The following is a 72,089-nucleotide window of genomic DNA, read 5'->3' on the forward strand; positions in this document are numbered from 1 at the left end:
TCCAAATTATCTCATCAGACGGAGAGAGATGCATATGTGTGCATGCTCATGTTTCAGCTCAGAGCCCTTTGTCTAGAAGGCTCTTGAACTCAGAGGTCCAGGCACTATCAACTTGACTTTGCAGTGGAGTTATCACTTTTGTTGCTCAATGAAATTGACATAATGCTCTTTTTTTTTTTTTTTAGCACCAACCATGTGCCGAGAGCTAACTGTGTCAAGAAGAGCATGCTTCAATTGGCTGGAGTGAACAATTCAACTTGTGAGAAATGTTAGTGTTGAGACAAGAAACATAAAACCCCAGGGTAAGGTAGGAATCACTGAAAGGCAAAGGAACTGGTGTCCAGTAATGAGTTAGGCTTTACTGGCTTCTGGCCCTACAGGTGGCTCTTTGGAGAGGAAAAAATTAAGCCAGGCCCGAGGGCACAGATCCTAAGGGAAGGCTGGCAGCCTAGGCTGTCTATGGAAGAGAAGCAGAGGGTGGCACCTGGTTGAAAGAGGGGGTTGGGGGACATAGCTTGAGCCTGTGTTTACAGATGGAGTCCTCTGATTCCTGCGACTGGGGAAGGAGATAGTGCCCGGATCAGGGGACCTCAAATCAGAACTCTTCCCACCCACACCCCTTCTTTTCAGGGCATCTTTCATTGCAAACAACAGATAAACTAGTTGGAAAGCTCAGCAGATTCTCACGGTGGTGCCTAGCAGGCCAGGCCTAGCTGCCCTTTAACCTGTGACTGAGGATGATGTCACTGGCCTGTAAACACACATTGGAAAATCTTTACATCCATGGACACGCCATGCCCCACAGAGATAGCTGTGCATGGTTCTTTAGGTTTGGGGTGCTGTGCTGGCAGTTGCCTGATAAATGTGTAGGATTAAAATGGGATGCCCTGGAGCTTAACTAGTCTTTATCCCGCCTCCCCACTCTAAAATGAAGGGGCTGCTGGTTTTGTTTGCTTTATGAAAGATGGATCTGTTATTGTTTTTAGAACCTTTGGAGAAAGATTTCTTGGGAGGAAGCGATCCTGAACCCCCAGAGATTTTCTCATTTACTGGCGCACCAGCTTTAGAGTCCTAGGTCTTCATCCTGGCTCAGCCACCCTCCAGCTGTGTGACCTTTGAGAAGCTGCTTGACTACAGTGAGTCTCATTGTCACCTATGAGTGGAGGTTGCTACATTGCTACTGTGTGGAGCACCTACCCCCAGGCACTCTTACAGGGTGATGGTGAAGATTAAATGCAATAATAAGGCTGAAGGAGGAGGATCGCTTGAAGCCAGGAGTTTGAGACTAGCCTGGGCAACAAAGCCAGACCACATTTCTATGAAAATGTTTTTTTAAAAATTAGCTGGACTTGGTGGCTTAGGCCTACAGTCCAGCTACTTGAGAGGCTGAGGTGAGACCACTTGAGCCCAGGAGTTTGAGGCTGCAGTGAGCTGTGATCGCACCACTGCACTCCAGCCCAGGAAACAGAGACCCTATCTCAAATAAATGAATAAGTAAATAAATAAAATAATAAAATAATGCATGCAATTAGTACACTAGTACATGATCAGGCACATGATAAATGCTCGATAAATGGTAGCCCCAATAAACTTTGTAATGTTTTAAGGGAGGATGTCCTTTGGACTCAGCCCAGTGACAGAGCATTTGAAAAGACTGATTTGTATGATGGCTATTTCCCACAGGTACAAGACTGTACCTCCAGGCACTCAAGGCATTGGCTCAATGGGGCACCTTGTTCTGTTTACTCTTGTTTTGGGCAGCAGCAATTGCCCTAGGGTTAAGCAGGACTGCCACCACAGACTCAATTGCCAAGAGTATCCCCCTCCCTAAGCTAGCCATGGGAAAGCCACTGGCATCATAAGACTACAGGAAATCAAAGGGAATAAAAAGCACAATTTAGTCACCTACTCTCCAGTTGATGGGCAACAGGTTTTTGCTATTTTGAACAGAGCTGTTAGGAACATTCCTTGTCCACATCCCCTGTTTTATATAGGCAAGAATTTCTCTTGCACGTAGAGTAGAATTGCTGGGCTGGGAGGAGTGTGAATATTGAACCTTATGAGATGGAGCCAAACTGTTTTCCAAAGTGGTCATACAAGTGTATACTCCCAGCAGCAGTTCTTAAGAGATCTCAGGATCTCTATCTTCTGGTGATTTCACAAGCAGTCAAAAAGAATGAATGCCAGCGATAAACAACAATAAGAACTTTAGCAATATAATATTAAGTGAGAAAAACAAATTCCAGAAGGATGCATACAGAATACTTTATATAACTTGGAAAAGAAAATGTATATATAGGCCCAGCATGGTGGTTCATGCCTGTAATCCCAGCACTTTGGGAGGCCAAGGCAGGAGGATTGCTTGAGGCCAGGAGTTCAAGACCAGCCTGGGCAACATAGCAAAACCCTTTCTCTACAAAAACTAGAAAAATTAGCCAGGTGTGGTGGTGCAGGCATGTAGTCCCAGCTACTCATGAGGCTGAGGTGGGAGGATCTCTTGAGTTTAGGTGTTCAAGGTTACAGTGAGCCATGATTACACCACTGCACTCCAGCCTGGGCAACAGAATGAGACCCTGTCTGCAAAAGAAAAAAAAAGTAAATAAGTAAAATTTAAAAACAAAATGTGGGCTGGGCACGGATTCTCATGCCTATAATCCCAGCACTTTGCGGGGCCCAAGTGGGCACCTTTTGAGGTCAGGAGTTCAAGACCAGCCTGATCAACATGGTGAAACCACATCTCTACTAAAAATAGAAAAATTACCCGGGGTGGTGGTACGCGCCTGTAATCCCAGGTACTCAGGAGGCTGAGGCAGGAGAATCACTTGAATCTGGGAGGCAGAGGTTGCAGTGAGCCAAGATTGTGCCATTGCACTCCAGCCTGGGCGACAGAGCAAGACTCCATCTCAAAAAAAAAAGTTGTTTTTTTAAAAAAGATAAACAACATTGTCAAACAAAAGGAAACATGACAACTGATACCACAAAAACTCAAAGGATCACTGGTGGCTATTATCAGCAACTATATGCAAACAAATAGGAAAACCTACTAAAAATGGATAAATTTCCAGACACATCCAGACTACCAAGACTGAACCAGGATGAAATCCAAAACCAGAACAGACCAATAACAAATAATGGGATCGAAGTGGTAATGAAAAGTCGCCCAGCAAAGAAAAGCCTGGGACCTGATGATTCACTGCTGAATTCTAGCAAACATTTAAAGAAGAACTAATACCAACCTTACCTGAACGATTCCAAAAATAGAGAAGGAGGGAATACTTCCAAACTCATTCTACAAGGCTAGTATTACCCTGATACCAAAACTAAAGATACATCCAAAAAAGAAAACTACAGGCCAGTATCACTGATGAATACTGATGCAAAAATCCTCAACAAAATATTAGCTAATTGAATTCAACAACACATTAAAGTTGGGGTGCAGTGTCCCAGGTTCACTCAACCCTTCCCGTTTTCCTCTCTGTGTGTGTCTACTTTGCTGTGTTCCCTGGTGGCAGCGGCGGTGCCAGTGTTGGTGCGTGGGCCTCCCAGGACAAGGGGAAAGTGAGTATGCCCTTTTTTTGCCTCCTGCCAGGCATCTGCAGCCTGGCACAAGCTCTGGCCAGGTCTTCAAGCAAGGGACCTGGAGATGTTCTTTTCCAATTTCTGGATTGGTAACTTGAGGCAAATTCTGGGCACTAGAGTCAGAACTAAGACGAGACTTGAATCAGGGGAGTCTGGGGTCCTGAGAGGCAGAGGCCTGAAACCATCTAGAGCATGTGGGGAGCTAGGTGTGTGTTCAGGCCAGTTGCTTCTCTCTGTGCTTCAATGTTCCAGGTACCCTTGGAGGGACTGAGATCCTAGGGATTCCTGGAGCCTGGCTGCATGGCCTGGCCACGCTGATGCCCTTGTGTTCTCTGTGACAGGACAGCAAGGCCGAGGAGAATGGCTTCCACAGCTTCATGCACTCCATGGACCCACAGCTGCAGTGGCAAATGGAAACCACCCGGAACCTGGTGGACTCCTACATGGCCATTGTCAACAAGACCGTGTGGGACCTCATGTTTGGTGTGAAGCCCAAGCCCATCATGCACATCATGATCTACAACGTGCATGCACCGCCTCATGGGGGTAGGGGGCTCCTGTGGCACTGGGGATGCAGGTGGCCATGTTGGCCTGGGGGAGATGCCAACCAGCCCTATGGGACCAGGTCCAGGGAGGGAGGCACGGTCCACACCAGAGCTGTCTCATAGAAATATAATGTGGGACTGAGGACAGTGGCCCATGCCTGTAATCCCAGCACTTTGGGAGGTCCAGGCGGGAGGATAGCTTGAGCCCAGGAGTTTGAGACCAGCCTGGGCAATATAGTGAGACCTGACCTCTACACAAAAATTTAAAAAATAGCTGGGCTTGGTGGTGGCATGTGCCTATAGTCCTAGCTACTCAACAGGCTGACGTTAGAGGATCACTTTGAGTCCAAGAGGTTGAGGATGCAGTGAGCGGTGATCTCGCCCTCTATACTCCAGCCTAGTGACAGAGTAAGATCCTATCTCCAAAAAAAATTTGAAAAAACTGAGTAGACAGGTGTCCTGGTAGCATGATAGGTCCAGGGTCCCCTCCCAGATCTGTGACTTCGAGAGGTCACCTTTCCTCTGGACCTCAGTGTCCCTATCTGAGTGAGAAAAGGGCAGTGGGGAGGCAGATCTTTGAGTTTAAGCTGTGTAGAAGCCGCATCTGAAAAGCCATACTCAGGGCTCTAACTCCAGCACACAGTCCCAGCAGGGGCCAGCAGGAGGCCAGGGCAGCACAGGCATCAGGACCCAACCTCTTTCCTTCTTTGCCCACTCTCAGACCAAGGAGTTCATCTTCTCCGAGCTGCTGTCCAACCTGTACTCACGTGGGGACCAGAACACGCTGATGGAGGAGTCAGCAGAGCAGGCACAGCAGTGTGACGAGATGCTGCATATGCACCACGTGCTGAGAGAGGCCCTCAGCATCATCGGCAACATCAACATGACCACCATCAGCACACCTACGGGGGCCCATGGATGACTCCTAGCTGCAGGTACAGAGTATCCCGGCTGGACGCAGTTGCCAGGGCTGGCCCCCACTAGCCCCAAAGCCCCCCAGCCTCCATGGCTGAGCTTGTGGGCTCTTGGAACAGGTTCTGTGTCCAAGCTGGCAGACATGGGTGCTCTCTGGAGCTGTCAGAGAGCTCATGGTTTATGGTGTAAGGGCTGAGAGCTTGGAGGGGGTTGTGTGTGGGGCTGTACTCTGAGGTGGCCAGAGGCCTAGGAATGTCACCTTGGGCACTCCGTACCTGTTGTGAAGTCTGAGTCATGCTGCCAGGGAGGGCATCCAGCTCCCAGCCTGGGAGTGCTGAGAGCCAAATCCACTGCAGAGCAGGGGTGATTGTCAGGGTCCCACCTCCTCTATCTGTTGACAATCCAGTGGTGATCTAGGATAAAACCTTGAGAGTCCCATACACACAGTCATCCCACAACACACCTCACAGGCCAGACAGAGACACACAGTCCCCTTCCCTCCCTCCCAGATACCATCATAGCTGCTAGCATGTGGCTGAAGGCAGGGTCCCTGGCCCCCGCTGAAGCACTATGGCCAGCCAGCAGGGTCACGCACCTTGGCCTGTTGCTTCTAGAGGTCGCCTCTGCTATTCAGCTGAGAGGACCACAGTGCATGCTGGCCCGGCTGAGCTCTGCCCAGCAAGCCCACCCACCTCCCTTGCCATGGACTCTCCCTCTTCGGCTTTTCCCAGCAGGAAAGTCTCAGCCTCACCTATGTGACCCGCAACCCCCAACAAGCTGAGGCTCCTCTCTTAGGCTTATAAGTCTATGGCCAGTGGCAGCCAGTTGCCTGTCCTCCCTACCTCCCCCAGGGTCCCTTCAGAGGGTCCTGGGCTTTCTGACTGCCCAGAGGGGGCTCCAGTGATCACTCCAGCCATCCATCCCTTTTAGCTTCATCATCCTGGTTCAAGCAGTTTTCCTTCTCTATCAGGCCTGGTGGCTGTTGCATTGGGTTCCCAAAAGCAAGAGGTGGCCCCAGGCCAGTGGGTTCAAAGACAGGGTGCCCAGAGAAGAGGGAAACTGGAGGGGGCTGAGCATTGCTTTGAATGGTGGGTGCACTGCCCTGGGTGCCCTGGAAGAGGCCAGCGTGTATGGGGTGGGGAGGGCCACCGCAGCCCCCAGGCAGTAACTGCGAAGCTCAGGCTCCTCCCTCCATCTTCTTCCCCTTTCCCTTCCAGCCGCACTTTCCCAGGAACCTTGCCACACCTGCACCTGCACCCTCCCCTCCCCAGCCCTCCCACAGCTGCTGTGGCACACCTGTGCTCTGCACTTGCCTCATCAGCTCTCTGCTCGCTTTTCTCTCTCCTGTTTCTCTCTGCTTTCTCTCCAACTGCCAGCTGATTGGGTCAGGCAAGACCATCCCATCCTCAGAGCCCCAGCCCTGCCTTCGACCTCTAAACAGATCCCTCCTCTTCTCAGAGACCTCCCTTTCCAAGCCTGCCTGAGTGGCTGTTCTGTGACTTGACAGTGGTTTCCCCCAGCCCCAAAGCCAAAGCCAACCCCCTACATCTGTGACTTATTCTGTTGTAGTGGTGAGCTGACACATCCAGGTGTGACCACTGCTGAAAACTTGTGCCCCCTTTGTGATATGCCCCTGTCCTGTTCTATAAATATCTATAAATACACACATATATATATACATATATGCATACACCAACACGTGGCGGACCGCCTCGTCTCTAGTGCTGGGAATCAGTCACCGGGCTATCCTTGGAGTCTTGTGGCCCAACAAGAGAAAGCTGTCCCCTGACATTGCCCCTCCAAAGTGCACCACCTCCAGTGAGCCTGCCTGTCATGCCCGGCCTGTGGACAGCCAGCCCCGCCATCCCTCCCTCCCCCTACCAAGCATGGGGGTGCAGTGCAGGCCTCTGTGTGGCCTGACAGTCTCTACCAGTCCTGCTGTCCCTCGGCTGAGAATCAAACCCATTTCTGGGTGGCGGGGAAGTGTGTCCTCTGCTGGCTGTGTTCTGTGTGGAGCTCAGAGGAGGGGAAAGGCCAAGCCATTTTTAGGGTGCTGTTGGGAGCTGTGAAAAGGCCACACCCTTTCCAAGGGACACTTTTCCTGGAAAGCCCCTGGAGCTTAGCTGGCTCTTATCCTGTGAAGCCGGCTCTGGCCACCAGGGGGCAGGGCCATGAACTCAGCCTGGAGGGAGCCTGAGGGGCAGCCGGCACTCTGGAGGGACAGACAGAACAGGCCACCAGGTGCAGACAGGAGAGGGAGGCAAGGGGATGGAACGGAAAACGCCTGGGGTGGGTGGAAGTCAGTGCCCTTAGGTGCTGGTACCTGTCTTCCCGGCCATGGCTAGATCATGCTTCTGAGCCTGTTGGCTGACAGGGCCGGACTGCACCCCATAGGCTCCATGGCAGTCCCCGTGGAATCCTCTAGGTGTCACCAGGCAGCAAAGAGGTAACAGGCCTGGAAGGTCCCCAGCAGCCCAGATGGACATGCTCAGACACTCCGGGGCTCCTCGTTCAGTGGCACAAACACCAGGACCCAGTGAGGGAAACGGGAATACACCAGGCTGAGCCGTATGGCTAAATCTGTTTATTCCAAAATAAAAAGCAAAATAAACAGGAGTCGCATCACCAGGAGCCGTGACCCATCCCCACCTCCTTTCTTTGTCCTATGCTAGCAATAAATAAGTTTCCCAGCCACAAATAATGATTAGACCCTCCTCCCCATGTGCCAGCTCCAACCTCCTCTAGGTACAATACAGGGGCAGCCCTACCCTCTGGAATATACAAAACGTTACATAGACACAATATGTACACTGGGGAAGGGGGGCCACCCCAGCAGCCTGTGCCCTCGCCTGGTCCACAGTTAGCTCCACTGTCCCGCCTCAGCTACCTCTCTGAATAAGAAGATGGGGGCTCCCCTGAGGGAAAAGTTACTATGGTGAAAGTAAGGAGGCCATCAGACCTCCTCCAAACAAACCACCTCTGCCAGCCTCTGGCTCTTAAATAACAATCATCATCATCCAGAAATTTAAGGACTCAGCCCTGGTCAAGGCGGCAAAGGGTCTGTTTGTCTTTCCCCATTAGACAGAGGTCTTGTGTGGCTACCCTAATTGTAAAGGGGTGACTGGGAAGGGGTGGTAGGGTCATGGTGGCAGTGCAGACTTCAGCCCTACTTCTCCGGGCTTTGCTGACAGAGGCCTGCTTTTAATTTTTATTTTTATCCCATGACTTTTTTTAAAATCCCATAACTTCTTTTTCATAACTTTTTTTGTAACTTTTCATAAAATTTTTTTCTACTTTTTTGCCACAACTTTTTTACATTTTTTATCCCATAACTTTTTCACTCCATAACATTTTTTAATCCCGTAACTTTTTAATTTTGTGTTCTTTTAACAAACACTTGCATAGCTATATTACAATTTTGTAAAAATGAAACAGATTATCTCATGCCAAGCATGCCCAGCATTCCCACAGTATCAACACCTTTAATACTATAGTTTTTCAAGACATGCAAAATAAAATTTTAAGGCAAAAACAGCACTTTGCAACAATTTAATAATTTATTACAGTAGCATCACACTAGCAGTCAATAATGCCACTTTAGGCAAAAATTTTTCAGTATTTCCATTATACATTCTGTTTACAAGAATTTATAAATTGGTAAAATTCATTCTAAGAAAACTTGGCAAATAAAGCTTTGGACTGGAATTGGCATTTCTTTCTCTACTTTTCCTTCCCACCATTTCTTTCTTTTAAAGTATAGTATTCATATTTTAAAATGTTTTACTTATTTCAGAACTTTAAGATAGCAGTTACATTTTTTAATAGTTACATTATTTTTAAATGACTCTTTAAGATAAAGTTTTAGAGAAACTATATTATGGATAGGGCTGATTTACATTTTCAAATTTTCTAAAAATCAGCTTTGGTTTTAGAACTGATTTCTTTTTTTCATTTCTGGAAAACCTATCAGGTTTAATCAAATACTTTAAAAATAATTATTATATATTGCAATCTTTAAATAGGTGTTTTGATTCTTCCTGCAGAAATTCAAATTTATTCAGTTGAACTAGCATTTTAAAATTCTACATTTCTGATGAACTCTAACCTTCCTTCTAAGCAAATTGAAAGCTGCCTTATACTGAATGAGGAAGAGCACACATACTTAGCTGAATGAGGTATCGCAAAAGACTATGCACTTTGAAGAAAGACTTAAGTTAGTCATATGATTTCCATTCTTTTTAGCTTTCTCTTAAATATATGACAAATACCTACACAAAGAGTGGTATTTCAGTTAATATGGGAAATTTATTTCCAGACTGACATTCAGCTTAAATATGCCAGTATGTGATTTAATCCATAGGCACCTGATGAACACATTATTGTCAGAGTGGTTACAGATGCTAAATGCTATCTGAAGGTCATTACTAGTCATTGATATTTATCAGGGCAAAAGTGAAGTGATTTCAACAATAAAAGTACCTTTGAAATAATTTATCAATGTATTAGATAAACCCAGTTTCAGAATGATAAAGAAAAAATGTTAGACCAAATAGATGTGGCTAATTAACAGTGGTACAATTTCTAGCCTGAGGGTTTAAAATGGACTTAAAGTAACTGTCTTTAAACCGAACTCAAAGAATGCAAAAGCAGCAAGTTCAGAAAATAAAAGGCAAGAACAGGACTTTAAGCCCATTTTAAACCCACGGGCTAGAAATCGTACCACTGTTAATTAGCTGCATTATTTGGTCTAACATTTTTTCTTTATCATTCTGAAACTGGGTTTATCTAGTACATTGATACATTTGTACAATTTGGAAGAGTCAGTTGAAATCACAAGGACCCAATATTTGCGCTCTTTCAGTGAATGCAGGCAAATCTGTTATTCCATCAGTAAAATCGTATTGTTGTTCTCCTGTTAATGTCATATTTAGAAAAGTATCATGAGGACGCCAAACGCTAAAAATGGAGATGGTCTAGTAACTAGAAATCCCCACCCCAGGGAGTGCACATACACATCTCCCTACATCCTAATAATGTGATGTGTTTTGGAACACAGACATTAGAACTTCATGAAGTTTGAACTGTTGAGTCTTTCCCAAGCATCATCAAGTTATGATTTAGGCAATGTATGACTGAAGTCATTCATTCATCATGCATAGGCACAATCACATAAATATTGCACAAAATATGTCCCTAACTGAAACTGAGAGGTACAAAAACATATTTCACTCTTAGTAAACAAGTTTGTGAGGAAATATAACTCTGCAATTGTATAGACATGTTTCCTGATAATACATTGACATTCACAAACAGTAGACTGCACTGCAATTTATAAACATTTTAAATTGCATAAATGTCTCCTTGATTTTCAAATATAGTATAATACTGTCTACTAAAACTCCTTTTTGTTTCAACTAAATACTCTCACATATATTAGTTTATAATAATGTTTGTTATTATTTTTTAAAGTGTTTTCCATTCAAGGAAAAGAAGTAAATTCCTATGTCAGAGTAACCAAGGTGGTTGAAGAATAGGTATTGGCCAGAGAGGTCTAGATGGTAAAAATCAATCTTCAAACCTCAAAGAAGCTCCATGAACAGAGAGGAATGCCAGGTGTCACACAGCTTTCCTTCACTCTAATTCATTCTTGACTAGAGCCTGTATGCCTGTTCCAGGGACATTTAAACTCTTAAAGGATTTCTTATGATCTTTACTAAATACATTAAGAAGAATGCCAACCAGCACTCTTTTGTGTACTGGGACATGTGGTCATGTGATTAAAACAGGTAACATCAATTCTGACTTTAAAATGTATTATAGATACAAATGCTCTAAGCTAGGAAAGGCTTTCCACATCTACAGTCAATGATGGAGCCTTTCGTTCCTCAGAAATAATCACTTTTTAGGTCATCGAGGAAGAGTACAACTGCTGCAGCTCATGATGCAATATCTTCATGAGCCCAGAGCACATACAAATCCTAAGGGAACTACCATAGTACAGTGCTAATTCTTGGCACCAGAACAAATGAAACACACTCTATCCTGCACATACCTGCCAGAGCAGGCCACTTTCCTCTTATGTGAGATTTTAAAAGCTCCCCCGAAATGTTATTACTCCCATCCCAATACACAGAAAATAGGGGAAAGGCTGTTTCCAGTTCTCAGCCTTTAAACAACTCTAAATGTCAGTACTCATAGTGGCATATTACAAAGTAATAAACAGTGCACACTTGGGGGCAAACCACATATTGAGCTAATGAAGAGCTCACTGTGATTAAGATTAGATCAAACAATAGCAGAATATAAGCAAATTTTATCTGAATTCTGTAATGAATATACATGCTGCAATAACATTAAAAAAGCATGGCAGCTTATCCCAAACCAGCAAGAATAATTTTGTGCAAATAGTGGGTCTTTGTGTATTTGAACTCCCACCATGTAAGGGCAAACTCGATGTGCATGCTAATGACCTACAATTATGAAACTAAAAAAGAAAAATGCTAAAGGACGCCAGAGTGAACATCAGTGAAAGCCAGAGACCCACTCTCCTTTAACTTTCTACAAATAAACTTAAACTATAAATTACAAACACAAATAATCATGAGTGGCTCTAACATTCAAATGAAGTAAATGAATTGGGTAGGAGATTAACCCCATAATTTTGTTTCCTTTTTTAAAATTTCTTGACCAGCACTTTGATGATGGTGATGTTTATCTCCTTCTTCTCAGCAGCCAAGCCCAGCAAAAGAACAGCATACAGGAGTTGCTGCCCAAGCCTGGGTGCTCCATGCTGTCAGTGAGGCTCACCTCGCAAAGATCTTTGGAGACACGGAGATGGGGATCTGAGTGCAGCACAAGCCTCCCTTGCCCCTGCCTGCCCACCCCGCCTGAGGACTCTACTCACCACCATGCTTGTCAGCACCTGCAAGCTCCTGGGGGGCTGGGGCTCCTGGACCGGGCTCATCAGCAGGGTTCAGGGCAGTGGCTGGGAATTTGCCGTGTCCCTCGTTGTAGTCACCACAAGCCGCAACATCATCTCCGGCAGCTCCAGCAGCTTCACCTGGAGGGAAGGGTGCTCATCTGTTACACACCTACCGGCACCCACCCTCACGCCCACCCCCACCTCTGCAGAGATGTTGCACACCCCACCTTCGTCTCCTCCTTGTCCTGGACCAGCCTGATGATGTCCACTCTACCTTCATCTCCTCCTTGTCCTGGATCAGCCTGATGATGTCCACCCTACCTTCATCTCCTCCTTGTCCTGGACCAGCCTGATGATGTCCTCCCTACCTTCATCTCCTCCTTGTCCTGGACCAGCCTGATGATGTCCTCCCTACCTTCATCTCCTCCTTGTCCTGGACCAGCCTGATGATGTCCACCCTACCTTCATCTCCTCCTTGTCCTGGACCAGCCTGATGATGTCCACCCTACCTTGATCTCCTCCTTGTCCTGGACCAGCCTGATGATGTCCACCCTACCTTCATCTCCTCCTTGTCCTGGATCAGCCTGATGATGTCCACCCTACCTTCATCTCCTCCTTGTCCTGGACCAGCCTGATGATGTCCACCCTACCTTCATCTCCTCCTTGTCCTGGACCAGCCTGATGATGCCCACCCTACCTTCATCTCCTCCTTGTCCCGGACCAGCCTGATGATGTCCTCCCTACCTTCATCTCCTCCTTGTCCTGGACCAGCCTGATGATGTCCACCCCACCTTCATCTCCTCCTTGTCCTGGACCAGCCTGATGATGTTCTCCTCCCATTGCCGCATCTTTGGCACTGCCCCCTGGCTGTGTTCTAAGGTGATGAACTTTCCTGCAGGAGGACGGGGCTCAGACTCTGAGGCCTCTCTGATGGCCTTGCAGCTCCCCCTGCCATGCCCTGGCCTCCCGCTCACTGATGGCTTCTGTCTTTCCAGTACTGGATGAATCGACGTTCTAGCTTCTCCACTCGCTACCTCAGGTCCACCTTCTCCTTCAGGAGGTCCGTAAGGCTGCTCTGGAGCCAAAATCATGGGGTCACATCATGGTAGCGACCTGCCCCACCCCTGCCCTTCTTGGCCCATGCCAGGACTCACTCACCTCCAGCTTCTCCATGACCTCCTGCACGGCCCGGTGGGTCTCCCCACTCACAGACTGGCCCCCAGTCACTGGGGCTGGGACCGCTGCCTCTGCTTCTGCTGGGCTGAGGCCACCAGTTGAGCCAGGTGCTGGCAGCACACCCTCTGCTCTTTCACCTGCTCTCGTAACCGTGCCTGCTTCTCCTGGGCATTGGCTCCAGCGGAGTTGAAAAATGCAACCTGAGGGCAAGAGGTGAGCATTCCTGTAGGGGCATACACAGAACAAACGGGGCAGAGAGGTGGAGCGCAGCCTCTTCCTTTGGGGCCTCAGAGAGTGCGCCTGTTGGTCACAGGTGAAATGGTGTCTGACCACTGGCTCCCGGAAGGGTCGAGGGTCCAGAGAAATCAGAAGGCAGGGAAACCAAGAGCATAAAGGGGTCTTGGAGGGACCACAGAGGAAGGTGGCAAAATGGGTGCCGGGGGAGTCAGGCTCACCATGGCCTCCCAGCTCTCCAGGTCCTCTGGGTTGCTCGGCATGGGCCGAGGTGCCTCCTCCTCCTCACTCTCCAGATGTCCTTCCTCCTCCATGTCCTGTGGGGGGTGGCCAGAAGGGTCCTCAGACAACCCAACAAGGGAAGTACTGTAGGTCCACCTCTGCCTCCACCCTCACTGTGTAACCCTGAGTCAGCCACTACCCAGAGAGCAATGAGCTGCTGTTCTTTATTTTTACTTTTAAGAACCAAGATCAGGCGTAGTCCCACTACCGGTTGGTGCGGGAGTTCTGACCTGCTCCCTTTCTGACCTGGGCCAGTTCAGCCATCCTTAGGCAACTTGATGGCCCTCCACTCCCAGGAGGTCACCATATTGATGCAGAACTTAGTGCAGGCACCCGGTTGACATAAGGACCAGCTGTTCTAAAGGTCTCTTCCAACGCCTCAATCCTATGCTGCTAACAGTCCCCACTTCCTCCTGGGGCTCTCTCCTCTTCCTCTGGGCAGTCTCCCTTACCTTCCTCAGGGAGAGCCATGAGGCTCAACTGGGCCTGTAGGGGCTGGTTTTGCTGGCTGGCAGCTTCTGGGAGCTCCTAAGGGGCCAGGAAAGGGTGAGAAGGCACAGAGTTTGGTAGGTTGTCCCCCTTAGGGCCCCGGCCTCAGCTCCCTCCCCTGGGTCTCCTGCAACTTTTGGTGGGCTAGGTCAGCTACCACTTTGCCACAAGCTTCCTGCTGATGCAGCTGGTTCGTGAGCTGGGTCTGCTGCAGTAACTGGCTGTGTGGCACCTGCTTCTCAGAGGTCAGCTGCTGATAGGTGGCCACCTGCTCCTGATAGGTGGCCATGTACTGCTGCAGGTGACCCAGGTAATTGGGTGCTGCTGCAGACTCTGAGCCTCTTGGCTCTTCAGCTCCACCTGCAGGAAGACCCTGGGCATGAGGGCACGTGGTTGCTGGCTTCCAGATTCTGGGCCCATTAATAGGGTAGCAAGGGCATTATGGGGCTCTGTCACCTGCCCAGGCCCCTGGCCCCTTGCTCCAGGCCTAAGTGACTGCCTCCTTTTCCTAGAACCCCATGCCTCCTTCCCCAGCCTCAAATCTCATACCCTCTTCTCACCATTTAAACTGTAGGCCGCAGACTGGTGGAAAAGCCCTGGGAGCCAACCACCATCTGCTAACTGTGCTACATGCCTAATGCTTTCCAAGTATTATCTCAATTAATCCTCAGCACCTCTGTAAGGAAAATGTTAACTTCCTTTTGAATTTAAGCAAACAGAGACTTAAAGATGCAAAGTACTTGAATGGTGACCAGTGGAACCGAGGCTGGAATCCAGTTTTAATCTAAGGAGCCTTTTTGTTTTGTTTGGAGACAGAGTGTCACTCTGTGGCCCAGGCTGGAGTGTAGTGGTGCAATCTCAGCTCACTGCAACCTCCACCTCCTGGGCTCAAGTGATTCTCGTGCCTCAGCCTCCTGAGTAGGTGGGATTACAGGCATGTGCCGTCATGCCCGGCTAATGTTTTTTTTTTTTTTTGGTAATTTTAGTAAAGATGAGGTTTTACTATGTTGGCCAGGCTGATCTCAAACTCCCAACCTCAAGTGATTCTCCTGCCTTAGCCTCCCAATATGCTGGGATTATAGGCATGAGCCACCGCGCCTGGCATAAGGAGCCTCTTATACCACTGTCTCCCCCTATGACTGGGGCCTCCATGCCACTAGCTGGGATGATGATGTCCAGACCTGGGAGGAGCCCAGGGCTACCCACCTCTAAAAGTCAGAAGGCAGGAAGCAAGAAATCATCACAGGACTTCCCTGGAGGGTGCTGGGGTCACCTGCCCACAGGCTAGAGCTGCCTCTGGCCTGGCACCTCCCCTTCCAACAGGCTGGTGCCCACCTCCCAGCCCTTCTTGGATGGGGCAGAGGTTACCGCCTCCTTTACCTTGCCAAGCTTCTCCTGCAGCTCCTTTACTTGCTGCTCCAACTGCAGTGTGCTCTTGTTCTCATTGTTCTGGACAGAGAGAAGCAATCAGCAGCCACCCACTGCAGCTGGAGACCCCAGAACTTGGTGTCTGCCTCCCATGGCACCGGGAAGGGTGGAGGCAGGTTATAAAAATCATCCCCTCTCTCCCACAGCCACCAGAGCATGGCTCTGGCTCACAGGTGCCTTTAGAAGTAACATTTCACGTGAGGGCTACACTGCCCCATTTTATAGGTGGGGAAACAAAGGCCTGGAGGGCTAGGGAGGAGGGCAGGCTTCCTAGGTGGGGCAATTCAGCAGCTCCTTGAAGCCACTCTGTGGCTCAGCCAGCTGCTGAAGCCTCACATCCTGCTCCCGAAGCCTCTCCCTCTGCTCCCAAAGCCTCTCATCCTACTCCCGAAGCCTCTCCTTTTGCCCTGATATCAGGACACTCATGTGCTTATTGTTGTCCACCTGGGCTTTGAGTTCTTCTGCCACTCTGTCAACCTCCTTCCTCAGGTGCTGCAGCTCCACCTCAGAGGGTACTGCTGGAGGCTCCGGGGGCAGGGGTTCAGCTGAGAAAGGAAGCAGACAATAAGGGCCTCTGGATTCTCAAAAAAACAAACAAACACAACCCTCCTCTTGGTGCACAGCTCCTCTCAGGCTCCCTGAACTTGGCCTCACTGCTACTGATCCCTCGCACCCAGATGGTAGCCAGTCTTCCAAGCCACTTTCAGAGAGCACTGTGGGTGGCTGACAATGGGCCCTCTTTGCTGATGGGGACACTGAGGCTCATGGAGATGACAAGACTTGCTGTCTCCTGGCACAGACCTCTTTCCCTCTGCCTCAAAGCCCTTCCATCCACCCACCTCCCTGGGGGATTCTAAGCCACCCCAACAGCCCTCTGATGCCAGTCCTGCTCCCAGGTCATGCCAGCCCCATCTTACCCATCTGGTTTTTGAGTTTGGACAAGCTCCTCTCCAGCTTCTTTCCCCGACATGTTTCATGCTTCTTCTCCTTCTTCAATGTGAGAACCTGCCCAAAGCACAGGGGGAAAGGGCCCTGGAGAGAGGGGCTGGGGGCTGGACAGGCTGCCATCTCCCTCTCTGCCCCCACCTCCACAAAGCCCAGACCCAGGACCACCTCTGGCTGTACTATTCCCATTTTACAGATGCCCAGAAAGATCCAGTGACTTATCTAAGGTGGGGGGTTGAAGGGTCAGATCTCACCTCCTGCAACATTTTCCTAATCCTCTGCTGCCACTGGGCCCTCTCTTCTTTTATATGTTGAGCATATTCATCTCTCTCTAGCTGGATTTGTTTAAGCAACTCTTTCAACTGCAAGAATGGGCACAGAAGTTAGGAAGGGCTGTCACTGGTCCTCAGCTGCTCCTGGCCACCTGGGTCATCTTCCTTCCACATCCCTCCCTCTACAAAACCTCACCTGTGTCATGTGTGCATTCAGCAGTGCCTGCTCCCGTATGGACCGCTCTAACTGCCACTCAATAACTGCTTTACTGCGGCTCGAGGTCTGATGGTGAAGAGTGAGAAGTTTCGATCTGGAGAGCCTGGGCCATTCCACACAGTGCCCCTTAAAAGGGCTGGGCTAGGCTCAATATACAACTCGGTCAGTAAAGATCAAGGCCTTCCCAAGCTTGTGGTCTAGTTTTTAAAAGAACTCAGTCAAGTTGGAAGGGACAGGGAAAGAGATTGAATTTACAGCTGGCTAACAGAGGCCCAGAGAGATCAGATAATATTGCTTTGTTATTACTGTTATTGCTACCACTGTTTGAACTTTTATGGAGTGCTTCACCAGGTACCATGCTAGCAATCCCATTTAATCCTCGCAACCACCATAGGAGACACAGTTACTATGATTACCTATGTTATGTAGATGAAAACACATGGAGTATTCAAGGTTAAGTGCTTGCCTAAGATCACTTAGGCAGAGCTGGGATTTGAACACCCAGGTCTATGCGATTCGCTAAGCCCATTTTTCTTGCTAGGGGTGGGGTCACAGATAGGAAGGGGAAAATTAATCTTTTGTTCACTTTTTGAATGGATGATACATTCACATAGTCCAAAACTCAGAAGGTACAGAAGGGAAGTATCTCCCAGCCACCCTGTTGCTCTCTCCTGAGTTTTTTATGAACCCTTGCAGACAAGTTTTATGTATATTATCATAGTATGCACACACACACACACACATGCACACACACACACAAGTTTCCTCTCTCTACAGAAATGGTGACATATTAAAGGTACTCTTCTGTACCTTCACAGTAGAAGTACCTAATACCCCACCTAGGACTTGGCCAAGACCACAGCCAGGTAAGGGCAGGGCAGGCACTTGGCCTCCAAGCTCTGCGTCCAGTGCTCGCTCCCCACAGTGGCCCCCAACTCACCCACAGCAGCTGACTCAGCCCCAGGCTGCTCTAACAACCATACACAAAAGCAGCGGGAAATGGCCATGCTGCTTTCTGGGCAGGACACTCCATCCTGCAGAAGGGACCTTTAGGCTCACTCCTCCATCTAGGAAGCCAAGCTGCCAAGGGATGGGGCAAGTGGCTGAACTCACACTGTCCTCCTTCTTCTCCTGTGTGGTGGTGACAGCAGAGAGAGCCCACTCTAACTCTGCTATACACTGCAATGAATGTTGCAGGTGGATGGCCAGACCCTTGGACTCATCTGTAATGAGAGACTTGAGATGGGGCCCAAAGGACTCTCCCTAAAGACATGTCAAAGTGCCAGGTGGAAAGATGACAGGGTGCCCAGATTCCTACCTTCAAAATTCTTGGGAGAACATTTCCTGTGATATAGGTCCGTATTTAGTTTCCCTTTCTGTGTGTTCAATCTCTGGATTTGAACCTTTGGGAGAAAAGCCAAGCAAGTGCTGAAAGAGAAGGAAAGAAACATTCTCTGGAGGACAGGAGGGAACTGCACACCCTCCACTCACCTCTGGCTCCCTTTCAGCTTTCTGTTTCTCATTGTTTGCTTTCTTTTCCTATAGGAAGAGGAAGACAGAGCTCTTACCGGGGGGAGGCAGAGATGGCACAGCAAGAGACATGCCCCCAGAATGCCACCAATGCCCCAGGACAGGCCCATCCATGGGACCAGGTTACCAGGGACCCTGTGGGGATGGGGTGGAATCTGAGGGGTGAGCCTTCTTCCCCAAGCTGGGAGTGGGCGAGATGAGACTGGGGCCTCTACATCTGAGTGCCCCCCAAACCCAGCAGTCATGTCATGAGCAAACAAAGAAATCACGTTACTTCTTCCAGCTGATGTTCCACTTGTTTCTTCTGTTGCTTCTGTTGGGAGAGTCAAATTAAGGTGATGGAGGGTGGCCCCCTCAGCTCTACTCCCCAGACCAGGAAGCGGTAGGCAGGGACCAGGAATGGATTTTAAAGGCAAAGTTCTCAGATCCAGTGGGAACACGAACTGGTAAACTCTCTTCAAGCTCCCAAGGACAGAGGATTTGGGTCTTTGTTGGTTTTTGCCCACAGCCACAAAACTCAAAAGTCTGAATCTGGAATCTCTTGAGAGAAGAGTAACATAAACCTCTAGAGATGGAGTTTGAGAAAGGCCCCTCTTTCTGCCAGCTTGTGATTTAGAAAAGTGCATTCATTCAATAAACATTTACTGAGCACATATGGGCCAGGTATGGTTCTTCACAGCAGATATAGGATGGAAAAGGACTGACAGGAGCCCTTGGCCCTGAGGTTTCCACTCTAGGGGGCCTTTAAGTCTTGGACTCTCAGAGCTGACAGAGACCTTTGATACTCACTACCTCCTCTCAAAACACGAGCCCAAAAAGGAGAGGTGGCTTGTCCAGAATCAAAGAGCAAATTAGTGACTGAGTCACGGCAGAAATATGGGGCCCCTGACAACCAGTCAGGCTAGCAGTTCCCCGAGTGGCAACAACCCCAGGGCATGTGTAGCAAGGACTCAAGCAGGGGTGTCTGGAGAGGAGAGGGTCGGCAAAGAGGGCAGCAAAAGAAGGGCCATGCTGCATGTTCTGGGGTTCCTCCAGGTGAGGCCTGGATGCCCCAGCTCCTTATTTGCCCTTGGCGCCAGGGGCCCACAGCCCCTTTCTTCAGGGCCCCAAGGGGAAATGAGCCCAATATTGGCAGCGTGGAATCAGGGGACCCCACTGGACTCTGACCAAAGATTTGATGGTGTTCTTCAGTTGACTGATTTTTACAGACCTGGAGTCTGGGACTACTGCTGGTTCTTGGCACGGGCTCTGAGGCACATGCAGCAAGGAGGAGGTGCAGGAGGAGTGGAGTGGGGGGAGAGGTAGAGAGAACAATCATTAGGGCTGCGGTATGTGTGGACTGTCTCAGCAGGCAGAGGGGCACCTAGTCCCTGCTGTGGGAGGAGGTTGGAGGGCTGGCCTGCAGGGTCACTGCACCTCAACCCAGAGCCTCTTACCTCCAGATCCTTCAGGGTAGCAGATGATGTAGGGCCCTCCCTGTGGATACCTGGTGCTGACTACAAGAGATGAGAGTGCACATGGAGATGTTCTGTCCCCCTCAGTGTCTAAGCCCTCTGACTTCCTTTCTTCCCCATCAACTGGCAACATTTTCTTTTCTGCCTATCTTGGACATTTTCTCCCAAAACTCTTTGTGCCAACTTCTCTCCTGGTTTTTGTCTCCCCACCATCCCACCGTGGGGCCCTTTCAGTGACTCCTGATGGCAAGTGGCTGTTCTCATTGTCCTGGCTTCCCCTTGAGACTGGGGATGAGGAAAATCAAACAGCAATGACCATATCCTGGGTGTCCTGAGTGTTTACAGTAGGCCATGTACTAGGCATTAACATAAAAACAACAATAACAAATCTCACTTAAACTTCACAAAAGGAAGTCAAACAATACCACCTCTATTATACAGATGTGAAAAGAGAGGCCCAAAGAGCTCAAGCAACTTGCCCTAAACCATATCCCTGGCAGATGGAGAAGCAGGATTCAAACCCAGAATTCTTAACCAGTACCTAACAGTCCATCCACAATCCTAACAATTACCCTCTACTGCCCCTTGGGTCCCCTTTCCCCAGGAGCCTGGCCAGCCAAGACTCACATCCCCAGGTGAGTGGCCACCACCAGAGGTGGCTGTCTCAGGGCCACTGCCATTTGTTTTCCTGTTCCTCTCTGCTCCTGCTGGAACACCAGGGCTCTTTCTCTGCTAATATTCTTTTAACTGTGGGAAGGAAGAGCAGTAATACTCATGAGAACTATCAGCCACATCCTCCTTTATAGTTTTTACAAAATACTCTTATACACCATCTGATTTAATGACACCAACAACTGTACAAGGTGTTGTCACAATCATTTAGTGACTGAGAGGGATTGATATCATGGCTAGAAAAAAAAGAAGAAAGGAAGGAAGGAAGAGAGAGAGAGAAAGAAAAAGAAAGAGAAAGAAAGGAAAGAAGGAAGGAAGGAAAGAAAGAAAAGAAAGAAAGAAAGAAGGAAAGCAAGCAAGAAAGAGGTGATACTGGAACTTTGAAACTCAGTCTTCTGACTCCAAGCTCTGGGGTTTTGCCAAGAATTAGCAGCTGCCAGAGACCAAAACAAGAGGCAGAGGTAGAAAAGTAAACATTAAGTAGGCAGGAACTGTATGCCGTGTGGTTTAGAGTCATACATCCTCACACGTCTGTTAGTGTGAACAAGTGCACCAGTACCTCTCAAACTCTTATATCAATGTGTCCTCATGGCAGAAGGCAGCCTTTCTGTTAAATCTGGGAATTTATCAGAAAGAGGACAACCCAAACCTCATTTCAGAGAGAAGTCTGGTATACTCTTAGAAACCTATGTGACTGTCATCCCTAAGTACATTAATGCTTTTTCTCATGATCTCAGGAGAATCAAGGGAAACTGAGGCTTCAGAAAGATGTCCCACATTATTCTGTGGCACTCAAAGTACCCCAGGTTGAGATAATATGAGGAAAATTCAAGCTGTCAAGTTCAATTTCCCAAGATCTATTCCACAGAAGATGAGCAAATCTCACTTCGGAGACCACTGAATGAAGGGCAGTCTGGTCCCAGAACCATGGAGAATTAGAATATGAGGTGGAGAACTCAGGAAAGAAATGTTAAAATCTCTCTGCAAAGTAGAAGCCTGGGAGAAAAACCAAACCCAACCCATTCCCCCACTGCCACCCAGAGACACTGTCAACATTTTGAGCTCATGGGGAAAGTGTAGGCTTTTTCCATTGTCAATGTCTATGTTAAGGGAGTAAGGCAGCCTGAAACCTCTTGCTCCTAGGTCCCATAGTCCATTCCCCTTCCAGCTGGAAATTTGTGCTGTGACCAGAGGAAACAGAAATGGGGTGAGAACGCTTAGGGGACTGGGTTGTAAGATCAAAGGCCGGTCTTGCAGTAATGACAGTTCCTAGGCGAACTGTGACATCACTACATTCCACTCCTCCTGGTTAGGGGGAGGGACAACATCAGCGCAATGTCTGAGTCGCCGCTCCACAACAGGGGAGGGAAACACAGGGTTGAGACCCAGGTCCTTGGAGACGCCAGCGCAAAGAGCCCAGGGAGGTCGACCTTGAGGCAGCAGGAGGGGAGGGCACAGTCTGCAGCAGGGAGCCCCAGGAGTCACCAGCCCAAAGTCACCCAGGGATGACTGATGATGGTGGGGCCTGGGGCTGGGGGACCCAGGTCCTTGGAGACACAAGCCCAAAGAGCCCAGGGAGGTTGAGCTTGGGGCGTCTGGAGGTGAGGGCCTAGTAATAGAGTGGGGATCCCCAGGACTTACCCACTCAAAGTCAACCTGGGGCAATTGGCAAGGGCAGGGACTGGGCTGCTTGCTGAAGGGGCAGGGCTGACTGACAAGACTTTGTTGGGGGAACCCCAGAGGTGCTGCAGTTGGGCGGCCCAGTCCAGTGTGTCTCAGGAGTGGTATGGACTCTGGCAGTGGTCTTCTCATCAGAGGGGATCTGTGGTTGTGTTGGGGGGCCAAGACCTGGTGCGTTTTTAACTTTTTCTTTGCTGCAGCCAATTTGTTCTGTCGAGTTTCTTCTGCCATTGTGGGGTGGGGAGGGAGGTGGGGTGGGGAGGGAGGCAGGGTGGGGAGGGAGGCGGGGTTGGGGCCACATCAGCGAAATCCCAGTGAGCACTGATGAACACCTCCACTCGCCTACCAGGCAGCTGTGTGACTGAGCCAGAGGAGGTGTAACCAGGGCCCCAGTAGAATGCAGAACAGGGGCGTGTCCTTCATGCTCCAAGCCCATTGGTCAGTGACAAAGATGAAAGGAAAGGGGGCGTGGCCAGGCAGCAGTTTGTCCAGAGGGCCCTGTGGCTCACAAGGAAAGCTGCCCATGCAACTGCTGTCCCCGCCCACTCTAAGAGAGTGGAGGGACCACCCACTCTGGGACAGGGGAGGGGCCGGCTTTTGCTTTAAAAGCTTTAAAACTTTAAAAAATATATGTGTGCATACTTTATATATATGTGTGTCTGTGTGTGTGTATCTATGTGTTCCTCCAGAGCTGTCTTCATTATCCAGCTTCTATGCAAGGTCTATGACTTTGGCCTATATTTTTAGTCTTCAAACACAGTACGAAAATTACCAGTATTACCATAACCGAGATAAAGATCCTATAAAAATAGAAAATCCATAGCGTGCTTGATGATTAATGAAGCAGACTATATTATCCAACATTCCAATAAGGTAAAATAATCACAATGTTTCTCTTTTTTGGAAAAATGTTTCTCTTTTTCTCCTACGTTATTGTTAACATTTTTTTTCTTAAACAAGAAACATGTTTGATATCTGTAACAACACAAAGCTTTTGGGCCAGATGTGGTGGCTTGCAACTGTAATCCCAGCACTTTGGGAGCCCGAGGCAGGTGGATCACCTGAGGTCAGGAGTTCGAGACCAGCCTGGCCAACATGGTGAAACCCCATCTCTACTAAAAATACAAAAACTAGCCAGGCATGGTAGTGGGTGCCTGTAATCCCAGCTATTCGGGAGGCCAAGGCAGGAGAATCACTTGAACCTGAGAGACGGAGGTTGCAGTGAGCCAAGCTCACACCACTGTAGTCCAGCCTGGGTGACAGAGTGAAACTCCATCTCAAAAGAAATAAAATAAAATACAAAATAAATTTAAAAAGCTTTCAATTTAATAAGCACTCAAAGCTCTTTACTGGTTTGAAACAAATACAAGGCCCATTTTTCTAGAATCACCTGGCCTCTCTAAGCCTTGCAAATGAAACTGAATTTCTCACTTGATACTTGGTCATGACTTGCAATCATGAAAACCAAGAGTTGTGTTATGTCACTGTGTACTGCTTGTTACCTGAATTCCACACTAGGCTGGGATCAAGGGTTGAATCTTTCAGATTTGCTCCGTAACCTGTGTGCTTCTTATCCCAGACCAAACCAAGTTTTTATCTAGAGTTCTACAATTTACAGTTAGTAGACAAGAGTAATGTAATCTCTGGACTAGCAGCACCAGCAGCACCTGAGAAATCTTTATAAGTGCAAATTCCCAGGCCCTACCCTGGACCTGGTGAATCAGAAACTCTGGAGTAGGGCTCAGCAATCTGTGCTGCAGTCATCCCTCCAGGTGTTTAAGATCCTCTGCCATACAGCAGGTAGAAAAATGTGTTTCCTTCTGTATGTCCAAAGCCAGGGATACCATATGTTCTGTCTTGATATGAAACAATGACATGCAATTAAGACACATAACACGTAACTCTCCTCACTACTCCCACCCTCCATCCAATGTGTTTATTTTCATGAGTTCCATAAGAAAACAAGCGGCAACCAGAGGTTTACTCTAAAAAGTATGTTACAAGTATCAGTTCTCATCCAGCCTGATCTCATACAAAACCATTTCCATCCTCTTACTGCTAAAGTTTTAAAAAAGTGTCTTCACAATGTAAGACTCAGGCACACTAGGAGTTCTATAATAAAACACCAAGTAGATTGGAATGTCCAAACTTACTAGAGAAGAAAAGTGGAATCATTGGGTATATTTTCAAATTGCATTCAAAGGAAATTTAAGTTCTGAATTTGTTCACCTTCATACTTCCAAGTTAATAGAATTCAACCAGAGCACTCCATTCCTTCAAAGCCTCTAGCCAGGCAAAGTTTTACTGTATTACTTCTTGCTTTCAATGGATATAAAGCAGAGTCCTGGTAGGCACATTTTGTATACCTGCAAAGATGCAGAACTAAACAGTTCCATCTGTTCCATATTAAAACAAAAGTCCTGTAAACCTTGGGTGGTGAGTGTAATACTTCAGCACTAGCACCAAAGCCTCAAATAGGAAAAGATACCAAGAACACCACTAGCAAACAAAACTAAACTCTTGGCCGGGAGCAGTAGTTCGCACCTGTAATCCCAGCACTTCCACAAGCCAAGGTGGGAAGATTACTTGAAGTCAGGAGTTCAAGACAAGCCTGGGCAGCATAGCGAATTCACATCTCCACAAAAATTTTTAAAAATAGCTAGGTGTGGTGGCACACACCTGTAGTCCTAGCTGCTTGGCAGGCTGAGGTGGGAAAATTGCTTCTGCCCAGGAATTTAAGGCTGCAGTAGCTATGATTATGGGACTGCATTCCAGCCTGGGTGACAGAACAAGACCCAGATAATTACATTCTCTCCTGCTCCTGTTTACACTAAAATCACTAAGTTAAAACGCTTTGAAATTTGGCAGGATAAAAATTAAGTGAAATGTGACTTTGGAGTTTGGAGAGAGAAAGAAAGAAGGAAGGAAGGAAGGGAGGGAAGGAAGGAAGGGAGGGAGGGAAAGAAAGAAGGAAGGAAGGAGAAAAGGAAAAGGAAAAGAAAGGAAAGGAAGAAGGAAGGAAGGAAAAGGAAAGAAAGGAAGGAAACAAAGGAAAGAAAAAACAAAAGAAAGAAAAAAAGGAAAAGAAAGGAAAGGAATTAATATACATCCAACCATTAAAAATGATGATGCCAGAAAATATTTACTGCCACAGAAATATGCCCAAAATATAGAAAGTGACAAAAGGCTATCTATTATGATTCTACTTTTTAAAATGTTTACATGCATAAAAAAGTATAAAAAGCAACAAACCAGAATGTTTTGAGTGACAAATATTTTTCTTAATATTTGTCATCCAAATTATTATAATCAGGGAGAAGTGTTTTCATTTATTTATATTTAAATCTCTTTTCTTTTTCTTATTTTTTCTCCCATATGTATCCCATGTAGGCTAGAATCCCTGCCTCTTGAGGGAAACCGCCCACTTTTGGGAATTGCACTACATAAAGCTGCCCCATCTTCCTTTGAAGAGATCTGGAGACATTTTTGTTTCAAACTGTTTTATTTTTCTCAGAATATATATATATATATATATATATATATATATATATATGTGTGTGTGCGTGTTTTTAATATATGAAATTCAGGAAAAGACAAAGGAAAGGCTGACTCCCTTCCACCCTCCTGGGGCTACTCTTCCAGGATTGTTTATCCTGATAATTAACATTATTGCATGAAGACCCAGTTGAGAAAAAAATTCTGTGGGAAATTCATTCTTTAATAGTTAATAAAAGCCTTCACATGCTGAGTGTCAAAACCTGCAATTTCTCTTGATCCTTAAAAGGCTTGTAAATAAGACAGTTCAGTTGAAGAAACTATACTGTTAAAGTCAAATATTTTTGGAAATCAGCTTTGAGTCTTGGGGATTTAGAAATTTACATAAATGATCTGACTCTCAGCAAGCTCTAAATAAACAATAACTATTTGATGGGATAATTTAAAGAGAGCCTCCCATCACAGTGATCACTACCTGCAAAAGTGATAATTCACTAAAAAATTATGCCTCACTTTGTAATAACTTAATATCACAGTGGTAATTTTTAATCAATAAACTGGAATATAATCAGATTGGGGAAAATGTAAATCTGTATCAGTCCAGTGAAACCTACCAGCAGGGAGAGAAAAGATAAAAATATAAAAATCAGATTGAATTTTGGGGGAAAGCTTAAAAGAAATGCAGTTATGCCTCTGCTGCCATACTCAGCATGGGACATAAAGAGCCCCACCACAGGGCTTGAATTTACAGAAGTCTATCCAGCACAGCTTTATCTGACATTGGGTCTTCCTAACAAACAAAAAGAAATCTTATACTCTTGCTTGTTAGTATTTAATACATGCATTATGTGCTTTTTAATTTTTTGGTCTACTAAAGAGTAGCTGATAGTGCTGTTTCGAAGGCATATCTTCTCTGCTTCTGACTAGCAATATGAAATTGGTTAAGTTATTCAACATCTCTACATTTCAGTTTCAGGAAATGAAGTGGACAAAGAAGACCATCATTAGGCAACATGTACCTCCAGTATTCTGTATTATGTGGAGATATCAAGTCTGTATGTGATTACTCAAATCGTAGTTCCAAAAGAGTTCAGAATGAGACATATAGAATTGAAAGTCCTGTTTATACAGATACTGGTTAAAGCCCAGGGATTAGATGGGTTTAAAATGCTTTATCTCTATATAGAAAAGAGTACAGGACCAGGAAAGGGCCCAGGGGCATACCATGATTGAGCTGAGGAGACAGTAAGAGAGTTTCAGTGACAAAGGAAATGCAAGGAGACGATGGGGTTTGTGAAACCAGGAGAAGAAAGCCTTCATCACAGAAGCAAGTGATAAACTTCACTGAACACTTCTAAGACATTTTGGACAAGAATAGAAGAGTTACCTTTGGATTTCACTGCATGTAGCTTAACAAAAGTTCATAAAGGCAGTGAAAATGAAAGCTCAATTAGAGTGGTCTTAGGAGAGAATTCAGGTGATGAAGTAGAGAATGCGACTATAGATGGCTCTTTCTAGAAGTTTTACTTTTAAGGGTAGCAGAGAACTAGAGTAGAGCTGCATATTTAGTTCCCCCTCCTCTCTCTCCTCCATCTCCAGTTTCTTCTTCTTTCCATGAGTGTAACAGAATGAAATTTAGGGCATAATCCTGTAGAAGGTAAGAAATTAATGATGCAGGAAAGAGATTGGATAATTGTCCAAAATAAATAAGTTCTCAGGCGATGCAAGGCAGTGGGCTCTAGCACACAAAGGGGTTGACATCTGATAGGAATTTAGTTGTTTTATCCACATAATTATTTTTTCAGAGAAAAATTAATGATTTATTGATTATTTTTTCAGAGAAAAATCTAATTGTGAAAATATAGCTGAAAACCAAACATTAGCTCTATGTGTGTGGTAACTTGTGATGTAAAATGCATTTCTCAATAAAGGTCCTGGTCAAAAATTTTAAAAGTAAAATACCTTGAGGGAACTATAGTTAGAGGACAGCAGGATGAAGGATAATCATCAGAAAGAATACAAAGTGGGCCAGGCATGGTGGTTCATGCCTGTAAACCCAGAGCTTCAGGAAGTGTTGTTGGGAAGATCACTTGAGGTCAGGAGTTTGAGACCAGCCTGGGCAACATAGACCCCCATCTCTACAAAAAAAAAAAAAAAAAAAGAAGACTACAGAGTAGAAAAAGCAGAGTGAAACAGAATCTTCAATACAAACAGTAGGGGGATTTTAGCAAAGAGTAGCTGACTTAGATGGTGCTAAGATTTGTATGGAGTTCAGTGCTGAGAGGTCTTTTTAAAAAGCAATTTAAATGTGAATATTGCCTTGTTTACATAGCTCAAATAAAATGCAGTATAATGTGCAGAAAACAAAAAAAAGTAAAAAGCTTAAATAATCTTTATTCTTAGGACAGTGTTTTTCAAATAAGGATTATGGCTCACTATTGGGTCATAACATAAAATACACTTCTTATCGTGGATGGCTCCAAGAAAAAGAAAACCCAAGTTTAAGAAGGCTCACCAATAGAGAGTTTACCTATGTCATATAAGAAGTCCCAGTTATACATCCACTAATAATAGATCCAGGTACATGCTAGTGTTTGCATTTTGGAACGGTCTTTCTCTCACGTTTGTTGTCTCATGGTCACAAGGTGACAGATTATCCCAGGCCTCATGTTTACATTCAAAGACTGAAAAACACTGTGGTGAGTAGGAAATGCCCCTCCCCAGAGGTGACTCCCAAGTCCTCATTCCCAGACCTGTGACTGTGTTGCCTTACATTGCAGATGTGCTCTGCAGATGTGATTAAATTAAGGATCCTGACATGAAGGGATTCACCTGTCTTATCTGGGTGAGTTCAATGGAATCGTAAGAGTCAAGGGAGCCAGGAGGTTCAGACAGGGAGGTGTGACCACGGAGGCAGAATGATGTGCAGTGAGAAAGACTATTCATGGGCTTGTGAAGTTAACTGAGCAGAATGTAGGGTTTTCAGGATATTGGCAATGAGAAAATGATAGCGGTGAGTGAAATCATCTGGATGTTCCAGGGGAGAACCTGAATAGCTTTCTTTGCAGTTGGTCAGCTGTTCATTTTACTCAGAAACTGAGATATGCTGCTACTTTTTTGCACATCCCTCCCCTGCCTTTCTTGTTCAACAGATGGCCACCTGTACTAATGCTTTCAGGAATGTGAGGCTACTGGACATGAAAGCCATCAGCTCCTCCAAACTCATATATATATATTCTATCTATCTATCTATCTATCTATCTATCTATCTATCTATCTATAGCTCACTGAAACCTTTGCCTCCCTTTTCAAGTGATTCTCCTGCTTCAGCCTCCTGGGTAGCTGGGATTACAGGTGCGCACCATCACGCCCAGCTATTTTTTGTATTTTTTGTAGAGACATCATGTTGTCCAGGCTGGTCTCAAACTCCTGACCTCAAGTGATCCTCCCACCTCGGCCTCCCAAAGTACTGGGATTACAGGCATGAGCCTCCGTGCCTGGCCTCCATTATATTTTTAATCCCTCCCACTCCCACAAATCCTCTTGCACTTTGTCAGTCATTTGTCTCTCCTGAGTCTTTAATGTCTCTCGTTCTAATGATGCTTTCCCCTTAGGTCAAGTCGTACTCAACATTCTCTGTCTGTCTCCCTTACTAAATCTACTGTGCTTAACCCTTAAATACAAAGTGTTCCCAGATTTTCATCTTATCTAAACTCTCTCTTCACACTTTAATTAGGTGATCTTTTCTCTCACCTACAACTCTCAAATCTGTATCTCCAGCTCTGATAATACCCATGAATCCCAGGTATGTATACCTGACTGCCTGCTGGATAGTCACCTGAAGTTAAAAAAAAAGAATATTTATAACTGAAATTATTCCCACCCTTCTTTCATCCCACCCAAAACGTGTGCATTTTCTTTGTTCCTTCTCTCTAGGACCATCTCCACTCTGCAGCCGACAACTGAAGCCAGACATTAGGGCACCATGGTTAACTCTCATTAGCTGGAAACATTATTGTTATTTGTTTAGCATAACTTAAATATGATGTATTTTATATATTTAAAAATATAATTTGTGACCCCACATAGGGTCCTGAAGTTGATGCAGATGCTTGAGGTATTGTATTGTATATATTTATTTTCAGCTGACTTAGTCACTGGAGGCAGATGTGTGAAGGAAGTCTCCTTCAGTGACTCATCAGAGAAACTCGAAATAAGTTGCCAGGAATAAAACAGCATAATTTTAAAGGAATTCTCTTCTTACACATTGTGCACCTGTCAACCTCAGACTGGATAAATTAATTATGTTGTGATAGGATAGCCCCAGAGAGCCAGCCTTTCAAGATCTATTCTTCTCTATAATCAATATAGCAATTTAGCATTTGAACCTGCCTCCAAGCAAAAGGGCATACAACCAACTGTGAAAAATCTTTGTGTTCTACTCAGAGTCCTCTGTTGGTCATGGGAAATTATTTTTAGTTAAAAAATCAAAAATTAAAAAGAAAAATTATCATTATGGCTACTATTCTTTTCAAGTTGAACATAAAAGTTGAGATCAACCTGTAAACTTCTATGTTCAGGCAAAGAACACAAAAATTGATGAAGATAAAAAATGTGGTTGGCTTATTGGGAAAAATCATCATTTTTAATTAAAGAAAATAAAATATTGAAAGTAAATATACCAAGCAAGAATTATAGAATTAATGTTATCAAAATGACATGAATGGTCTCATACACTAGGCAATACCTCCGCCTCCCAGGTTCAAGTGATTTTTGTGCCTCAGCCTCCCATGTAGCTGGGACTACAGGTGCAATCCACCAACGTCTGGTTAATTTTTGTATTTTTAGTAGAGGTGGGGTTTTGCCATGTTTGCCAGGCTGATCTTGAACTCCTGACCTCAAATAATCCACCTGCCTTGGATTCCCAAAGTGCTGGGATTAAAGACATGAGCTACTGTGCCTGGATTGGGGGTGGGAAACCCCAACCTCCCTCTGTGCTCTTTGATAACAAGCTGGTCTGTGATTTTTGAGCATATCTTCTCTTATTAGTCCAAGGCACCCACAGTTATCCAGGAAACCTCATCTCCCTTTGCAAACCACAGCCCTCCCATGCACAAACTGCTGGTAAACACCTGAGCATGCTATGCTACTTTAGATTTTTGCATTTCTGTATATGCAGCTTCGTCTACCACAGCTCAAAGCCAAGCTATCATTCAGCTGTCACCTCTTCGGTAAAGCCTCTTTACGTTTTCCAATCATATTTTATTACTTTGTCTTTTATGTGTACCTTTCAATACTATACTTATCACTCTATTTAAAAATATTTCTTTACCTTTCTCTCATCTGCACTGTGAATTCTTTGAGGGATAGTCCATGACTCTTGTTCCTCATCTTCCTTCTTTTTTATGATCATCTTCTATATAATAGAACTTGGTATATTACAATTCCAATTAGTGTTTGTAGAAGTGATTTGAACCCATGGTCATCTCATCCTTTTCCCTACCATCTTACTCAATAACCTATAACATTAAAAAAGTTTTGTCAAGAGAATTAATTAGACACTGCAAAGGGCATAACTGAAACAGAAAATATACCCCAAACCTAGAAATGCAAATCAAAACCATGTGGACCAAGCAAATAAATGTGATACCTCCTTATTCCTGCAAGAATGGCCATAATCAAAACATAAAAAAATAGATGTTGGTGTGGATGTGTTGATCAGGGAACACTTATACACTGCTGGTGGGAATGTAAACTAGTACAGCCACTATGAAAAACAGTGCGGAGATTCCTTAAAGAGCTAAATGTAGAACTACCATTTGATCCAGCAATTCCACTACTGGGTACATAGAGATAAAGGTGTCGTTATATGAAAAAAGATAGTTGTACATGCATGTTTATAGCAGCATAATTCGTAATTGCAAAATCATGGAACCAACCCAAATGCCCATCAACAAGTGGATAATGAAACTGTGGTATAGGTATGTGATGGAATACTACTCAGCTATAAAAAGTATTGAATTAATGGCATTTGCAGTGACCTGGATGAGATTGGAAACTATTATTTTAAGTGAAGTAAACTCAGGAATGGAAAACCAAACATTGTATGTTCTCACTGATATGTGGGAGCTACGCTATGAGGATGCAAAGGCATAAGAATAATACAATAAACTCTGGGGATTTGGGGGAAAGGATGGGAGAGGGGTGAGGGATAAAAATCTACAAATAGGGTGCAGTGTACACTGCTGAGGTGATGGGTGCACCAAAATCTCACAAATCACCACTAAAGAACTTACTCATGTAACCAGATACCACCTGTACCCCAATAACCTCTGGAAAAAAAAAAGAAATCATAAGCTGAACTTGTGGCAGCCTGACAAACTTGCCTAAACCAGTTCACACAAAATCTTGAGTTTTAAAGTCTACATGGAAATACTGGGCTTGTCAGGCACACAGCTGTAAATGAGAAACATCACCCTGTCGCTACCCCAAATCCTTGCAAGTTATACCCAAAATCCTTTCATTTATACCCTAAATGAAATTCTAATCCACTTACTGGCAAAAAGAGATGACTAGACAACTTTTCTATCTCAGCCTGAATTCAGATAAGAGGAAGAGGGAACTCTTTCCTAGGAATTCATAGGCCTATACCTCATCTAGGTTGTGGAGGTTTGAATTTATATTACCCATGTAGCTCAAAAATACAAAGATGTTAAGTTAAAGAAAGAATTGGTTCTTGAAGGACCTGCATATCATAATGCTGTCTTCCTCCAAGAGTACCCTGGGTGTAGTGACCACATGTCTTTGGAGTAGCCTGATTTTTATACCATTCTGTTCTTTTAAATAAAGGCAATCTGTCAGATATTTACCAAAAAAAAAAAAAAAAAAAGAAAAAGAAAATATACTCCCAACCTATAAAAAGTCTTATAAATATTTATTTAGCAGAGTAATAGGTATTTAGAAGTAAGCATAGTAAGCATATTGATGCTAACCTTTAGATAGATCAATAGGTAGATTCAGGATAGAGTGAGGACCAAGGGGGTCTCATTTTTTGGTGACTTTTTTTATTGATTGTTATATTTGCTAACTCCCAAAATATGCTTGTTTTTCTTTTCTCAACCTGTCCAAGTGCATGTATCCAGAAAATATACATCAGTTGTGTATGTTTCCATATGTTTTGTATGTGTGTATAAGAGAGGACAATAAAGATGTTTTTCATTAAAAATAATTAAAATATATTTTCACAAACATTAGAACTTCATTGCCTCAAGCCCTGAAGTATCAAAATAACTCAACAAAGCTTATTTATTCATGAGGGACCTCTTCCCCTAGGATCCATTTATTGCCTCCTCCTATGTTGCTTTGGGAAAATCAGTCTTATTCTATGAGACCATTCCCAGCACAGGTTGAAGTTATATTGCCTTTCTGTGTTCTATTTGGTCCACTTTTTACCGCTTCTGTGTTGAGAATCAGTTATTCCTTTTCTTCTCTGGGGGAATTTCAAATAGCTCCTTGTGCCAGGTATCATTTTTCTGAAGATTCTGTTATTTCAGATCTTCTAGAGAACAGGTGGGTGAGAAGGACGGAAAGAACACATTCAATCAGCTTGTATTTTGCCAAGTAAGAGATTTTATGGTAACTAAATCACAGTTTGAAATTACCTCTGGACATAAGAGAAGAAGATATCTAGAGGAGAAAGAGTTGAGAGCAGTAGTTGAGTCAATGGATAGGGTTTGGTAAATACTCTGCAGGGAACTTATCTATCTTGTTTAAACAGGGACAGAGAGGGTCTCAGGTATTTAAGGATAAGAATCATGATATGGGAGAATCAGGCATGAGCCAAGAGGCACATAAGAGTGTGAATAACCTAATGTTTATGGTTGGCAGTAAATATCCACTCCTGAGTCCTTAAAGGTATTTGGTCTTGGTTGTAGATGACAACTTCTATGTGGACCACACAAATAAAAGAATGCAATTCAGGCTGTTTAACAAAGAAGAAGGAGTTGTATGTTTTTCCCTCGGACACCGACCACTTAACCAGTTAAATGACTCAGGAGAACAAATTTGAAGTGATTGCTGAAGGCAAATACTTCCTCTAATTTTCCCTGGGTCCTGGATCCAGTCTTTCTGAAATATTCAAAGAACCTCGATATTTGGGTTAGGTTCATCTTCGTTTGTATGCACATTTTTTCATTCAACAAAAAACACTTCTTCAGCTTCTATTATTTTTCCAATACTGTGCTGGGTGCTGGGGACAGAGAAAAAGGCATTATCTTTCCTCTCTGAGCTTACAGCCTGGTGTGGGAGATAGAAACAGAAAGTTAGCAGCTACAGCAGGGAACACGTGAGAGGTGGAAAGGTAAATAAGGGAGGAATGCTCTTCAGGAAAGTGTCCCATCAGAAAAGAAGTGGAAAAAATGGTGTGTGGGGTGGGGGAAACTTTGGTTTTAAATTAAGGGTCTGCCATTTTCCATCCATCATGGGTTCTGCCAAATATTTTCTGAGATGAAAAACTCAGGTCTTTGTGGGATTAGCTTTTTCCTCTAAAGGCTTTTGCTGGGTGTGTGGCTAGGGCTTTTTGGAATGTTGAAGATATAAATATAAGCTAGTTTTTAATTCCTTTTCTGTATTTTTCTATTTGAAATCTCTAGTCCCAGAACTTGAAGGGAGTTTCTATGAGCATTATTTTTTCTTTTCTCCTTCTCTTCTACTTTATTTATTTATTTGAGACAGAGTGTCACTCTGTCACCCAAGAGTGCAGTGGCATGATCTTGGCTCACTGCAGCCTCTTCCTCCTGGGTTCAAGTGATTCTTGTGCCTCAGCCTCCTGAGTAGCTGGGGTTACAGGCCTGGGTCACCTTGTCCAGCTAATTTTTGTATTTTTAGTGGAGATGGTGTTTCACCATGTGGCCCAGGCTGGTCACAAACTCATGAGCTCAAGTGATCCACCTGCCTCGGCCTCCCAAAGTGTTAGGATTACAGGCGTGAGCTGCTGTGCCTGGCCTACATTATCGTTTTCCTTACTTGCTTTTCCCAATTACTCTCTCCTTCTCTCAATTTTTCTGGGTTTTGGTATTTCTCATTGTCTTTGCTTTTTCTTCCCACCCCTCAGCATATTTTAATTTCTTTTTTTTCTTTCCTTTATCTTCATCTTCTAAATTATCTTTATTTAAACAATTCACTCAAAATTGTAAAGGAATTGATTCAGATTAATTTAGCAAATACTAAATTCCTAGAAGTGACAATTCTGCCCTCTGAAACTATTTTACAGTCTCATAATGAAGACAGAGATAAATAATATAGAAATCTTTTCTCCTAGTGCTTTCAAGCAGATAGAGGAAGTAAATCATGTACATGTAACTCTACACTATAGGTCAAAAAGTCCTATGATAATTATAAAGTGCAATGGGAAAGGAGGGTTTTATGGGTTCCACTTTATTCTTGCTCTCCCAAATTTTAAATTCATCTTTTTTTCTCCTGTCTTTATGTCCTGTGGACTTTAAGCTATAGCATCACATGCAAAGACAATGCATTCATGGATTGCTGAACCAGCTTCCATGATTATGCAAAATCAACTTCCTGTAACAATTTCCTAGCATATTATTTCCTAGTGGTCCTGTCTCTCTAATGGAACTCTGAATGATACAGTCAGTAATTCCACTTTCTTATTTCTCCGGTTTTTCTTTTTTCCAGGCAAATTTGCAGCCCAAAGTGACTGAGACCATGGAGCGGGGAAATCATTCGGTGGTGTCTGAGATTGTTTTGGTGGGACTCACCGGTTCTTTGGAGATGCAAATTGTCCTCTTTCTGGTTTTCTCTGTGTTCTATGTAGCAGGTATTTTAGGAAACCTCCTCATTGTGCTCACAGTGATCTCCGACTCCCATTTACACTCCCCTATGTACTTCCTGCTGGCCAACCTCTCCTTTATTGACATGTGGATTTCCTCCATGACAGTGCCCAAGATGATTTCTGATCTTTTCAAGGAGAGAAAAGTAATCTCTTTCCAAGGCTGCATTGCTCAGATGTTCTTCATTCATGTTATTGGAGGAACTGAGATGGTTCTACTTGTTTTCATGGCCCTTGACCGATATGTTGCTATATGTAAGCCTCTCCACTACCTGGCCATCATGAACTTCAGAACTTGTACTCTACTCCTAGTGGCTTCCTGGACTATTGGAATCATCCATTCATTGATTCAACTCGTATTTGTTGTTACCCTACCATTCTGTGGTCCCAATGAAGTGGGCAGCTTTTACTGTGATTTTCCTCGATTTTTTAGGCTTGCTTGCACGATCGTCTACAAATTGGAGCTCATAGTTACTGCCAACAGTGGATTCATCTCTCTGGGGACTTTTTGCATTTTGATTAGCTCCTATATCTTCATCTTGATCACTGTTTGGCAACATTCTTCAAGTGGCTTATCTAAGGCCCTCTCTACACTGTCAGCTCACATTACAGTGGTGGTCTTATTTTTTTGGTCCATGCATCTTTGTGTATTCATGGCCATTTCTCACAGTGCCTGTCGATAAATTCCTTGCCATTTTTGATGTAATAATTACTCCATTTCTGAACCCTACCATCTATACTTTTAGGAACAAAGAGATGAAGATGGCAATGAGGAGAATATTCAACCAGGTGCCGAGTTTCTGGAAGTTGTTTTAAGTGATTTCGATATAAAGAAAGACAAGCATTTCTAAAATTCCTGGCCCATGCTACAGACATGAATCCAGTGAAACATGGATGTTTTGGTTACTAATTTATTTACCAATATGCAGGATTTTCTTAATGTGTTCTTTTGCTCATACCAAGGAGGATATTATATTCTTTTTTATGAAATGCGTTTGAATAAAAAGTATTAATATAGAAATGTTTCTACATTTTCCCCACCTCTCCTTGATAAGAATTCCAGGCTGACCTATTACATCTTACTTTGCATTCTGAGGAGAATCTTTCCTTGTCAGATTGATTTTTGGGGTTTTGTGATGCAGAATCTGAAGAAAAGTGCTTTGGAAATATGAGACAGATTTGCAATTATCAGAGAGAGGCTTTTTTTTTTTTTTTTTGGCAGGGTCTCACTCTGTAGCCCAGGCTGGGGTGCATTGGTGCAACCTGAGCTCACTGCAGCCTTGACCTTCCAAGCTCAAGCAATCTTCCTACCTCAGCCTCCTGAGTAGCTGGGACTGCAATGTGCACCACCATGCTTGGCTGACTTTGTTTATTTATCGTTTTGGTAGAGATGAGGTCTCACTATGTTGCCCAGGCTGGGGATAGTATTTTTGACTCTGAGGTAATATGTGGAAGTAGCTATAAAATGTGAAAAAAACATGAAAGGTAAAAATAGGACTTTTTTTTTTTTTTTTTTTTTGAGATAGGGTCTCACTTTGTTACCCAGGCTGGAGTACAGTAGCATGATCTTGGCTCATTGCAGCCTTGACTTCCTGTTCTCAAGTGATCCTCCTGCCTCAGCACCCCCAAGTAGCTGGGATTATAGGCAAACGTCACCAGGCATGGCTAATTTTTGTATTTTTGGTAGGGATGGGTTTTGCCATGTTGCCTAGGCTTGTCTCAAACTTCTGAGCTCAAATGATCCACCTGCCTCAGCCTCCCAAAGTGCTGGGATTACAGCTGTGAGCCACAAAAAAAAAAAAAAAAAAAAAGATTTAAAAAATATTATTGTCTCTATATTACCCTTTAATGTATATTGTCCTTCAATAAACAAAACAGAAGTAAAGAGCTAAGATTATTTTGAAATTTTTTTTTGATCACAGCATCAGCCTAAAACGGGTTACTAGGTTATGGCTTCTTAAGCATTTCAGCTAGTGCATATGGTAACCGAATTAAGCCTTAAAATTACTCTAGTTCTTTCAAAAGCTGTGTTTCTGTACTGTCAGAGGATGTGAACAATGGAGGCCTAGTAAGGGGCAAGAACAATGACCTATTTAATAATTCCATTCCAGCTCGTCCTTGACCTAATTACACTGAAATCAGCAATAATTCCTCAGAGGTAGGTAAATTCTCTTCTTTTTCAGTAACATGATTACAAGGACAGACTCTTTAGCCAGACTGCCTGCCTTCAAATTTCAGCTACGCTTTTTACTAATTCAAGTTACTTAACCTTTTTATGTTTAACTTCCATCATCTATAAAATAGAGGTAGTTTGAACTGTATGAAATTCCTCATACTTGACTGTTTTTAACTTACAAAAGTGGCAGTTCCTTATAACTAAAAGCATCTTCCTCATAAGGTTTTAAAAAGTAACTGAATTAGTATTTATAAAGTGCTTTAAATAATTCTTTGTCTATAGTGTTACATAAGTGCCTGTTCAATAAAATGAAATAAAACATTAAAACAACTTCTTCATCAGTTTTGATGACTTTCTCTCATACTATGTGCAAATTGTTTCTTTTGTTTCTAACTCTATTCATTAATCTTTGATCAAGAACTTGTTCTTTTCCTAACAGGACTGGAGTATATATTCTTCAACTATTTTAAATGAGAGAATTCCTTGAATATAGAGACTTCTAAATGCTACACTTCAATTTACTTTTGATACTTTCTTTTTCTTATATTCAAACTGCCTTCTTCTGTGCTATGTCATATTTCTACATAGCTGGTTCTGGTTATCTATGGTGCTTTTTAGTGTGCTGGAGAAAGTTACCAAGCTGATTAGCTTACAAAAAAATTGTATAAGTAGAAATTTGGTTGATCAAAAAATATATTGTCAGCAATCTAAGGGTGAATAAAAAATAAAAAAATTGAACATTCACTATATTCTAATTCCCATGCTAGGAACTATCGAAATTGTGTTAGTAGCGTACAATCCAATTGTGGAAAATTGTACAACCCAAGTTTCTCTGAAGTGAAAAATTACTGAAAGTATTTCAAGGGTATGGTATGGTGGGCAGATTCAATGAAAGGGTTTGAGCAGAGGGGATTCATGAATTTGTGAATGCTGTGGATGGGGTTGAGGCCCATGCTGACCAGTCCTCTGAGTTCAGTACGTGTCCTGGCAAGGAGAGAAGCTCACAAAAAGCTCTGAAGGCTAAGAGCAGGTTGATAACACAGCACTATCAGGGAGGTCAGACACCTACTGTACTTCATTGCCTAACCCGGGGCCTACAAAGCCTGATAAGATCTGACCCTGCCAATCTCACCCACTGCTTTTTCTCTTCTCTGCTTGGGGCTCTCAGGCATTTCGTACTTTCCCTTTACTTGAATATAATAAGCTTGTGGCCTCCTGAGACCTATACAGTTTGCAGAATGCTTTGCCCAGGTGTAGGCAAGCCTGGCTCCCTCTCATCATTCAGGTTTCAGCTTGAGTGTCAACTCCAAGAAAAGGCTTCCTATTTAAAGAAGTTCCCTCTTGGAGGATGACGTCAGCAAGATGGCTGACTAGAAGCCGCTAGTGCTTATTCTTTCCACAAAGGCAGGAAAAACAATGAATAAACAACTACATTTTAATACAAATAACTAAAGGGAAGCACCAGAATACATCAAAGGAGTAACAGAAACGCTGCTGAGCACAGAAACTCAGGACAGCCACATAGAGAACAGAAGCAAACACTGGGACTCCACCACCAAATTCCTCAGCAGGGATCAGATAGGAACTAGGAGGAACATCTCCCTGTGCTGAAAAAGTAGGCAAGAGGATTCCAGCAACCCCCAGCAACACCTTAGATATATACAGTCCTCAAGACTATACTTTCGGGGTCATATCTATAAAGTTTGTTACTAGATATATACAGTCTTCACCACTGGGACCCCTTGGTCCTCACAGCCACTAAGCCTGGCTGAGAGAGCTGACTGGAGTCCACACAGCTGTGTTCCCTCCAAGAAGGAGCTGGACAATGTGCCTTATACCCTGTGGCCTGGGCAGCTACTACGCTATGCCATCTTGGGACTGCAAGTACTGCTGGAGTGTGTCTTGCTCTCAGGGTGTGGAGCCACAGCACCCTTTCATTTTTGAGGGTGAACTGCCTTAAACCACTCCTGCCTGGTGGCCCAGCATCCCCAAGCTCAGCTGGGAGCAACTGCTATGCTCTTCCATGTGGGGCCAAGCTGCAGTGAAGAAGCTCTACCTACCCCTCTCTCAACACCCTCAGGCTGGAGGTGGAAGCTGAGCACTCCTTCCTGGGAATCTGTGCTTTGGCAGAATGGCTCCATTTACCTCTTAGCCAAGGCTGCACCCCGCCCCTAGTGGCCTCAGCTGAAACTGGATTGCCTCCCAGGGAAACAATCCCTGGGCAGAACTCTGCATCCCTGGAAAATGGAGTCTGGACCACCCAGAGCAGTCACACCCCTTGGGCCTGAGTGGAAGCAGCACTTCTCCCTTTGGACTACTGGTGCTTTGGCTGAACTGAGCAACTGCACATTCCAGGGCTGAGGTGACATGGTGGTACCTTGCATCCCAGGGAAACAGAGCAGTGGCTGATCTGAAACACCCCAACCCTACAGGCTAGAACCTACAACTCTAGAACCCTGGTTCCCTGGAGCTGGACTAGCTCCCTAGAGTCTGAGCTGCTGAGACATTCCTCTCCCTGGAGCGTGGAGCCATTTGCTGTGCTACTCCTTGTCCCCAGGGCCCAAACAACAGCAGTGCTCAGCCATTCTGGAGAACTCACCTCTGCAGCACCTGGGTTCATAGAGTCTGGGATTCTCCAGAGTCTAGAGTCACCATTACATGATGCCTCATCCCCAGTGACCTGGATTGCCACTGAACATATTGGTTCAAGTTCCCAAATTATGGCCATACCCTGCACCCCAGGCCCCAAACTCCAGATTACTTCTTCCCTGGTGTCAGGCCAATGCTGCTCTCTGCCTCACAGGGGTAGAATCATAGCTACAACAAGGCCCCAGCTGCTAGGGAGTGCCTCAGAGTCACAGATTCTGGCTCTATGGGCCACCTACATCCAACCTTGTCACAAAGAGCAAACCTTCACCCCAAGACCCAGGTGCCACAATAGGTTCATGAGACCCTGAGCCTTGAAGCCTGGCCCCAAAGATCAGCTGCTGCTCCAAAGATCTGCACCTGTAACTCAGCACCACTGTAGCTCCTTCTAGGCTGTGTTAGACCTGATACCTAGAGAATTCCCATGGCTAAATCTCAGTAGTGTGGGGAAACCAAGAAGAGGAGGCTCCAAAAGCCCTTGCCATAGAGGAAATAAACAACCTATACTACCACTAGACTACCACAAACATCTACAGCCTAGGCCACTGAGATGCATACAGTTATTGCTGTCATTGAATGCAGCCAGAGAAGCTGCATGGAGAGCATATCACTGCCCCCACCTGGAAACCCTTCCTAACAGTACACTAAGATCCAACTGCAGGTTAAATTCTTTTCCTATAAAATTATTCTAGAAAGTTGGGACGACGCAATTTTTCCACCAGACATACAGACATCAATGCAGAGACACAAGAAACATGAAAAAGCAAGGAAATATGACACCACCAAAGGAATAAGGAATATAATAACTGTTTAGTAACAGACCACAATGAAAAGGAAATCAACTAATTGCTGAAAAATATCCAAAATAATAATTTTAAAGAAACCCAATAAGATACAAGAAAATAGGCAATTCAATATAATCAGTAAAACAATTCACCATATAAATGAAAAATTCATCAAGGAGATAGATATGTTAAAAAAGAACCAAACAGAAATCCTGTAGCTGAAGAATTCAATGAATGAAATAAAAAATACAATGTCCATCAGTAGATGAATGAATAAAGAAAATGCAGTACAAGGATGCAGAGCAAGATGGCAGAATAGAAGGCTCCACTGATCATTCTTCCAGCCCCTACAAGGACACCAAGTTAACAACTATCTACACAGAAAAAAATCTTCATAAGAACCAAAAACAAGGTGTGCACTCATAGTACCTGGTTTACACTTCATATCACTGAGAGAGGCACTTAAAAGATAGAAAAAAATGGTCCTGAATCACGGAGGTCACCATCCTCCACCCCTGGCAGCAGTGGTGTGGTGCAGAGAGTGTCTCTGGGTGCTGGGGGAGGGAGAACACAGCAATTATGAGGCATTGAACTCATTGCTGTCCTGTTACAGCAGAAAGGAAAACTGGACCAAACTGTCAATGCCCGTCTGCAGAAGGAACCAACCCCAGCCAGAGGGGAATCACGGACCCCAGTGTTCTGAATTCAAGTGAGTTTTTTACTACATATACACATTGGTGTACTATTCAACCATAAAAAAATGAGATCTTGTCATTTGAAACAACATGGATGGAACTGGAGGACATTACGTTAAGTGAAATAGCCAGGCTCAGAAAGACAAACATCACATGTTCTCATTCATTTGTGGGAGCTAACAATGAAAACAATTGATCTCATGGAGACAGAGAGTAGAATGTTGGTTACCAGAGGCCAAGAAGAGTTGTAGTGGGGAGGAAGTAGGGATGGTTAATGGGTACGAAAACACAGAAAGAATGAACAAGATCTAGTATTTGATAGCACAACACGGTGGCTATGGTAAATGACAATTTAATAGTACATTTAAAAATAATGAAATGGGTATAATTGGATTGTTTATAACACAATGGGTAAATGCTTGTGGTAATGAATATTCCATTTACCCTGATGTGATTATTATACACTGTATGCCTGTATCAAACTATCCCATATACCTCATAGATATATATACCCACTATATACCCACAGAAATTGAAAATTAAAAATTAAACATGCTCTTGAGTGACCAGTGATTCAATGAAGAACTTAAGAAAGAAATTTAAAAAATCTTTGAAACAAATGAAAATATAAACTCAACATACAAAAACCTACAGGATACAGCAAAAGCAGTGTATCCCAAGGAACTAGAAAAGCAAGAATGCACAAAATCCAAAATAAGTAGAAGGGAAGAAATAATAATGATTGAGCAGAAATAAAAAAAATTGAGGCTAAAAAATACAAAAGATCAATAAAATAAAAGTTGGTTTTTTGAAAAGATAGACAAAATTGACAAGCCATTAGTGAGACAGACCAAGAAAAAAAAGAAAATACATGAATGAATAAATAAGAAATAAAATGGAGACAAAACTGATTCTGCAGAAAGACAGAGGAGCATAAGAGACTATTATGAACAAGTATATGTCAACAAATTGGAAAACTTCACAAAAATGGATAAATTCCTGGACACATACAACTTATCAAAACTGAACCAAGAAGAAATAGAAAACCAGAACAGGTTAATTATGAATAACAAGATTGAGTTAGTAAAAAACATCTCCCATCAAAGAACAGTCCAAGACCTAATGGTTTTATTGCTGACTTCTTCCAAACATTTAAGGAAGAACTAATACCAATTATTTTCTAACCTTCCAGAGAATTAAAGAGAAGAGAATTCTTCCAAATTTATTCTATAAGGTCATCATTACCCTGATATTAAAACCAGAGCAGGACACAACAAAAAGAGAAAGTTGTAGACCAGTATCCCTGATGAACATAGATACAAAAATTCTCAGCAAAATACTAGCAAACCAAATCCAGCATCACATTAAAAGGATCATTTACCTTGATCAAGTGAGATTTATTTCAGGGAAGTAAGAATGATTCAACATACACAAATCAATTAATGTGATATGTCACAGCAACAGAATGAAGGAAAAAGCCATATAATCATCCTAGTAGATACATTAAAACATTTAATAAACTTCAACTATCATTGTTCATGATAACAACTCTCAACAAACTAGGAATAGAAGAAGCACATGTCAACACAACAAAGACCACATAGGACAAACCCACAGCTAACATTATACTGAATAATACTGAATGAGGAAAAGAACTGGAGCAAGACAGAGATGCCTACTCTTTCCACTCTTATTCAACATAAGTCTGGAAGTCCTAGCCAGAACAATTAGGCAAGAGAAAGAGATAAAGGGCATCCAAATTGGAAAGAAGAAAGTCAAATTGTCCCTGTTTGAAAATGACATGATCTTCTATATACAAAACCTTAAAAACTCCACCAAAAAACTCTTAGAACTGATAAATTCAGTACAGTTGCAGGATACAAAATAAACATAAATATCAGTGTGTTTGTATATACCAAACACAAACTAGCAAAAAAGAAATCAAGAAAGCAATTCCATTTACAATAGCTATTAGAAAACTACCTCGGAATAAATCGAAACAAGGAGTTGAAAGATCTCTACAAGGAAAACTATAAAACATTGATAAAAGAAATTGAAAAGGACATAAAAATGGAAAGACATCTCTTTGGGAGGCCAAGGTGGGTGGATCACCTGAGGTTAGGAGTTCGAGACCAGCCTGGCTGAACTGGTGAAACCCCATCTCTACTAAAAATACAAAAATTAGCTGGGTGTGGTGGAATGCAACTGTAGACCCAGCTACTCAGGAGGCTGAGGCAGGAGAATTGTTTGAACCCAGAAGGCAGATGATGTTGGCTGTGGGTTTGTCATAAATGGCTTTTTATTACTTTGAGGTAAGTCCCTTCTATGCCTATTTTGTTGAGGGTTTTTATTATAAAGGGATGCTGGATTTTATCAAATGCTTTATCTGCGTCTATTGAGATGACCATATGGTTTTTGTGTTTTAATTCTGTTTATGTGATATATCATATTTATTGGCTTGTGAATGTTAAATCTTCCCTGCATCCCTGAAATGAACCCCACTTGGTCATGATGTATTATCTTTTTGATATACTGTTGGATTCAGTTAGCTCGTATTTTGTTGAAGATGTTTGCATCTATGTTTATGAGGGATGTTGACTGTAGTTTTTTCTGTTATGTTCTTCTCTGGTTTTGGTGTTAGGGTGACACTGGCATTGTAGAATGATTTAGGGAGTATTTCTTCTTTCTCTATCTTTTGCAACAGTTTCAGTCAGATTGGTCCCAATTCTTTGAATGTCTGGTGGAACTCAGCTGGGATTCCATCTGGTCATGAACTTTTTTGTTGTTGGCAATATTTTTTGGTTATTGATTCAATCTTGCTGTTGTTATTGATCTGCTCAGGGTTTCTATTTATTCCTGATTTAATCTAGGAGGGTTGTATATTTCCAGGAATGTATCCATTTCCTCTAGATTTTTTCTTGTTTGTGCATGTAAAGGTGTAATATGGTTTAAATCTGTGTTTTGCTGCCATCCCCCCTTGTTACTGTATCATGAGTGAGTTCTCAGAAGATCTGGTTGTTTAAAAGTGTATGGCACTTCCCCCCTCTCTCTCTTCCTTCTCCTGGCCATGTGAAGTGCTGGTTCCCCGTTTGCCTTCTGCCATGATTGTAAGTTTCTTGAGGCCTCCCCAGAAGCTGAGCAGATGCCAGAATTATGCTTCCTGTATAGCCTGCAGAACCATGAGCCAATTAAACCTCTTTTCTTTATAAACTACTCAATCTCAGGTATTCCTTTATAGCAGTGCTACAATGAACTAATATGAGATATTCATAGTAGTCTTGAATAATCTTTTGTATTTCTTTGGTATCCATTGTAATATCTCCTGTTTCATTTCTAATTGAGCTTATTTGAGTATTGTCTTTTCTTTTATTGTTTAATCTTGCCAATGTTTTATTAATTTTGTTTAGCTTTTCAAAGAACCAGCTTTTTGTTTCATTTATCTTTTGTATACTTTTGTTTCAATTTCATTTAGTTCTGCTGTGAATTTTGTTATTTTTTTTCTTCTGCTGGGTTTGTATTTAGTTTGTTCTTGTTTCTCTAGTTTCTTGTGGTATGACATTATTTTGTCAATTTGTGCTGTTTCAGACTTTTTCATGTAGGCACTTACTGCTATAAATTTTTCCTCTCAGCACTGCTTTTGCTGTATCCCAGAGGTTTTGATAAGTTGTGTCACTATTATCATTTATTTCAAATAATTTTTTAATTTTCATTTTGATATTATTATAAACCTCAAAATCATTCCAGATCAGATTATTTAATTTCCATGTATTTTTATAGTTTTAAAGGGTCCTTTTGGAGTTGATTTCCAGTTTTATTCCACTGTGGTCTGAGATAATACTTGATATGATTTTGATTTTCTTAAACTTATTAAGACTTATTTTGTGGCCTATCATATGGTCTATCTTGGAGAATGTTCCATGTGCTGATGAGAAGAAGGTATAATCTGCAGTTGTTGGAAGGAATGTTCTGTAAATATCTGGTAAGTTCATTTGTTCCAGGGTATAGTTTAAGTTCATTGTTTCTTTGATGACTGTCTGTCTCAATAGTCTCAATAGTCTGTCTAGTGCTATCAGTGGAGTATTGAAGTCTACCACTATGATTGTATTGTTGTCTATCTCATTTCTCAGGCCTAGCAGTAATTGTTTGATAAATATGGGAGCTCCAGTGTTAGGTGCGTATAAAGTTAAGATTGTTATATTTTCTCATTGGACTAATCCTTTTATCATTATATAATATTCCTTACTGTCTCTGTCTTTTTTTTTTTTTGGCAATTGTTGCTTCAAAGTCTGTTTTGTCTAATATAGGAATAGCTCTCCTGTTTGCTTTTGGTTTCCAGTTGCATGGAATATCTTTTTCCACTCATTTACCTTAAGTTTATATGAGTTCATATGTGTTATGTGAGTCTCTTGAAAATAGCAGATATTTGGTTCACATTGATTGATTTGTGTATGTTGAACCATTCTTGCATCCCAGGGATAAATCCCACCTGATCATCACGAATGATCTTTTTAATGTATTGTTGAATTCAGTTTGCTAGTATTTTATTAAGGATTTTTGCATCAATAGTTATCAGAGATATTGGCTTATGGTTTTCTCTTTTTGATATGCCCTTGTCTGATTTTGATATCAAGATAATACTGGCCTCAGAGAATGAGTTTGGAAGTATTTCCTCTTCTTTTATTTTTTTGAATATTTTGAGTAGGATTGGTATTAGATCTTCATTAAGTATTTTGCAGAATTCAACAGTGAGGCCATCAGGTCCTGGGATTTTCTTTACTAGGAGCCTTTTTATTACAGCTCTGACCTTGTTACTTATTATTGGTCCGTTCAGGTTTTGGATTTCTTCCTGATGTAGTCTTGGTAGGTTGTATGTGTCTAGGAATTTATCCATTTCTTCTAAACTTTTCCAATTTATTGGTGTCTAGTTGCTCATGGTAGCAACTAATGATCCTTCAAATTTCTGCAGTATCAGTTGTAAACCTTTCTCATCTCTGATTTTATTTATTTGGCTCTTCTCTCTCTTTTTCTTAGTCTGGCTAAAGATTTGTTAGTTTTGTTCATCTTTCCAAAAAGCCAATTATTTGTTTCATTGACTTATGTATTGTTTTCTTCTTTTTAATTTCATTCATTTCTGCTGTTATCTTTTTTATTTGTTTTCTTCTACTAATTTTGGTGTTAGTTAGCTCTTATTTTTCTAGTTCTTTAAGATACATTGTTAGATTACTTATTTAAAGTTTTTCTTCTTTTTTGATGTAGGCATTTATAGCTATAAAATTCTCTCTTGGTACTGTTTTTGCTGTATCCCATAGGTTTTGGTATGTTGTGTTTCTTTCAAAATTTGTTTCAAGGAATTTTTCCATTTGCTTCTTAATGTCTTTATTGACCCACTGGTCATTAAGAAGCTTATTGTTTAATTTCCATGTGTTTGCATAATTTCCAATATTTCTCTTGTTATTAATTTCTAGTTTTAGTCCATTGTGTTCAGAGAAAATTTGGATATTATTACAATTTTTTCAACATTTTAAGACTTGATCTGTGACCTAACATAGATCTATTCTTTAGAATGGTCCATATGTTGAGGAAAAGAGTGAATAATTTGTAGCCTTTGGACAAAATGTTCTGTAAATATCTATTAGGTCCATTTGTAGTACAGATTACAGATTAATTCCTATGTTTCTTTGTTGATTTTCTGTCTAGAAGATCTGTCCAGTGGTGAAAGTGGGTTGTTTCTAGGTATTTTTTTTTAACTGGATTCTATCTGTCTCTCTCTCTCTCTCTCTCTCTTTTTTTTTTTTTTTTGAAATGGAATCTCGCTCTGTTACCAGGGTGGAGTGCAGTGGCATGATCTCAGCTCACTGCAATCTCTGACTCCCTGGTTCAAGTGATTCTCCTGCCTCAGCCTCCTGAACAGTTGGGATTACAGGCATGCACCACCACACCCAACTAATTTTTGTATTTTTAGTAGAGATGGAGTTTCACCATGTTGGCCAGGATGGTCTTGATCTTCTGACCTTGTGATCCACCCACCTTGGCCTCTCAAAGTGCTGGGATTACAGGTGTGAGCCACTGCACCCGGCCTCTACCTCTCTCTTTAGCTCTAGTAATATTTGCTTTATGTATCTGGGTGCTCCAATCTGAGTGCATGTACATTTAAAATTGTTACATTGTCTTTCTGAATTGACCTCTTCATTATATAATGACCTTGTGTCTTATAGTTTTTGTCTTGACATCTATTTTGTCTGATATAAGTATAGCTACTCCTGCTCTTTTTTTGTTTCCATTGGGATTTAATATCTTCTTCCATCCTTTTATTTTCAGTCTATGTGTATCTTTATAAGTGAAGTGTGTTTCTTGTAGGCAACAGATTAATACGTCTTCTTCTTTTTTTTGTAATCCATTCAGTCACTCTATCTTTTGATTGGGTAGTTTAGTCCATTTATATTCAATGTTATTATTGACAAGAGAGGACTTACTCCTGCCATTTTGTTATTTGTTTTCTCATTGTTTTGCGGTCTTCTCTTCTTTCTTTCTTTCCTTCCTGTCTTCTTTTTTGTGAAGATGAATTTCTCTTTTGATATGATTTAGTTTAGTTTCTTGCTTCTTATGTTTTTGTGTTTTCATTGTATGTTTTTTTTTTTTTTTTTCTGACAGAGTCTTGCTCTGTTGCCCAGGCTGGAGTACAGTGGCACAATCTCTGCTCACTGCAAGCTCCGCCTCCCAGGTTCATACCATTCTCCTGCCTCAGCCTCCCAAGTAGCTGGGACTACAGGTGCCTGCCACGAAGCCCAGCTAATTTTTTGTGTTTTAGTAGAGACAGGGTTTCACCATGTTAGCCAGGATGTTCTCAATCTCCTGACCTTGTGATCCACCCACCTCAGCCTCCCAAAGTGCTGGGATTACAGGTATGAGCCACAGCGTCTGGCACCATTGTATGTTTTTTGGTTTGAGGTTACCATGAGGTTTGCAAATACTATCTTATAACCCATTACTTTAAGCTGATAGCAACTTAACACTGCTTGTATAAACAAAGACACAAAAAAGCCAAAAGGAAACTAATAAAAATTTTATGCCTTAATTTTTCCCCATGCTTCTTTTTTTATTTTATTATTATTATACTTTAAGTTTTAGGGTACATGTGCGCAATGTGCAGGTTAGTTACATATGTATACATGTATCATGCTGGTGTGCTGCACCCATTAACTCGCTATTTAGCATTAGGTGTATCTCCTAATGCTATCCCTCCCCCCTCCCCCCACCCCACAACAGTCCCCAGAGTGTGATGGTCCCCTTCCTGTGTCCATGTGCTCTCATTGTTCAATTCCCACCTATGAGTGAGAACATGTGGTGTTTGGTTTTTTGTCCTTGCGATAGTTTACTGAGAATGATGATTTCCAATTTCATCCATGTCCCTACAAAGGACATGAACTCATCATTTTTTATGGCTGCATAGTATTCCATGGTGTATATGTGCCACATTTTCTTAATCCAGTCTATCATTGTTGGACATTTGGGTTGGTTCCAAGTCTTTGCTATTGTGAATAGTGCCGCAATAAACATATGTGTGCATGTGTCTTTATAGCAGCATGATTTATAATCCTTTGGGTATATACCCACTAATGGGATGACTGGGTCAAATGGTATTTCTAGTTCTAGATCCCTGAGGAATCGCCACACTGACTTCCACAAGGGTTGGACTAGTTTACAGTCCCACCAACAGTGTAAAAGTGTTCCTATTTCTCCACATCCTCTCCAGCACCTGTTGTTTCCTGACTAATGATTGCCATTCTAACTGGTGTGAGATGGTATCTCATTGTGGTTTTGATTTGCATTTCTCTGATGGCCAGTGATGGTGAGCATTTTTTCATGTGTTTTTTGGCTGCATAAATGTCTTCTTTTGAGAAGTGTCTGTTCATGTCTTTCGCCCACTTTTTGATGGGGTTGTTTGTTTTTTTCTTGTAAATTTGTTGGAGTTCATTGTAGATTCTGGATATTAGCCCTTTGTCAGATGAGTAGGTTGCAAAAATTTTCTCCCATTTTGTAGGTTGCCTGTTCACTCTGATGGTAGTTTCTTTTTCTGTGCAGAAGCTCTTGAGTTTAATTAGATCCCATTTGTCAATTTTGGCTTTTGTTGCCATTGCTTTTGGTGTTTTAGACATGAAGTCCTTGCCCATGCCTATGTCCTGAATGGTATTGCCTAGGTTTTCTTCTAGGGTTTTTATGGTTTTAGGTCTAACATGTAAGTCTTTAATCCATCTTGAATTAATTTTTGCATAAGGTGTAAGGGAGGGGTCCAGTTTCAGCTTTCTACATATGGCTAGGCAGTTTTCCCAGAACCATTTATTAAATAGGGAATCCTTTCCCCATTGCTTCTTTTTCTCAGGTTTGTCAAAGATCAGATAGTTGTAGATATGCGGTGTTATTTCTGAGGGCTCTGTTCTGTTCCATTGATCTATATCTCTGTTTTGGTACCAGTACCATTCTGTTTTGGTTACTGTAGCCTTGTAGTATAGTTTGAAGTCAGGTAGCATGATGCCTCCAGCTTTGTTCTTTTGGCTTAGGATTGACTTGGCGATGCCCATGCTTCTAAATGTTTTGTTGTTTCTATTTATATATTTTTTTGTGGTGTCTATGCCTCAAAAAGTTGTTTTATTATTTTTGATTGGTCTTCAATTAGTCTTTCTACTTAAGAGTAGTTTTTGCACTGCACTTAGAGTATTATAATAATATGTGTTTTTCTGTATACTTACTATTACCAGTGAGTTTTGTAACCTCAGCTTATTTCTCATTGCTCATTAATGTCTTTTTCTTTCTAATTGAAGTATTCCTTTTAGCATTTCTTGTAGGACAGGTCTGGTGTTGATGAAATTCCTCAGTTTTTGTTTGTCTGGGAAAGTCATTATTTCTCTTTCATGTTTGAAGAATATTTTCACTGCTATACTATTCTAGGGTAAAAAAATATATATTTTTTTCCCGTAGCACTCTAAATATGTCATGCCACTCTCTCCTGGCCTGTAAAGTTTCCACTGAAAAGCCTGCTGCCAGATGTATTGGAACTCCACTGTATGTTATTATTTCTTTTTTTCTTGCTGCTTTTAGGATTTTTTCTTTATCCTTGACTTTTGGGAGTTTGATTATTAAATGTCTCGACGTAGTTTTCTTTGAGTTAAACCTGCTTGGTGTTGTACAACTTTCTTGTATTTGGACATTGATATCTTTTTCTAGGTTTGGGAAATTTTTTGTTATTATCTCTATTTTTTTTCTCTGATTGATCAGTTCTGCTATTAAAAAACCTCTGATGCATTCTTCAGTATGTCAATTGCCTTTTGAACTCCAGAATTTCTGCTTGATTCCTTTGAATCATTTCAATCCCTGTTAAAGTTATCTGATAGAATTCTGAATTCCTTTTCTGTGTTACCTTGAATTTCTTTGAGTTTTCTCAACACAGCTGTTTTGAATTCTCTGTCTGAAAGGTCGCATATCTTGATTTCTCCAGAATTGGTCCCTGGTGCCTTATTTAGTTTATTTGGTGAGGTCATGTTTTCTGGGATGGTGTTGATACTTGTAAATGTTCTTTGCTGTCTGGTCATTAAAGGGTTAGGTATTTATTACAGTCTTCCGTGACTGGCTTGTTTGTACCTGCCCCTCTTGGAAAGGCTTTCCAAATATTTGAAAGGACTTAGGTGTTGTGATCCAAGCTCTATCTACATGAGGGGGCACCCCCAGCCCAGTAATGCTGTGGTTCTCGCAGACTCATAGAGGCCACTCCTTGATGGTCTTGGACAAGTTCTGGAAGAATTCTCTGGATTACCAGTTAGAGACTCTTGTTCTCTTTCCTTACTTTCTCTCAAGTGAACAAAGTCTCTCTGTCTGTTCTGAGCCACCCAGAGCTGGGGGTGAAGTGACACAGGCACCTCTGTGGCCACCATCAATAGGACTGCACTGTGTCAGACTTGATGCCTGACAAACAATGCCTACCCAAGGGCTTGCTATAACCGCTCCCTGGCTACTGACTATGTTTGCTCAAGGGCCTTGGGCTGTACAACCAGCAGATGGCAAAGCCAGCCAGGCCTGTGTTCTTGTCTAAGGGTGGTAAGTTTCCCCAGGCCCCAGGCGTGTCCAGAGGTGCTTTCTGGGAGTCAAGGACTAGAGTCAAAAGCCTTAGAAGTCATTTACATTGTGTTCTAATATACTGTGTTTCAGTGGCTCTCAAATCACAAGACACAGTCCTTCCCACTCTTCCCTCCCCTTTCCAAAGGGAGAGGAGCCTCATCCATGGTCACTGTCACCACATGCCCACAGGTTGTACCGCCAGAGTATCATCCTCTGGCTCTGAGCCCAGTTTGGCACTAGAACTCTTCTAGGTGTTGCAGTCCTTGTGGCCTAGACTGCCTTTTGAATTTATTGAGAGCTCTGGAGTACTTTACTTCATGGTGAATGATGGTGAGGCTTGAGGGCACTCACATTCAGATGCTGGGATTGGTGATTTCCCTCTGGCTAGGGATGGTTTAAATGCTCCCTCCGCAGGTGGGTGTCAGCTGATTTGGTCCAGTTTTTTCTTTCTGCCAAAACAGGGCTGCACTGAGTTCAATGCCTCACAATTGCTGTGCTTTCCCTTTCCCCAGAGCACAGGAATGCTCTGTGCACCACCCTGCTGATGCCAGGGGAGGTTCAAGGGGTGGTATCAGCAATTGAAGACTGTTTTTCCTACCTCTTCAGTGCCTCCTTCAGCTATATTAAGCTAAAACCAGGTATTGCGAGTGCTCTCCTGATTTTTGGTTCTTATAAAGGTGTTTTGTGTGTGTGTGTGTGTGTAGTTGTTAAACTGGTGTTCTTGCAAGGGGATGATTGGTGGAACCATCTGTTTTACCATCTTTCTCCCTCACACCTCCTCTATTACCAACCTTCCTTCTTTCCTTCCTTCCTTCCTTCCCCTTCTTTCTTTCTTTTCTTTTCTCTTTCTTTCTTTCTCTTTCTTTATTTCTTCCTTCCTTTCTTTCTTTTCTTTCTTTCTTTCTTTCTTTCTTTCTTTCTTTCTTTCTTTCTTTCTTTCTTTCTCTTTCTTTCTTCTTCTTTCTCTTCTTTCTTTTTCCTTTCTCTCTTTCTCTTCTCTTCTCTTCTCTTTTCTCTTCTCTTCTCCTTCCTTCCTTCCTCCTTCCTTCCTTCCTTCCTTCCTTCCTTCCTTCCTTCCTTCCTTCCTTCCTTCCTTCCTTCCTTCTTCTCCTTCCTTCCTTCCTTCTTCTCCTTCCTTCCTTCCTTCCTTCTTTCTCTTTCTTTTGAGGTTCTGCTCTGCAGCCCAGCCTGGAGCCCAGCCTGGAGCACAGATCATAACACACTGCAGTCTCAAACTCCTGGGCTTCAGTAATCCTTCTGCCTCAGCTTCCAAGTAACTGGGACTATAGGTGCGCTATCATGCTGGGCTAATTATATTTATTTATTTAAAGATGTGCCCTCATTATGTTGCCCAGGCTGGTCTCAAACTCCTAGCCTCAAGTGATCCTCTCACCTCAGCCTCCCAGTCACTGGGATTATAGTCATAAACCACCACAACACCTGGCTAAGTTATACCTTTTTAGGAATAGAATAATTTGTCTATTTTGTCTAAGTTTTGAAACTCACTGGCGTCAAAGTTTTTAATAGTGTTTTAAAAATTTCTTTTTGTTATAGTCCTTTGGGTATATACCCAGTAATGGGATGGCTGGGTCGAATGGAATTTCTAGTTCTAGATCCCTGAGGAATCACCACACTGACTTCCACAAGGGTTGAACTAGTTTACAGTCCCACCAACAGTGTAAAAGTGTTCCTATTTCTCCACATCCTCTCCAGCACCTGTTGTTTCCTGACTTTTTAATGATTGCCATTCTAACTGGTGTGAGATGGTATCTCATTGTGGTTTTGATTTGCATTTCTCTGATGCCAGTGATGATGAGCATTTTTTCATGTGTTTTTTGGCTGCATAAATGTCTTCTTTTGAGAAGTGTCTGTTCATATCCTGCTATAAAGACACATGCACACGTATGTTTATTGCGGCATTATTCACAATAGCAAAGACTTGGAATCAACCCAAATGTCCAACAATGATAGACTGGATTAAGAAAATGTGGCACATATACACCATGGAATACTATGTAGTCATAAAAAATGATGAGTTCATGTCCTTTGTAGGGACATGGATGAAATTGGAAATCATCATTCTCAGTAAACTATCGCAAGAACAAAAAACCAAACACTGCATATTCTCACTCATAGGTGGGAATTGAACAATGAGAACACATGGACACAGGAAGGGGAACATCACACTTCGGGGACTGTTGTGGGGTGGAGGGAGGGGGGAGGGATAGCATTGGGAGATATACCTAATGCTAGATGACGAGTTAGTAGGTGCAGCACACCAGCATGGCACATGTATATATATGTAACTAACCTGCACATTGCGCACATGTACCCTAAAACCTAAAGTATAATAATAATAATAATTATAATAAAAATAAATAATTAAAAAAATTTCTTTTTGTAAAAAAATCTGCAATACCATATAGATATATTCCCTTCTTGGCTTTCTCTACTTCATTCTGTCTCTTCCTGTATTATGTGGGTATTACGTTGAATAGAGGATTGCCTAGTTGTTGGTCTTTTCAAAGAACCAACTTCTAGCTTTGTTGGTCTTCCCTATTTTTTCTTTAGGTTTGGTGTCTTTGATCTTACTCTTTATCTGTCTACTTTATTTGAATTTATTGTGTTCTTTTTCTTACTTTCTATGTTTCCAACTTTCTATGTTGGAAAGTTAGATACTTAATTTTTTGGCTTTCTTCTTTTCTCATATATGCATTTCCACTGAGGTACACATAAGCTTTCACAACCACATGTTGTTCAGTTTTCTTTTCTTTTCTTTTTTTTTATTATTATACTTTAAGTTCTGGGGTACATGCGCACAACGTGCAGGTTTGTTATACAGGTATACATGTGCCATGTTGGTGTGCTGCATCTATCAACTCATCATTTATATTAGGTATTTCTCCTGATGCTATCCCTCCCCCAGCACCCAACCCCCTGTCAGGCCCCAGTGTGTGATGTTCCCCTCCTTGTGTCCATGTGTTCTCATCGTTCAACTCTCACTTATGAGTCAGAATGTGCGGTGTTTGGCTTTCTCTTCTTGTGTTTCCTGAGAATGATGGTTTCCAGTTTCATCCATGTCCCTGCAAAGGACATGAACTCATCCTTTTTATGGCTGCATAGTATTCCATGGTGTGTATGTGCCACATTTTCTTTATCCAGTCTATCATTAATGGGCATTTGGGTTGGTTCCAAGACTTTGCTATTGTGAACAGTGCTGCAATAAACATATGTGTGCATGTGTCTTTATAGTAGAATGATTTATAATCCTTTGCGTATATACCCAGTAATGGGATTGCTGGGTCAAATGGTATTTCTAGTTCTAGATCCTTGATGAGTCACCACACTGTCTTCCATAATGGTTGAGCTAATTTACACTCCTACCAACATTGTAAAAGCGTTCCTATTTCTCCACATCCTCTCCAGCATCTCTTGGTTCCTGACTTTTTAATGATTGCCATTCTAGCTGGCATAAGATGGTATCTCATTGAACCACATGTTCAGTTTTAAGTGTTTTTTAAAATTTCTACAAATTCTTCATTAAAACACAAACTATTTTGAAGTTTTAAAATTTCCAAACATGTGGGAATTAAGAATATGTTTCTTTCGTAAACTTGTAAGTTGATAGTACTGTTTTCAGAGGTTGAGGTCATATTCTTTGGAATTTGTTGAGATCTATATTCTTTTACCTAGTAAGTTTTTGTAATTGCTCCATATGTGTTTAAAAAATGTATATTTTCTAATTGTTGGGAATAGAATTCCATATATTTAAATTAGATCATGATTGTTTAGTAATTAACATTGCTCATGATTGTTCAAATCCATAGCATTTCTAGTTTTTTCTGCTTGATCTATAAGTGGTGTAAGAAATATATTTCAGTTTTCTCTTATGTCGAAAAAATGTTGTATTTGATCAATGTTTTCTTTACACATTTTGAGGCTCTTATATTAATTGCATACAAGTTCAGAATGTTACTGGTGAACTGAGTCTTTTGTCATTTACACTCATACTTTTTGACTTTATTTATTATTTGAAATAAATACAGCCATGCTACTTTTCTTTTTGGTATGTAATTTTCCTATTATTTTACCTTCAACCTTTGTATATCTTTATGTTTTTAAGTATGTGTCTTGTAAATAGCATATAGGTGGATTTTAAAGTCAATTTTGATGTTGTCTAAAAATATGTAAATCTTAGACAATAGTTTACTTTATTGAATTGTTGTAACAGCTGCTTGTTGGTAGTGGCTGTGTTTAAGAGGGATCAACCATTTGATTACATCTATTGATTGTAAAAATTATTCTAAGCTAGATTAGAAAAATTAGTCAAATAGATTTTAAAGATGATTTGTTATTAAATATTGACTCTGTATTCTGCATTGTGCCCCGCTGCTTGCTTGCCTTTACTGACTATGTTATGGTAGTGTGTGGTGATGGTCCTGAGGCTGATCAATGGCAGCCCTTGGTAAGAGTTAATATGAAGCAATAATACCTGAGGAATGATGGTAACAATAAAAACAGAGGGAAAGATCAGAGGACTGTGAAAGAAGAGTATATGAACTTCTTATTAAATATAGTCAAGGAAGGTTTTTACAGAAAAGGTATATTTATGTGAAAGCTTTGTGATGTCACAATCCTCTTATACTTTAGTAATTAATATGTTATAACTTGACAGTGCTTTCTAATGGAAAATTTCTGTAATCCAAGGGCCTGGGTTTGGGGCCTTGTGGAGCTCAAAGCATCTAAAAAATCAAAATTGCTAAAGTTAAATTTAATTTTATATTCTGTGGTTTCTCAAATAGTTACTCTTTCTCCTTCCAGCTCTGCTTCCCAAGTATTTGAAAGTGCTGGATTTCTCAGTTAGTTACTTCTATTGACTTATTTTAAAGCAAAAATATTTCTGTACATTCATCCAAGACACCACTACACTTGATACCCAGCAGGTACTTTTCTTCAATTCTTTTGTCCTTTTTATTCCCTGGGTGAAAATCAATGTAGACTCTGAGGTATAATTCCAAGGAAAATCCAATCAAGAGAGGATAGTCTATTCCCAAGACTCGGTACCATCATTTGGTCACTGATATTCAAGGTTGTTAATTAGAATCTTTTTTACTTGCAAAAAACAACATAAGACTCTTTGTTTTGGGAAAGGTTACAACCTCAGTAAGAATGTGAAATTATCATCTTCTGAACCTAGAAAAATGCTCCTACTTCATGTACCATCCTGCAAAATGTATGTAAAACAAATGTTTTATAGTTTAGCAGACTAGACATTAATCTAACCTATCCTTGGATAGTTGATCCATCTCTGAGCATTGCTCAGTAAATATTTCCCATTAATTTAATTTATAATTTAATTCTTATTCAACATGTTTGCTGCAAATGTATTCTGGACAGGGCAGGGAGGAGAGTATCAAAATGAACAGACTATGACTGTTGCTGATGGTTTTGGGGAACTGTTTTTTGGGGAAGGTGAAGTTAAATTAGATCTTGAATGGAGAGTGGGATTCCAAACAGAAGAACATATTCCAGGAGGTGGAGGAAGCACCATAATATTTTTGTTCTTTCTATTCCTTGTTTCTTTCAACTCTTTTATTCTGTATTTCCTTTTAGCTTTTCATGGTAGATAAATTCCTAAGTGATGTTATCAGTTTCTGTGTATTATAGACTCCCAATTTTGGTCATTTTTAGTTCTCAGCATTACTCAAGCTACTTTTTCTTTCTTTCTTTTTAGAAATTATAACTCTCATACAATTGAAGCTTTTTATCTTTTCACAAAAGGAATTAACCCATCATCTGAGGAGGATAGGTTAGATTCGTTGGCTTAACTCAAAGGAATCAACCCACCATCTGAGGAGGATAGATTAGATTCGTTGGCTTAACTCAGGTAAGATACAGTTTTGGGTCCTACAGCGCTTCTTTGCAAAGAGGACTAAAGGCATTTTCATCATTGAGTATGAATCATTTCAAGGCTCAGAGAAGATTCATCTGTTGTTCTTTTGATGTGATACAGATGAAGAAGACAGTAAAATGGGGTAAACGTCAATTCTCATTTAAAAATGTTACCATAGGGAGCTGAGATCAGGTATAGGCAACATTTTAGAAGCTGAGTTGAGTTGTTGATGTCCCTTATTCTGGTGTGCAAGGAGGGCAGGGTGAGAGCTGGAGAGTTAGAGCAGCCTGGAATAATCAGGAAGCATAGTGCAGTTAGGGACATATATAACTAAAATAAAAATATGATGAATCAAATTTACATAAACCCAGGTAACTTCATTGATTTCCTCCTATGACTTCATGTAGAGCTGGCTCAATATTAAGTGGGCTAATTGAAAGTATTTGGAAAGAGTAATTCTGAAGGCTAAGAACTTAGAGGAGACTAGATTTGTGAGAGAAAGATGTAGTGAAAGTTACTGGACAGCCAAAGGGAAGTATGAAAGTAGTAGGTACCAGAGAAGGAGTAGATGATGGTATGGCAAGAGATGGTAGAGGAGCCACAGACACTCAAGACCCACTTTGCCTTCATTGAAATTCTGTTGAGTACTTGGATAGTAAAAGATACTCCTGAAAACTATCTGCCCCTGAAAATAATCTTTGACTTTAGATTGTCAGTGACTTACAGAGTAGCATAGTGAAGAATGCTTGGAATCTGAAGTCAACTTGCTCTTTAATATTTTTCTTTAAAGAGAAATGCATGTGTACCATAGAAAATTTATAAAATAAAGTAAGAAGAAGAGGAAAAAACACCCATAGTCCCTCAATAGAAAAATGGCAACTATTAAAATTTTGACATTTCCTTCAGATACTCCTTTTTGTTCATTTACATTTTTAAACAACAATTACAAGAATTGGGTTTGAATTTGATACTTAGGTGTGCAAAATCAGGCAATCCATATAACCTCTTCAAGTCCTTATTTTCTAATCTGTAAAATGTGGATCATATTATGTTTCCTACATTCTTCATGGGCTATTTTATAACAAAAGATATGAAAGATTTTTAAAGACTATAAACTGTAAGGAAAAAAGCAAATCCATGCTATAAATTTTGGTATTTGTTTCCTGGAGGAAATGTTAATGAAAATGATAAAAAGTAACAAGCAGCATTTATGGTAGGACAGAACTTGAAGAAATTGACTTAGTTGTAATTATGTGAGGGAATAGGAGCATTCTCAATTCAGATGAGTTTTTAACTGACAGGGCTAATCATAAGGACTAATGATATTCTAACATAAAATATCTTGATTTCCAGAGGATATGGTACATTTATAATATAATATTGTTTTCTAAAGCCCAATATGAGATCAGAATTAACAGAAATATGACCTTCAAGATTCAGGAAATAATTGGATTATATTTGTAATTAGACAGACCCTTATTAAAGTTTTATAACAAAGATTTATTAGCATATTCCTTAATGTGCTAATGGGCTAAATGATGTGTAGATAGTGAAGAGACTCAAAGAAGAACGATTAACGTGTTTGAAAGGGTTGAGAAAGGAGAAGCCATTAATAACAGAAAAATGTTTATTATGGATATCATAAAATTAAGGAGAGGTAAATTGTTAAAAAATAACTCTATGATTGAGTCATTGACTAGTAAGTTTAGTTGATGGCTTTTTGGGCAGGATTTCACTTGTATAAAAGATCACTATCTGGTGAATAGTAGTAGTTTCTGTCTCTACTGAGGATTTAGCAGAAGTAAGTAATCCTAAATAATCATCCTTAGTAGATTATGTCTCAGGGTTTGGAAAGGAGTAAAGAAAACAATTTATGAAACACTCAACAGAATGCCAAAGCAGATTGTGAACTTTATAATTTGCATATATTTAAAGTTACTTTGTGCACTGTGCATTTAGGTATGATTTGCTCTTTGGCCTCTAAGCAATGATGATTCTATCATTCTCTATGTGAATGACTAGTTAGAATTCTTGTTTGAAGAGGTACCCTCTTTAGATTCAGCCGGTAGAATAGTCATTACTTATAGGGGAAGATGATAAAAGTTTTGCATATTTCACGATCTACATAATTTCTTAGACAGTAGGAAATGGTGAACAGTGTGAAATAATGCACAGAGATCATGAGGATGAAGATTTAGCTACTCTACGGTATTTGGGGTTCTCATGAGACCAGTTTTAGGAAAGTGGAGGCAAGGGTGTCATTGATGGGCAGTGGAGCAGATAGTATTAGGAGGAATAAAATTTTGAGGCCAGAACTATTATTACTCAATTTGATAGTATCTTAGATACAATGAGATAGATAACTTGTCTAAGGTTAGGGAAAAATGGGAAGGTAAGTGGTTAAGTCATATTTAAACCCAGGAGTTTGACCTGCTATTCATTTTTAACAAATATATTACCTCTGTCTGTCCAGATTATTAAACATAAGGAGGAAAACACATGGGTTTAAATAAACTATCTAATATCCTAAATTGAGATTTGAAAAGACTAACATGATTGAATTTTTATTGTAAATTGTCATTCTTTATTATCTTGTAGAGAAAATTTTACTTGTCTTCAAGGTCAGTCTGTATTGTGATGGGAAATATTTGAGATGAGATCAATTTTAAGTTTGGATCCTTAAAAAAATATCAAATTCTCACCAGATTTTCTTTAATTGCTTCATCACAAGCAATAAGTAAGAATACTGTCATTGAGAATTAGAGTTTGCTTCAAACCCAATACAATGGTATTTATTTATTTCCAAGGTTTTTAAGGCACTTTTGTAAAACTCAAGTAATTATTACAACAACACAACAAGGAGTCTACCACTGTATTTTAGATGGCATTTACATCTCTGGAGCGATTAGAGTGTTCAAAATAACAGACTAGGCTGGATATATTGAATAGTTGTTGAAATCAGGTAGTTGGTATAGATTTCTGAATGTTCTTCTCAAATCCTATAATTTATATGCATAAAGTATATATTAAATATATGTAGTATTAGACTGATCTTTGATACAGGGCTGCTGGTAGAAGCAGATACTTATTTTAATAAAACATAATAATAGATGTAAAGAGATTCAAGTGCAACATAGACAAGATTCTTTGGAGCAGAGCAATTCAGAAGATGAATTTAAAGACAGTATGATTTATTTCTCTTTTTTCTTTTTTTTTTGAGATGAGGTCTCTCTGTGTTGCCCAGGCTAGAGTGCAGTGGCTATTCACAGGTGTGATCATAGCACACTACAGCCTTGAATTCCTAGGCTCAAGTGATTCTCCTGCCTCAGCCTACCTACTAGCTGGGATTACAGGCATGTGCCACTGTGCTTGGCTTAGATGATTTTTTTTGTTTTTAATTATGTTAGAAACAGCGTCTAGCTCTGTTGCCCAGGCGGGGGCAGCCTTGCACTCCTGGACTCAAGTGACCCTCCCACCCTACCTCCCAAGTAGCTGGGACTACAGGCATGTACCATCACGGTTAATCTTTTTATTTTTTGTAGAGATGGGGCCTCACTATGTTGCCCATACTGGTCTCAAACTCCTGGGCTCAAGCAATCCTCCTGCCTTGGCCTCCCAAAGTGCTGGGATTATAGGCATGAACTACTGCACCTGGCCAGATGATTATTTTTGAAATCCAAATTTGAGGCTGGAAGATTAGGTGCAATGTATATCTTAAAGCCCATAGGATAAAGATAAGAGATGAAAATCATGAAAGAAAACAAAATAGGAAGGACAGATACAGGAGGTATGAAAATCAATATGTAAAACTGATAGTAATTCCAGAAGGATAAAAAAGAATTGACTTAATTGAAGTGGAGAGAGGAGAAAAGTAAACAGGGGAGAAAAGTATTTTAAAAGTGTCATCTTCTTCAGTGTTGGAGGAAAGTAGAAAGGAAACAGAACATGTTGGTGAGGAAAATAGTTGATGTATTTTAAAATAAGAGTGGAGAATTGTATCACTAGAAAAAGGATAGTAACCATTAACAGAATAGAAAAGTATAATAGTACTTCCAAGTTAATCAGGAGGTAATGAAATGAATATAGTTCTAATCAAACCAACAAAAATTAAAAAATGAAATGTTATCTCTTTTTGCTGATGACATGATTGTCAAGCTAGAAAACCCAAGACATTTCAGTAAAAAACTACAAAGTGTAGTAAGGTGGCTACATATATACAAAATAAGTAACTTTTACAACAAAAATAAATAACTTTTCCCGATGTTTGCACTTTTCATTCTGTGGCATTTTTTTTCTATGTAGAAATGAAGAAGAACAAGTCTCTCTACAATCTGATTTATCTCTCTTTAAATTTGTAGATGACTTTGTTTACATTTTCTCTTCTCGATTATGCACTAAATCCCAAACTAAATTTGAGCCTGCATGATTAAAGAATACCAAATGTCTAGGTGTGGAAACAATTCTGGGGCTGGCTCTGCATGAATCTTGTACTATGTAAATTCTAGTACTCTTGAGCAGAATAATAGGCATTTGTGTAATTATTCCATAGCCAGAATGTCAATTTCAACTTAAAAATTATGTTTTTCTTCCTCTTTCATTCTTCAGATAACTTCAGGGTCAGCCTTGCACATGAAGTTGATGAATGGAGAAAAATCACTCAGTGGTGTCTGATTTTTTCTTGCTGGGACTCACGAGTTCTTGGGAGATTCAGATTTTCCTTTTTCTGTTTTTCACAGTATTTTATGTAGCAAGTATGCTGGGAAACATTCTCATTATGCTTACTATAATCTCAGACCATCACTTACATTCCCCGATGTACTTTCTGTTGGCAAATCTCTCCTTCATTGATACAGGTGTTTCCAGCATTGCAACCCCAAAGATGATTTATGACCTTTTCAGAAAATGTAAAGTCATCTCCTTGAAAGGATGCACTACTCAGATGTTCTTTATTCACACTGTTGGTGGTACGGAGATGGTGCTGCTCATAATCATGGCCTATGATCGGTGTATTGCTATCTGTAAGCCCCTCCGCTACCTGAACATCATGAGCCTAAGAATGTGCATTTCTTTTGTGGCTGTTGCTTGGACCACTGGACTCATCCGTTCTGTGGCCCCACTGGCTTTTGTTGTAAACTTACCCTTCTGTGGCCCCAACAAAATGGATAGTTTTTATTGTGATTTTCCTCAGTTTATCAAACTTGCGTGTACAGACACATACAGACTGGAGTTTCTGGTCGCTGCCAACAGTGGTTTAATCTCCACGGACACTTTCTTCATCTTGATTGTGTCCTGCATCTTTATTCTGCTCACAGTTCGTAAACACTCTTCAGGAGGGTCCTCCAAGGCCTGTCCACTCTCACAGCTCACATCACTGTTGTGGTTTTCTTCTTTGGTCCTTGCATTATTTTCTATGTGTGGCCATTTCCTACCTTACCTGTAGATAAATTTCTAGCTATCTTTACTGTCGTTATTACTCCTTTTATGAATCCTGTCATCTATAAATTTAGAAATAAGGACATGAAGGTGGCAATGAGGAGACTATTTCTTAGGGCTTTAAGTATCAGGCAGAATTCTTTTTCACCCAGTCCAAGAAATTCAGATTCATCTTGACTATTCTTGGAAATCAATCGTTTTAATGGAACATTTCACAAATCATTTTAGTTGAGTTAGCATTTTCAGTATCTACTGTGAAATCTCTCCTCAACGGATTCTGTTCTGATCTGGTCAGTTCTTCATAGGAACCCTTGTTTTAAGATCCTGAAAGTATCGATGAGGAATGAATTCACTCTTGGAATGTAGCATCCTTGTTTATTTTTGAAGATTTTGGTGATGGCGATTGCTAAAATCTCACAAACGGCACATTTCCCATTAATACCACATTTTGGACGCTGTTGTCCATGGCATGGATTCTCAAAGGCTTATCTCTTCTAATTCACATGTGTACCTATATTCATGTGTTTGGAGTTTCTCAGTGTCTATATACTGAGGAAAAAACAAAATGAAGATAATTGCTTAGACAGCTTTGAGCATTTGAGGCTTTTACCATCTTTTTTAAAATTTATTATTATTATACTTTAGGTTTCAGGGTACATGTCTTTTACCATCTTAATTTGTTCACCAACACACAGATTTAGTTAACACTAAGATTTTTAGATTTAGTTATAATTGGAAGGTAAAATTTGAGGAAAATCATAGAGAGACAACTCAGGAAACTTTAATATTATTAACCAAGAAAACATTTTGAGACCAGAAGATGTAAATTCCTATACCACATAATGTGCATAATTATTTTTTCCCAATTATTTTATAACCAATAGTTATTTTTTATATTGAAAAGTATATAAATATTAAATGATTATAAATGGATTAAATATTTTGGAGATGAAAAGAAGAAACACTGATTTATTAATAAATAAAAATGCAAAATATTTCCATTTTATGTGAACCAGGTTCATAACTAAATAAAGAGCAAATGATACATATGATTGCGCCACTGCACTCCAGCTTAGGCGATAGAATGAGACCTTGTCTTAAAGAAAAGCAAATACAAAGTGTAGAAATTACAAAATATATTACAAAACTGTCTATAAATGAAGAGATATAAAGCTATAATGAAGAAATACATTACACTTTCCACATGATAAAATAAATTTTATGTAATTATTCAAAAAAGTATACTACTCAAAAATAGTATAAATAATTGCTCAAAGAGAGTATTTCAGTGCTTCTCTGGGTTACCAAATGAGTAGGAGCAGCTGTCATATGAATCTACTATTATTCAAGTGTGGATTAAACAACCTGTTAGGAAACTGGCCTGCTCTTCGTCAGCTCCAGAATGACCCGTAGCAATAAATCCTTGTAGCGGCAGGGCTGTTAGTAAGAAATTGGAAGCAAAATGGTAAAGGCTGAAATGAATATTTCTGACAAATCTTCACCCTCTCCCCCAGACAAATTTGCCACTGAATCTTAGCTATAAGATTGAACCCTCTTGAACTTGAGAAAAGATGTTGTGGCATTCCTGTTTTGTACCCCTTGATTTTATGCATTGAAAACTTTCATCCTAAGTGTTGCATGCGTCTGAAATATCCTCCCATATTTCTAACACTAGTCCTGGTTTCTTTTGTGAACTCCAGACAACATAACTTGAAAGAGCAATTCCATATATAACTTTTATGAAACTTGTCACCTTCCCTGTAGAAACTGGGGTTTTCTGCATTCTCACCTAGATTGGTGATACCACCCAATTTTTTAAAGCTAGAATCTTGGGGACACAGATTTTATTCCAATCTACTAGAATCTTGTCTGTTATTTTTAATATTGCTTGCATTTGTCCCTTTCTCTTCCTTTTCAGTGTCATTTCCTTGGCCCAGGATCTCTTATTCCTCACCTCCTAATCGGTCTCTGGGCATGCAGCCTCCCCTTCCTCCCAGAATCTCTCCAACAAAAAAAGCCACCAGAGGGATTTTCTGTAATGTGAATCTGATCATATGACTGCTCTCAGAAACCACCTACCATATAGGGTGGGAATTCTTTTACCTCTCCAGTTTGAAGAGTAAAAATAAATAAATAAATAAAAAGCTTACAGAATAAGAATATAAAGGAACAACATTTTTGTAGAGCTATACAATGCGTTTGTGCTGTTATTACAAAAGAGTCAAAAAGTGGAAAAGAAATGGAAGAGTGTATGAAGTAAAAAGTTACAGTAAGCTGAAATTAATTTATTATTGAAGAAATAAAAATATTTAAAAAATAAATTTAGTGTAGCCTAAGTCTACAATGTTTACAAAATATGCAACAGTGTATTCTAATGTCTTGAGTTTTCACATTCACTTACTGCTTGCTCAGTGATATACCCAGAACAATTTCCAGCTCTGCAAGCTTCATTCATGGTGCCTTGTATTCTAAATTTTTATGGTGCCTTTTCTATGTTTAGATATGTTTAGACCCACAAATACTTAATAGTTGCCCACAATATTCAGTACAGTAACATGCTATACAGGTTTGTGGCTTAGGAGCAACAGGCCCTAATGTATAGCTTAGGTGTGCAGCAGGCTATAGCATCTAGTTTGTGTAAGTGCAGTCTGTGATGTTCACACAATGACAAATTTGCTTAATGATGCATTTCTCAGAATGCATCGCCCTTGTTATGCAACACATGACTGTACTTTAAGTTAGATTGTTTATAATGCTTACTGCAATGTAAGTGCTATGTAAATAGTTGTTAAACTCTATTGTTTTTTATAAATTAGTATTACTCTTTATTGTTGTATTATTATTTTTTGTTGTTTTTCTTTCTGAATATTTTTGATTTGAGGTTGGTTGAATCTACAGATATGGAATCCATGGATAAAGAAGAAGGACTGTACTTTGGATTCAATTTGCAAATTTCTTTCTTTCTTTTTTTTTTTAGATGGTTTCACCGTGGTCTTGATCTCCTGACCTCGTGGTCCGCCCACCTCGGCCTCCCAAAGTGCTGGGATTACAGGCGTGAGCCATTGCGCCTGGCTTCAATTTGCAAATATTTTTCTAAAAATTTTGGCATATTTGTTCATGAGACATATTGGTCTGTAGTTTTCTTTTCTTGTAATATCTTTGTTTGGTTTCAGTATCAAGGTAGTGCTGGCCTTATAAGAATGAGTTAGGATGTGTTTCTATCTTTTGGAGGAGATTGTAGAACTTACCAGTGAGTCTGTCTGGGTCTGAAACTTTTCTGTTTTGGAAGATTATTAATTATTAGTTGAATTTCTTTGTTTTTTTTAATTTATGTAAATTTAAGGGGTACAGGTGCAGTTTTGTTACGTGGATATATTGTATGGTGGTGAATTCTGAGCTTTTAGTGTGACCATCACCTGAATGATATACATCGTACCCATTAAGTAATTTCTCATCCGTCACCCCACTTCTACTATCCCATCCTTCCAAGTCTCTGTTGTCTATTTATTGCACACTCTATGTTGTGTACAACTTATTCAGTTCCCACTTATAAGTGAGAACATGTGCTATTTGACTTTCTGTTTCTCAGTTGTTTCACTTAAGACAATGGTCTCCAGCTCCAGCTCCATACATGTTGCTGCAAAAGACATGATTTCATTATTTTTTAAGGCTGAATAGTATTCCATTGTGTGTGCATGTGTGTGAGTGTGTATGTCTATATATATATATATTCCCACATAATAAACCCATCAAAAAGTGGGCAAAACATGAATAGACATTAAAAAACATACAAATCGTCAAGACGCATATGAAAAATGCTCAACATCACTAATCATTAGATAAATGCAAATTAAAACCACCACTGTCATCTTACTCCAGTGAGAATGGCTATTACTAAAAAGTTAAAAAATAACAGATATTGGTGAGGATGTGGAGAAAAGGGGAAGCTTATATGCTATTGATGGGAATGTAAATCAGCACAAGCTCTATGGAAAACATATGGAGAGATGTCAAAGAACTAAAAATAGAAGTATCATTTGATCCAGCAATCCCACTGTTGGGTAACTACTCAAAGGAAGAGAAATCATTTTATCAAAAAGATAACTACACTTGCATGTTGATCACAGCACTATTCACAATAGCAAAGACACGAATCAACCTAAGTGTCCATCATGGATGATTGGATAAAGAAATTGTGATTCAATGTCTTTAATAGACACAGACGTATTCGGATTCTTGTGTGAGTTTTTGTAGATTGTGTCTTTGAAGGGATTGGTTCATTTCATCCAGGTTATCAAATTTGTGGGCATAGCGTTATTTATAGTATTTCTTTTTTTAATGTCTGCAGGATCTGTAGTAGTTTTTTCTTTCATTTCTGATATTATTAATTTGTGTCCTTTCTCTCTTTTTTTTTCAGTTAACATAGCTAGAGGCTTATTGATTTTATTAATGCTTAAAAAACCCAGCTTTTGGTTTTGTTGGTTTTTTCATTTTAAAGAATAGTATTTTATTGAATAAGTTTTATTCACAGAAAAATAAGCTTTAATCTACAATGAATGCTAGATCATACAGCAGAAAGCGATTTCTTAGTTTCCCACACTGATGGAAAGGTTTTCACTAAGAAAAAGAAGCCATAAAATTATATTCACAAATATAGTACTCTGTCTCAAAACATTTCACATGATTATTCACAATACTAATACAATGACATAAGAATCAGTCCTTCAGTCAGGTTAAAGTGTAACAGTAATGAAAAAAATGCAAAAATCTAACAAATTACATTAAAACCTTTGTTACATCAAATCAAAGATGCAAATTTCTTACAAAATACAGAAAAATCATAAAATATGTAGTAATTTAAGTTACTACATTAATGATACAGTATAAGAAAGTAGTAAACTCCAAAAAACTATAGGCATATCTGCAAATTTTGGACTTCAAAACAGAATCTTACCACCCAAACATTAATGTAGCATTTATCTATTTTTTTGTTTGTTTGTTTTTGAGACAGAGTCTCACTCCATTGCACAGGCTGGAGTGTGGTGGCATGATCTTGGTTCACTGCAACCTCCGCCTCCCAGGTTCAAGTGACTCTCCTGCCTCAGTCTCTCAAGTAGATGGGACCACAGGCATGTGCCACCTCGCCCAGCTATTTTTGTAGTTTTGCAGAATCAGGGTTTCACCATGTTGGGCAGGCTGCTCTCGAACTCCTGATCTCAGGTGATCCACCTGCCTCAGCCTCCCAAAGTGCTGGGATTACAGGTGTGAGCCACCACGCCCGGCGCATTTGTCTAATTTGAGGATACAATTGTCCCTTGATTTTTTGTATTGGTTTCCTATTTTCACTTTTATTGATTTCTACTCTAATTTTTATTTCCTTTTTCTGCTTACTTTGTATTTAATCTACTCATCTTCTAGTGTCCTGAGTTGAAGCTTGGATAATTGATTTTAAAGCTTCTTTTTCTACTATGTGCGTTAAGACCAATACATTGCCCTCTAAGCATGGCTTTTGCCACATCCCACAGATTTTAATACATTGTATTTTCATCTTCATTTAGTTTAAAATATTTTTAAGTTTCTCTTGAGATTTCTCCTTTGACTCTTGTGTTATTTAGAAGTGTGTGTTTAATCTCCAAGTGTTTAGAATTTCCAGCTATCTTTCTTTTATTGATTTCTAGTTTAATTCTATTTTGAACTGAAAGCTTGCTTTCAATTTTGAAAGATATTTGCTATGTAAATAATTTTTAGTTGACACATTTTTATTTCTTTACAATATTGTTAGGATGCATCTCCATTGTCTTCCATCTGCATTTTGAGTTAGAGTTAGAAATATTTTCTCTACTTGCAGATTATAGAGGAATTTGCTTACGTTTCTTCTAATCCCTGTTTGTTCATTTTAAATGTCATTAGACTTCTGCATCCTTTGGAATTTATTTTGGTGTAGTGCCAGAAGTTGGTCTAATTTAACCTTTTCTACATATAGTTCTCTAGTATCCTCAGGTCAATTATTAAAATGTCCATATCAACTGATATAAGAGGTTATCTTTATTGAATATTAAATTTCCGGTGGCAATTTGGGATGTTTCTACATTTTCTATTTGGTCCCAGTAATCCATTTGTTTATTCCTGTAATTTTAAAAAACATTATAGGAGTCTTTAAAATATTTTATTATCTGTTAAGGCTTCCTTCCTCCTCTTCCTCCCCATCAATTTCCCTTTTCAGGTTTTCACAGCTCTTACTTTTTCTTTCAAATGAAATTTATAATCAATTTAACGCCTCAGAGAAACTTGATGATACTTTAATGGAATGGTGATAAGTTTAGAGATTAACCCTCAGAAAATTCACATCTTTGTATTTTTCTTTTAATTCTTGCTTTTTTGTGTGTATTTTTTCCAAAGTGTTTCTCACTTTAAAATTTTGTGCTTAAATCTCGGACTTTTCCGGAGTCTCCTCCCACCCCTAAATTTCCTCCCAAAGTTTGAGGAAACATTAAATTGAAATACTACTGCCCTGGCACTAACTAGAGAGGATGAATTCATGAAATAATCTCCCAAAGTTTGAGGAAATATTAAATTCAAATACTACTGCCCTGGCACTAACTAGAGAGGATGAATTCATGAAATAAACTCCAAAAGTTTGAGGAAATATTAAATTCAAATACTACTGCCCTGGCACTAACTAGAGAGGATGAATTCATGAAATAAACTCCAAAAGTTTGAGGAAACATTAAATTCAAATACTACTGCCCTGGCACTAACTAGAGAGGATGAATTCATGAAATAAACTCCAAAAGTTTGAGGAAACATTAAATTCAAATACTACTGCCCTGGCACTAACTAGAGAGGATGAATTCATGAAATAAACTCCCAAAGATTGAGGAAACATTAAATTCAAATACTACTGCCCTGTTAATAACTAGAGAGGATGAATTCATGACATAAACTCCCAAAGTTTGAGGAAATATTAAATTCAAATACTACTGCCGTGGCACTAACTATAGAGGATGAATTCATGAAATAAACTCCCAAAGTTTGAGGAAATATTAAATTCAAATTCTACTGCTCTGGCACTAACTAGAGAGGATGAATTCATGACATAAACTCCCAAAGTTTGAGGAAACATTAAATTCAAATACTACTGCCCTGGCACTAACTAGACAGGATGAATTCATGAAATAAACTCCCAAAGTTTGAGGAAATATTAAATTCAAATACTACTGCTCTGGCACTAACTATAGAGGATGAATTCATGAAATAAACTCCCAAAGATTGAGGAAATATTAAATTCAAATACTACTGCCCTGGCACTAAATAGAGAGGATGAATTCATGAAATAAACTCCCAAAGTTTGAGGAAACATTAAATTCAAATACTACTGCTCTGGCACTAACTATAGAGGATGAATTCATGAAATAAACTCCCAAAGATTGAGGAAATATTAAATTCAAATACTACTGCTCTGGCACTAACTAGAGAGGATGAATTCATGAAATAAACTCTTTGGAGTATTCTTTCTTTGTATTTTTAAAATTAAAATTGCTAGATAAAAATTTTCTATTCAAAAATTTTAAGAGGTTATTCAGATATCCAATTCCTTTTCCCAGAGGTAAGCATTGTAATTTTTTTCTTTTTTATTCTTTATATTTGATTGCTTGTGCATATATAAATATTGTTTTGTCCTTTCATTTAAAAAAATGTAAATGATTTCCTACTATTCAGAGGCATATCATATCTGTACAAAGAGAGCTTTCCCAAGCTTTTCTTATTGTTTCAAATTATTCTGTTATATATTCTATAATTTATTTAGCTACTTCTTCATTGATGAACATTTTCTCCAATCTTGTATAATTACAAATATCTTAAAAATTATTATTTTGTCTAACAAAATGCATACAAAGTCACTAACACCATCTGATACACAGTCCATTTTCAAGTTTTCTCAGTTTTCACAGGATATTTTTATAGCTTTTATTTCTACGTTTGATATATCTATGAACAGTTATTTCATTTTTTGTATTTCTTCCCCTCTATTCCTCTTTTTAAACTAAATTCAAGTTTTCTGGGATTGTGATTAGAGTATGTTATTTGTACTATTTCCAATTTTTGAGATTTCTTGTAGTATAATATATGGTGACATATGTGGTCTCTGTGGATACTTGAAGAAAAGGAATAATCTGTTTTGCAGAGTGTGATGTTACTTAGATCTACATTATTACTTATGTTCTTTAGGCCTTTTATATTAGCCTTATGTTTTTGATCTCTTTTTCCCTCCGTTTGCGATTCACTTACAGCTTTCTCTGTTGGCTTGCCAGGATTCTGGGTGACAATTCCCTTGGATAAATGAACGGATATTGGTGATCCCAAGTCTCCACAGTATCATTTGGTCAGTACTCCCTGTGTACCAATTAGCCATATCTTTCACAGTTATAGCATTTTTATAGTTTGTGCATGAGGCAATGGTAGTTCTAACCACAGTTGAATGTGGTTAAATCTTTGTAAATAGACACACCTTTGGTCTTTAAGTAAGCACATTGGTGGCAAACATAGAAATGGCCTAGGGGTATTGGCTTACAGTGCTCAAGTCCTCAAGGGTCAGTATTGAATAGATGTTTCTGATGACAGGTTTGTTTTGTATAGAAATTAATTAAATGTACCTTTTACAAATGATG

General features: G+C 40.8%; 1 protein-coding gene and 4 pseudogenes across 1 annotated transcript; 4 read left to right on the plus strand and 1 right to left on the minus strand.

Annotated features, from left to right (window-relative positions):
- The first annotated feature begins 225 nt into the window (after window positions 1-225).
- On the plus strand, window positions 226-9,076 carry LOC100935774 (putative GED domain-containing protein DNM1P46). Its single transcript, XM_063716325.1, is given in 5 exon segments — window positions 226-260; window positions 262-307; window positions 3,921-4,125; window positions 4,846-5,059; window positions 7,465-9,076. Coding segments are annotated over 4 exon segments (387 nt in total). The 3' UTR covers window positions 4,947-5,059; window positions 7,465-9,076.
- Window positions 9,077-9,767: 691 nt separating this feature from the next.
- LOC129047415 (putative golgin subfamily A member 8D) lies at window positions 9,768-21,684 on the minus strand (annotated as a pseudogene).
- A 13,848-nt stretch (window positions 21,685-35,532) lies between these two features.
- LOC100455210 (olfactory receptor 4F15-like) lies at window positions 35,533-37,188 on the plus strand (annotated as a pseudogene).
- A 25,441-nt stretch (window positions 37,189-62,629) lies between these two features.
- LOC100457022 (olfactory receptor 4F3/4F16/4F29-like) lies at window positions 62,630-65,553 on the plus strand (annotated as a pseudogene).
- Window positions 65,554-71,639: 6,086 nt separating this feature from the next.
- The window catches only part of LOC100455583 (olfactory receptor 4F3/4F16/4F29-like), a 3,946-nt pseudogene continuing 3,496 nt past the window's right edge, over window positions 71,640-72,089 (plus strand).

The sequence above is a fragment of the Pongo abelii genome, chromosome 16 (genome assembly GCF_028885655.2).
Source record: "Pongo abelii isolate AG06213 chromosome 16, NHGRI_mPonAbe1-v2.0_pri, whole genome shotgun sequence".
Taxonomy (NCBI): domain Eukaryota; kingdom Metazoa; phylum Chordata; class Mammalia; order Primates; family Hominidae; genus Pongo; species Pongo abelii.